A 68380-nucleotide genomic window follows, 5' to 3' on the forward strand; every position below is an offset into this window, starting at 1 on the left:
GGGGGGGGATTGGTGGGGGGGGGAGGTGGGGGACCTGAAGTACCTGCTCTTTGAGACCTGGGGTCAGCGCGCTGTGGTTCCCCTAACCTGTTTTTGTGCATGCTGAGACAAATGGTTTTATGACGGATGGTTTTATATCTTTAAATGGTTGGAAAAAATCAAAAGGAGAATATTTTATGGCCTGAAACGGATGTGAAATGCAATCTTTGATATCCACCAGTAAAATCTCGGGGATGCAGCCACGCCCCTTCTTTGTTTGTTTGTTTGTTTGCATAGTTCTATGGCGGCTTCTGTGCGACAGTAGCCAAGGTGAATGGCGGAACAGAGACTAAAATATTTACTGTTTGGTCCTTGACAGAAAGGCTTGGCTGATACCTATTCTAGAGAGAAACCTGAACCTTGGGATTGCACCAGGCCACAGGTATCTGTCACCGCGATTTCCAGAAGAACCGAGGACTTGCGGTAAGGGAAGCTTCTCTAGGAGAACTCCGGTCATCCGAAGCGAAAATCCTTTCTTTCTTGGCATTCCTGCCTCCCAAAGCCGCCCCCTTGGTAAAACCAGGATCCATGGTGTGACAGTTTGAACCATTTCTTATTGACCTCACTCAGTCACCCATGGTCCCCGTTGTCCGTCACAGGGCTTTGTACACAGTGACAGATCACGAGAAGGATAGAGGGTGGCCCTGTCTGTTCCCCTGCCATTAATCTAAGCAGATGACAAAGCTTCCTTGAATGCAGCTGATATCCTTTCGGACAGGCGCCATTGCTCCGCGGTGTCAACGGGTTATTCCTCATTCTCTGCTTCACTCTGTGCAAATGGCCAGTGTTTTTAGGCAACAGAACATTTGTACTCATGACAAAATGAACAGGCTTGCATTTCGAGACACGCCATCATGGTAGCCAATATTTTCCTGGGCTGTGGCTGGGAATCAAGGTGGCATAGAGAGTTTCACATGGGCTAATAAACACACAGCCTTAACCATCGGAGAGCAGAGCAGACTGATCCGCTGCCTAACCACCATTGACATCCATCGATTTTCCACTGTCTCCTCCAGGGGATTTTTTCCTAGCTAGATGCAAGACTCAATACTGTCTGGACATAACCGGGCATTGTCCTTAGGTGACACGTGTGTGGGATATCTGCACCTGTGAAGAGTGTGTGTGTGTGTGGGGGGGCATCACGTCTTGGCTGGATTACTGCAGTGGGTTCCTAACTGGCTTCTCTGGTTCTGACCTTGCCCTCCTATAGTCTCTCAGCGTAGCAGCCGGGATGCTTCCTTTAACACCCAAGTCAGGGGGCCCCTGGCTGGCTCACTTGGTGGAGCAGGTGACTCTTGGTCTCAGGGTTGTGGGTTTGAGCTGCACATTGGGTGTTGAGATTACTTAAAAAAATAAAATCTTTAAAATAAATGAAAAAAAAACCCACATAGGTCCGACCATGTCACTTCTTGGACCGAAGCTCTCGTGTCATTCTGAGCAAAAGCCAAAGTCCTCATAGCAACCTAGGAGGCCCTACATGGTCCAGTCCCCTGATGCCTCCCTGATCCTCTGCTTCTCACTGACCCCACTGGTCACTCCACTCCAACCACATGGACCTCCTTGCCATCCTCAAACTGTGAAGCCCACTCCTTCCTCAGGGCCTTTGCACTTGCTCTTTCCCCTGCCTGGAACATTCTTCCCAATGTAGCCTCATGGTTTGCTTCCTCACTTCCTTCAAATGCCATCTCATAAGTGAGGCCTTCCTCAACCACCCAACATAAAATAAGTCCTGCACACCGCAGTACTCTTTCTGCCTTACCCTGACTTTTCTCCATAGTACTTATCATAATCAGACATACTACATGCTTTCCTGATTGATTTTCTATTTCTTGCCATTAGAATGTAAGTTCCACGAGGGCAAGGATTTTGCCCCTTTGTTCGCGGCTCTGTGTTCTGTGCTTAACATAGTGCCTAGGAGAGTAGGGGCTTAATTGCCACGTGACAACCTGCTGTCCACAGAACCTTCGGCATGAGGCCTTGTTGAGGGTAGAAGGCAGTGGCCTAGCCCTGCCCAGTGCATGGTATATCAAAGAGAGCCCTTGTGTGTGGGAAGTGGGGGACAGTGGGCAGGCAGTGGGGTGGGGGAGAGAATGCTAAGCTGCTGGGGATGTGTGCCATGGGTCATCCTATCTTGATGAGTGGCCCTGGAGCCCCCCTGGGCAAGGGGAATGCTTAGCTGGGGTCCAAGTTCCTGAGAATGGGGATCAAGGGCAAGGGTGCCCCGGTGATTCTGTCCCCCTTGCTCTTTGAGGACAAGTTGGAGGCAGGTGCTGGTCCCAAGTCTACAAAAACAATTAATTTGAAGTTTCTTCTTCCACAGATATCAGCCCCCCCACCTCCCAAACATGTCTAATAGCAACTGAGTCATGGGTCAATGATGGTAGTGGGTACGTGGGTGGGGGGTAACTGATTGATCAAGGGCCAAGATGTCATCCCCACTAATGAACAAGTTAATAAAGTCTTCAATGAGGAGGTGGTGATTAATGAACCAATCAGCTTGCCCTGTAATTGGGAAGTGGAGCTGAAGGGCGGGGTGGGCCCGTGGGAGGTTTGTAGGCTGTGGTGCACCGGCTGCTGTCCCTCTCACAGTCATTCTAAAGGCAAAGAGAGAAGCGACTACTTTAGGGGCTGTACCTTGAACCCAGGCCTTCCCCCATACCTTCTGGCTTCTCTACTGTTTCTCCTCTGCTCCCATCTGTCCTCAGAACCCCTCCCCCAACTCCCCGAGGAAGGAGAGGCCACCAATTCCCTTTGGGCACTTCGCAATCACTGTCCTCTCTCTCTGCCTGGGATCAGTACACCAGAAACCCCTGTCATGACCTCAGCCAAGGCTGCAGAAGAGCAAATGGCTCCCACTCTTGGACATCCTTGTTCCTGTTAGCCTGCAGGGGTCCTTATCTAGACTCTGACCCCTGGGATTACAGCTGTTCCAACCAGCTCCCTGGCTGTTGCCTTGCCGTCTGCTCCCCCAACTGGACCCAGACTTGTCCCTCTGTTTTCCTCTCTATCTCTGTGTCCTGGCAACTCTCCAGACGGGCTCTGCAAGGAGGGTGCTGTGCCTCCTCCCTTAGGATGGAGCTCCCTGGTGATATGGCTTTGCCCCTCCCCTCACACTGGGGATCCCCAAGGGTATGGCCATGACTGTCCTCTGAGACTGGGGGTCCTGGAGAACAGGGCTATGCACCTGCCCTCAGGTGAATGATTTTTCTCCTCCCTCTGGGTATAGAGGCAGGTCCCCTCTTCTGTCTTCATGCTCAGCGTGCTGCCCTGGCCTTTCCTGGGATATGCAGGGCCCATGGGCCTGACTGGTTGATAAGGCGCCATTTCCGGAGAGTGCAGGTGATTGAACCTATAAAAAGGTGATTGAGGGAGCCCGATTCTCTACCTTGAGAGAGCTCTAAAAATAACACCCACAGCCATCTGTCCTGGGGGGTGGTGGGGCTGGCGCAGGAACAAGATGGCGCCTCCTGCCCTCAGGGGCTGATGGGACACGGGGAAGCCCTGGAGGCTCTGGCCAGGCTGGGAGAAAGGGAGCTGGAAAGGGCTTTATGGGGAGACTCCCCAACAGCCCTCTTTTCCCAGTGGGAACAGGTGGGCCTGATGTGGTTGACCTCTCAGAGAGGGTAGCAGGCCCCCAAATTAGACTCCCCTCCCCTGCTCCCACGCCCAACTTCTGAGCTCCATGGTTATTCCTGGTAGTGAGCCATTCTGCCCCTCAGGGGAGAGGGCCTCTTCCTGGGGTCTGCCCCAGCGCTTTTCTCTTGTTCGAATCCTGGGTTCCCTCCTCTCTCAGACCTTCAGTTACCTCATCTGTAAAATGGGTATAAACTCAGCTCATTGGGTTGTGCTTCCATCCTGTATGGCCTGTGCACAGTAGGTGCCTAATAAACAGAGTCCCTTCCTCTTTCTTTCAAAGGCCCTGGGTGAGGATCTTTGCCCCAGAACCCAGTGGAGACTGAAATGGGCTGGGGACAGTGGGCTTGGGTCTGTGCGTGTCAGGCTGGATGCGCAGGTGGCTGACTCAGGTGCTTCTGGGAGTGGGGACTGGCCTCTGCCTCCTTTTGGCCCTCTCCCCAGATCTTTATCAGGGAAGGGACATAGTGGGGTGTGCAGACAGACCTGTCCCCTAGGACATCATAAACAGCACGTCAAGAGCCCAAACCATAGCTCCTACCCCACCTCCAGTAGAAAGAGGCTTTCCCTGCCTTCCCAGCGGGTTCTGCCTCTCCTCAGCCCCTCTCCAAGGAATTGCAGAGGGAGGGCTGAAAAGGTTGCCTTTTCCGTGGACCAGTCACAGGTCTCATGGCTGGAGGAAGTGTCAGGCCTAGGCCCGTGCTTCCCACCCATGGGTAGACTAGGGAAGATGGAGTCTTATCCCTGGTCCCAGGGGCTGCCCCAGGAGTCTACATGCCAACATTCCACTTCCTGGGGAGGCTACACCCTGCTGTTGGGGGGCTGTGGGGGGAAGATGGGGTTCAGGAGCTGTCCAGGGTCTGAGTCTGATCTGATCTCCAGCAAGGTGGAGACATCACGCACTCTCTGGGTGTACACTCAGCGATCTGGCGGGGGTGGAGGAAAGGAGGAGGAAGGGCCCTCCCCACCCCTCCAGCTCCCCCTCCCCCTCAAACTCCCCCTCCTTTTCCAGGCCGAGATATAAGCCCCGCAGGGAAGGCGCTGAGCAGAGGAAGAGGCCACAGCCCGACCTGCTGCAGTCCAGTCCTTGGGACTCCTTTTGCAGGCCACTTGCTCATCTCTTCTTCCGGAGCTATCGCCGTGAGTGTCCCGGGAATGGTCTGGTGCGGGGGATCCTGGGCTATTTGGTGGAGAAACTGAGGCTGGGATGGTGAAAATTGGGGCTGAGAGGCCAGCATAGCCCTCTGCCTCCAGCTACCGTTCTGGGCAGTACGAGTGGGAGTTGGGGAGACTGGCAGAGCTTCTGCCTCTCTGAAATATAGGGAAACCGAGGCAGAGGCAGTGCAGTGCCCAAGAACACACAGCGAGCCGGTGGCTGAGCCTTGGTCCGGCAGTGGCCCTGCACAGGCCGGGGAGCGTGGGCCCGAAGGCAGCCTCAGCCTCCCGCAGTCAGGTGTCGAGGCCAGGGATGACCCACGATCCCTGCCCCTGCTCCAGATGGTGACGGTGCGCAGGCCGTGGCCCGCCGTGGCCACAGTGCTGCTGGCCCTGCTCGCCTGCCTGGGGGCGCTGGTCCACGCTTACCCCTCCAAACCCGAGGCTCCCGGCGAAGACGCCTCGCCCGAGGAGCTGAGCCGCTACTACGCGTCGCTGCGCCACTACCTCAACCTGGTCACTCGGCAGCGGTGAGTCGGCGGGGCGCCGGGTCGCGGGGGCTCCAGCCCTCCGCCCAGGGGCGTGCCCGTGTCTGACCCCGCCCCCTCTGGACCCGCCCCCAGGTATGGGAAACGCGACAGCCCCGAGGCGGTCCTCGCGAAACTGCTCTTCCCCGACGACGAGGACCGGCGGGTCAAGACACGGTAAAAGTGTCTCCCCGCCACCCACCCCCCCGACACACATCCTGTCCCCCAGTTCTTGGTCTGGGATGCGCGGCCCCACGGAAACACCTAGCGCGTTCCCCCAATCTAGCGTCCCCAGATCCGAGGTCGGTCTCTGAGCGATTCCTTTCCGTTCCTTCCTACAGGCCAGAAGGCCCGTACATGTGGTGACGACCCTAAGGGCTCCTGGGAGATACGCTAACTACACCGACCTCATCTGCATGGTTGCTCCCGATCCCGGAACCTGGGTTCCTCTCCCTGCCTGCTGCGCCTGGGGGGTGGGTGCGGGATGGGGGTCTTCATTCCATTTCTCCGCGTCCTCAGCCCCTGGGCTGGAGGGCTGTGTGTGGTCTTTTCCTGCTCCCCAAATAAAGAGCAAATTTCACTGAAACAGAATGTGTGCCTTTGTATTTCCTTTCCCTTCTCCCTCTTGGAGGTGGCATCCGGAGGGAGCGGAGGGTGGAGGCACCAGTCAGGAGAAGACGGGGCACCGCAGACAAAAGCCTCCCTAGGACAAGGCTGGGGCATAATGGGGGGGTGCTCTCTGCTCTGAGCTAAGAGAAGACCCTTTGGCCCAGCAGGGGCAAGGAGGATGGAGCCCAAGCAAGGGACTTTTTTTTTTTTTTAAGAGATTTTATTTATTTATTTGACAGACAGAGATCACAAGCAGGCAGAGAGGCAGGCAGAGAGAGGAGGAAGCAGGCCCCCCGCTGAGCAGAGAGCCTGATGCAGGGCTCGATCCTAGGACCCTGAGATCATGACCTGAGCCGAAGGCAGAGGCTTAACCCACTGAGCCACCCAGGCGCCCCCAAGCAAGGGACTTCTGTGGCACCCTCCAGTGGGGCAGGATGAAAGTTCTTGACAAGGGGCAGGGAGGAGCAGGAAAAATAATTTCGAGAGAATGGGGAGGGTGGAAAGGAGCTTGCTAGGCAGCCTAGGAGAACAGATGGAGACAGAGGTGCAGGTGGCTGGGAGTGTGGGCTCGGCACCCATCCCTCAGAGCAGTTACCCTAGCCTCCAGGGCTGTTGTGGCTGGGAGTATAGATGGGATCCAAGATGGGACTGTGGAGGAAGTCATTTGGGAGGGGGGTGAGGTGGGTGTACGTGTGCTGGGGGAGGGGTCATTTCTAACGTCCCCTCTTCCCTGGGCAGGAGGTGCGATGGGAGTGTAGAGGCTGCCCTTTCCCTTAGCAACTGCCCTCCCCCACATCACTGAATTCCCACTCGGTGGATAAGGCACTCATTGTGCCTTCCTGGTGACAAGGGACAACCCCCCCCCCCCGTGCACCCCTACCACAATTCCCTTGACTAGACGCTGAAGGCTGACGGCACTGTGGATGTTTAAACTGGAATCTGATCCAAATTTCTCACCACTCTATGACGGAGGAATCCCAGAGCCTTCCTGCAGGCTCATCTTCCCTGATACCCTTCCTTCCCAACCCCTTTTCTCCAGGAAGCCTGCCTTGATTGTCCCTGCTCTGCACTCTTCCTGACCTCTGTGGCAGCCCGGCTCTCATGGCCACTGCTCTGTTGTGTCCATGTTGCTATGCCTGGTCTCCCTTCTAAGTCTGAGGAATCCCTAAAGGAGGGGCCCACATCTTCCCACTCAGACACAGCCTCCTCAGTCTGTAGGCTCTTGCCCGGGCCTCTAGGTCATAGGACACACACAAGCACAAGGTGGGGAGCTGGGCAGTGAGAAGGAGAATCAGGCTGAAGCCAAAGGCACAGATCCAGAGCGGGTCGGCCGGTCAGGGAGGCTGGTGTGGCACATGGGAGAGTAGGAGTCTCTTAGGACTGTTTGCAGTTAGATGGCTATGGAGGAAGAGAAGATCCTAAAGCGGGCTCTGTCGTAGCTGCTCTGACACCATCTGCCCTAGGAGGCCTGGGGCTCCGACTCCTATCCTTTCCTGTGCTGCCTGCCTCTGAAGGTAGGGCAGGAATGGGTGGAAGGGAGGCAGGTCCGGGGCCTGGCACACATCACAAACTATGGGGACTCTGACGCTCGACGCCTTTGTCCAGACCACTCCCCTGCCTGCGGAGCCCTTTTGCTCCATTCCAGTCTGGAAAACATCTTCAGGATAGTGTTCACCTCTCCCCAGAAGCCTCTCCTGATTTCTCAGGGTAGCGTTAGTTTCTCTGGTTCTCCCTTCTCTATTGTTGTTATCTGAGATCTACCCCCTGTGTCATTCTGCCCCTTCTCTCCTCCAATCCCACTCCCTCTGCACCGGGAGAGGAGGGGTGGGAACCTACAGTGGCTGCCACGAGCTTTGGCTCATTTTATGGTCAGAGGGGTGGGACTGCACGTACCAGTGCTCATGTCCCTGGCCCCCTGTCTGGTGGTCTGCTTGGGAGGACTTTGGTCAGTTTGAGGCTGATGGAAGAGACCCCTGGTATGAATTATGCATGACCACAGACAATTTCAGTTTGGCCTGTCTGGTTGGCCATCACTGACCTGGGTTCACCTCCCATTCACTTGGAGGAGGGCTGAGCCTGTGGTTTATCCACGGACAACAGGACTCAACCAGCCTTGCCCCTGTAGGAGCCTTAGATGGGATATTAATGGTGATAACAGGTACCTTTTGAAAGAAGCACTTACTTATGCGCTAGACACTGAGCTATTTGTTTTACACACACCTTATTGCTAGAATATTGATTTGGCTTTTTAAATAGAGGCAGAATTAGCAGTGGCTTAAACAAGACAGCAATTTATTTCTTTTATTTAAAATTCAAGTGGCATCTGGGGGAGTCAGCAGCTCTGTTCCAGGAGGACATCCAAAAGCCCAGGGTCCTATTTTGTGGCATCTCCTTGTCCTCCTCTGCATGACTGAAGATGGCCCACCATCACCACCTTTGTGTTCCAGTCCCAGGGAAGGGAGGGACCGGTGAAGGGCAGGTGCGCTGGGTACTATGTTGATTCACATCTACCTGAAGACTTAGCAGTGTTCACCAACCACTTCATATCAATCATGATTTTGTTGGTCAGGATTGCAAAGGGCTCAACTAGGCCCCTGTCCCTTGGAGTCTTTCATGCAGTGACAGGTTGGCTGGGGCTGGGATCGTCAGAGGGCACCCCCTGGGTTGATGCCAAAGAAGGCTCACTCACATTGTCTGATGGGTACTGCAGGGAGCTCCACTGGGTCTCTTGACCCAGCAACTCCATGTGGGGGTCCCTCCCACGCCATATTCTTGGGGTAGCTGGATAGGCATGGTACCTGCCACCCCCCCCCTCCCCCCGCCTTCGCCCAGAGTGAGGGTTCCGGGAGAAGCAGGAGGAAGCAGGGCGCCCTTGGCTTCCTGGGGCTACTGTAACAGAGCACCACAAGCCCAGAGGTTTAACAGCAGTTCTGGGGGCTAAAGTCTGAAGTCCAGGGGTCCTCGGTGTTGCTGTCTTCTGAGGGCTGTGAGGGAAGGGGCTGTTCCAGGCCCGTCTCCTTGACTCGCAGACAGCTTCCTTCTCGGCATGACTGTTTCGGTGTCCAAATATCCCTTTGACTTAAACACAGCAGTCATATTGTGTGAGGGGTCTACTCTCCTTCAGTGTGACCTCATCTTAATTAGCGACATCTGCAATGACTCTATTGCCAGATAAGGCTGGATCCTGAGGTACTGGGGGTTAGGATTTCAACACACGAATTTGGCGGGGGGAGGGGGGGATACCATTCAACCCCTAACAGCTCCCTTTTATGACCTGGCCTCACAAGCTAACAAGTCATCTTCCAACACACTCTATCGGTCAAGCAGTCACAGGTCCACCTGCATTCGAGAAGAGGGGACACGGGCCCCGTTGTAGAACTACACGTGGGAGAGGAGTTGCTCTGGCAACTCTTTTGTGGTCATCTTTGCGACCACCGGCCTCAGGACCGCACCACCATTACTAGAACCAGAGAGGTGCCAAGGCACTTAAACACTCATCTCATTGGCTAGAACTTAGTCACGTGGCCCCACCTCATTGGCTAGAACTAGTCACGTGGCCCCACTTCATTGGCTAGTACTTAGTCACGTGGCTCTAACTCATGGCCAGAACAACCCGGGAGCTGCCTTTAGCTGAGTGTGCAAGGGCTATTCTCAGTCTCTTCTTTCATGATGGAGGGAGGAGAGGGAGGGTACTGGGACAACGCACGGTGTCCGTTACAAACACGATCTCCGTTGAACAGCCTGAATCTGAGCTCTCACTCAGGCCTACGCCCAGGAGTCCGGTGGTGGGCAGTGGTGGTGGTAGGAGGCGGAGGGGCGGTGTGACCTCAGAGACAAAAGATCTGGATTCCAGTCCTGTCTGCCGATAGTCAGCCATGTGATTCTGGCCAAGTCATTCCATTTTGCTGCCTGTATGTCTTCACTGGTTATGCATGGAAGCTTATACCTTAAATAATAATGATAAGAGTTCACTGCTTAGGCTCAGAGAGCTTATGTCCTCTGCCGAAGGTCACACAGCTGGTGAGTGGTAGAGCTAGTGAGGAAAACAGCTGAATCTACAGCCTGACATATGCTTATTTTTTAAAAAAATATTATTTATTTATTTATTTGAGAGAGTGAGCAAGAGAGAGCACAAGCAGGTGGAGGGGCAGACTCCTCGCTGAGCAAGGAGCCCTGTGTGAGACTCAATCCCAGGACCCTGGGATCATGACCTGAGCCCAGGGCGGATGTTTAAACTGACTGAGCTCCCCCAGGCGGCCTTGGCATATGCTTATTAGCACCCCCTCTTTTCCTTTACTCTCCTACTCATTTGTAACCCTTCTCAGAACTGCTCTGGCTACTCTCCCTTCCAATATCCTAAGGGAAAAATTCCCCTCCTTCCACACCCAGACCCTTTTTTAAGGAAAAATCTGGGCTGACGATGATACGATTTGCTTTTCAGGCGCTGTGGGCAGGGAGGGAAAATTACTGAACACTGTGATGCCTGCAGGGTTCCTGGGTGCAGAGGGAGTCTCCCGGAGAGAGAGAAGCAGGGACAGAGTCCAATCTCCAAATGAGTGACCTGAGTCCCCAGTCAGGCCTGCGTTGATTTGGAGGGAGTGGGATGGTGGGCTCGTGTGTGTGTGTGTGTGTGTGAGACAGCTGTCCTCAGCCTAAGGGTTTCTCCAGCAAATCGGGGACCCCCTGGGTTCCTGACATCCAGGCGCAGCCACCCGTCCCCACCTCTGTTGCTGCCACCCAGTGCAGGAATAAGACATGGTCCTAAGAACTGGGCCTGGCTGCTCTGGAGGCACTCTTGGGAGAGGGGGGGAACAGAAGATGCGATGCTGACCATATTCCTGCCCTGCAGTTCCGTATACGGGACCCCACTCCACTTGCTAGAGCACACTCGGCCTCACCCTGTGATCCCAGGTGTTCCTCCTAGTTTCACTGAAGCCCTCACTCCATCCCTAATGTGGCCCATCGGCCATCCTCCTTGTCTTAGAAGGCCTGGGGCTGGGCGGGTGAGAAGGGACCTTTTCCATTTCATTTCGTCTGCCTGCAGGTAAGTGCTTGGTGCCTTCTCTAAGCGGGGCTCCAGGGCAAGCCCTCAGAACGTATGCAGATGAGTGAGAAACATCACCCTTTTCTGGATCTGGCCATACAGTTCAGAAAGCACACCCACAACCTTTCCCTCTTCCTTTGTCCTAACATCCCTGAGAGGACCTGGAAGGGGAATCTGTTGTTCACAAAGGAGAAAAATGAAAGCTATAGGTTCAGTTGACATCGTGGAATACAAGTCATTTCTTAGGCACAAGACAAAACTATAACTGGCCCCAGCACTCTAGTCAGTCCGCAGATCTGCCATCTGTCTGCAGGGGCTCCATTCCAACATAGGTAGTGGCCAGAACAGGTCCCAGCAGGCTGTAATCTTGCAGGCGGCCTGACCTTCCGAACTAGGATTGGGCCCTGGCGCCCCCTGGTGGCACACTGCAGCTGCTGCGGCCTCATCACCTCCGTTTTGCAAAGTGAGCACCAAGTCCCGGGCTTGCTGGGACAGACCAATTATTTATGTATTTGAGAGAAAGAGAGGACAAGCAGATTCCCCGCTGAGCAGTGAGCCCAATGTAGGACTCCAACCCAGGACCCTGGGATCGTGATCTGAGCCCAAGGCAGACGCTTCACCCACTGGGCCACGCAGGTGTTTCTCTATATTTGTTTTTAAGCTGTTGTCTGGTGAAGCATTATTGTTCTTCTTGTTACCAGAAACCAGAATTGAGCAGAACAGACATTTACTAACACTTTCTTTATCCTCACTATCTGGAGGAAAATCAAAGGTCAGAGAGGCTAATGGAATTATTTTCCAGGGTGCCACAGAGCCAAGGGCAAAGCCAGGATTTGGACACTAAGCCCGATATGCCAGATCCCTGGGGTACCACCTCCGGCTGTCACACCCTCTACGACTCCCCCTGTAACACACACACTTTTGGTGTCTTGATCTGGGACAGCAGGACCTCAGGGGTAAGAGGTCGTGTGCTCCCTACTCAGGCTTCAGTGTATCATTTAAATACACTGTTATTGCTGCTCAGCCTGAGCTGGAAAGGGGTTGGGGGCTGAGGAAGGGACGCTGAGCTGGGCAGTCTCACAGGCTCGTGGGGGTGGAGGCGAGGCGGCACGGTTGGGATGGTGGGCTTGGGATTCCAAGCCAGAATTTAAGTCCTAGGTGTCTGTGTGGTCTTGGGCAAGTCTCTTCGCCTCTGTGAGCCTCACCTTGCTCAGCCAAAAAATGGGAAATTAGAGCAATACTTTGACAGCCTCACTTAGGAAAAAAGAGTCCAGATTTTGGAATTAGACTTTGTGTTAAACTCTGGATTTCCCACTGACTAGTTATATGGCCTGGAGTTAGTTACTTAAAGTCTCTGAGTCAGTTTCTGAATCTGTAAGATGGGTCATTGCAGGGACCCAGTGAGATGACTGAGCGAGGGGCACACTGGAAAGTTCAAGGCTTTATGATGCTGGTTTATCACTGGAAAGGAGCTCTGGGAAATGGCTCTCGCACCCGTTCCCGCCACTCCAGTTCCCCTGATTCCAGGCACATGGGTTCTCATTCTGCACCCTGCACACCAGCCGGGTCCCTCTGTGCCTGGGTCCCCACTCCTTCCCCCATTGCCTAGTTACCTAAGGCATCTCCCCCCACCCCCAGCTTCCCTGTTCCCACTTCATTCTAGTCACAACCTGGAAAGGAAGTCCTGACTCTCCATCCTGGAGTCTGGAGCCCCAGCCTTGATCTAATGATTCCCGTTAATCCCTGGGAGGCAGGAGGGGCTGTTCTGAGGCCTGGGACCAGAACCTTTCAGTCATCCTGAGGTCCTAGACCCCCATTCTTCTTGAACCAAGCCTGCTTTGGCGCCCAAAGATGGTTGGGGGCCCACAGTAGACCTACTTTGGCCCACTTTTACCTGTTATGCTGCAGCCCTGTCCCCTTCCCGGCCCTGGCCCCAGGGCTGGTGTTCTGTGGATACCAGGGAGACGGTGGGAGGAGGGGGTGAGCTGCGGAGTGAGAGAGGCTGACAGGAGGCGGGGACTCTGGGGGGCTGAGGACTATAAAGGGGCACGGGGGAGGGCAGGGACACCCATCTGGCCCTCAGGACTCAAGGTAAGTGGTCCTAGTCTGGAGGGGACTGGGAGGCCAGGCTCTGGGGAGTCCTTGAGACTCGGGGCCTGGGGTGGGGGAAGGAGCTTTGCAGAGCAGGGGGGTGTTATTGGGAGGTCTGGGGTCCTGCTTGGGTCCGGCTCTACATCTGGACAGATGGATGACCCTGGCAGAGCAGTCTGTGGACTAGAAGACTGAAGACGTGTGCGGGGAGGGCGTGGTGGCCGTGCACACAAATGTGACCGTGGCCTTGTGAGTGGCAGGGTCCGAGGGTGCGCCCGTGCCTGTTGGCTGAGGGCGATGCAGGCAACAGTGCCTTCTCCAGGACCTGTCCCTGAATCCTGGCGGCGGTTGCAGGGGGGCAGACCCGCAGGTCCTGGTTTTCTGTCCTTTGATTCACAAGTTCATTCTGTGCGCTCCCACCCCGTTGGTGAGCTGGAGCACGTCTTCACCCCACCCCGAATCCCGGTCCTCAGAGCCACCAGGCCCTGGATGTCACGAGTCCTGGCTCTCCTGTCCCAGATCCCCACCCTCTCTGCTATGTTTTCGACTTTGCCAAAGGCCTTGGTGCAGACTTGGCTGGCGAGCGGCTCAGGCTCATGACCTGGGATGTCCGCGCTCTCCAGGGCACGTCTGGGAGGTTGGGCACAGAGGACCGAGTAGCCCTTCGCTCAGCCCCTTTGTTCCCAGGCTTGGAGAAATGGGTGATGGGTGAAGGGGTTGGGTAGATGGGCTCCGTTCTGCCTCTACCTTCCCTCTCCCCACTCCTCAGATGCCTGCTGCCCACCGCTGTCTCTCCCTGCTGCTCCTGTCTGTCTGTGCGGCTCTGCTGCTGCGGCCATGGCTTGGGGCCCGGGCAGCCCCGCGGGAGCCAGTGTATCCCGGGGACAATGCCACACCAGAGCAGATGGCCCAGTATGCAGCTGAGCTCCGCAGATACATCAACATGCTGACCAGGCCCAGGTGCGTGCGAGGGTGGGTGGGAGGGAGAGATCCCAGCCCCTGCGGCCGTGGGCCATGACCCCAGCCCCTTCCATGCTCCTGGGAAAGCAGAGCACCTCTACTGACTAGGCCTGGAGCCCTGGGCCCTGGGGGAGAGACAGGGGGTGTGCAAGGGTGGGTATGAGGCAGGTGAGCTGGCATGTGGTCACGGGGCTTGCCCCAGCTGCCTCTCCCCTCCCAGGTATGGGAAAAGAGACAGAGAAGAAACACTGGACATTCTGGAGTGGGGCTCCCCCCATGCTGCTGGCCCCAGGTGGGTTTGCTTCCCTGCTCTGTGTGCCTAGATCCCTGGGGCTGAAATGGGTGTGTGGGGAGGGGAGAACAAGGTCCCCAGGGCTGGCCTGGGGTCTCCAGAGGGTGCAAGGACTGTCCCCTCTCGCTGCCATGTTCTGCCGTCTCCTCACAGGGACCTCAGCCCAATGGACTTGTGATGCCACCTCCTGCCTTCTTTGACTCCAAGAGCAATGCTGGCCCACCTTCCCCCTTGGCACCCTTGGCAATGGCCAAAGCTTGCTCCCTGCCCCCACACAGACTAAATAAAGCAAATCAAAGTCAGAGCTTCTCTGTGTGTCTCTGTGGACCCCTGGTGGGGGCAGGCATGGGCCATATGCTCCGGAGAGACAGAGAGACGGGGGAGAGGGGGGAGGCACAGGAGGGAAAGGAGGGCACTGTCAGGGATCCAGAAGGGCTTCGGGGTATGTAGGGTCAGCAGGGCCATTCAGCTCAAGCTCTCGGGCTCCACAGAGGGGCAGGCCCAGAGGGAGGTAGGGGCTCCTCCACGGCCATTCAGCGGGTCAGTGAGATTTGACTCTTCCCATTTCAGCACTTCTAGATCTTTCTGATCAACAGCTTGACGACAGCCCTGCCCCAAAGGCACCCCCACCAATGCTTTCCTACACCTAGGCACCAGGCCAATTATGAACATATACTGAAGTGTCCTTGGCATGGAGCCAGGGGCAAAGACGCAGGCCGGAGGAATGAGTGGTGGCCTCAAGTCACCAGCTGCCCTCCTCCGGGCAGATCAGAGATGGCTCACTGCGCATGTTCAGTAGGACCACAGCTGTCCGGGGCCCGGGGCCCAGCAGAAGCATGGCCAGCGCAGGGGGACTGTGACGGGGCGGGGCTTGGGGCTGGGGTCCTGTGCAGACTGTTGGGAAAAGGAGCCTACTGTGTGCCAGGAGCGGGCAACCCTCCCAACCACCCAGTGAGGGAGATACTGTGTTCTTCCGTCTGCAGAGGCCGAGGCTCGGGGCGGAGCCGCAGCTTGTCCCAGGCCTGGCACACACAGCAAGCTAGTCCAGGCCCACAGCACCTGCTGTAGAATTGGAGGAACTCGGCTCTGAGCCCAGGGTCTGCCCCTCTCTGTGTCTGTCTGTGCGCTACCACCTCTCCGAGACTCACTTTCCTCATCTATAAAGAGGGAAGGATGATAGGGTTGCAGTGAGCGAGGCAAGAAATAACACGCATGAAACACTGAGCGTGCGGGGCGCCTGGTGGCCTGGTTGGTTAAGCCTCGGACTCCTGATTTTAGCTCAGGTGGTGATGGCACGGTCCTGGGACCCAGCGCCATGTGGGGTGTCTGGCTCCACACTCAGGGCGAGAGTCTGGTTGACATTCTCTCTCTCTGCTCCTCCCCCTCCAATCACACACTCTCTCTCTACAATAAACATGTACAAATTTAAAAAACAAAAACAAAACCAAACCAAACAACCCCGTGTTTGCAGCTGGAGGAAGCAGAAACTCTTGAGAATCCCTTGAACAATTCCTCTTTCACAAGTGAACCCGTGGATGTCCTATTATGATCTCTGTGTGGGCCGATATCCTTTAGCATCGATTTGCTGGAAATCCGAATTTCAGTCAAATAGATGCAATTACTTTTAAAAAGAGACAAGGAAAGAAACACTGAGCATGGTCCGTTGACCCACATGAAGGCCCAGGAAATGGGAATTTCTCAGGGGCAGACAGGGGGCCCCCCCGCCAACCAGCTGTTGCCATGACGCCTGCTAGAAAGAGTGGCCAAGGGGCTCCAGGATGGGGCTCTGGAAGGCAGACTTTCCAGGACTACAAGGAAGCATCTTTGAAGAACCAGGAACTTAGAGAGAATGGCTCCTGAGAGGTAGTGGAGGCCTGGGGGGTAGGAGCTGCAGGCGGGGAGAGTGGAACCAGGCCCTAAAAGGCACAGGGCTGGAGAGGATGCAACCTTACCAGGCAAATGCATGGGCTCAGGGCAATTCTCAAACCCAAGGGAGTGGCTGGGAGGGGGTCCCGGTTTCAGCCAAACAAAGTTTGAGTTTGGATGATGGATGTGGAAGTCCCAGAATTTTCTCTGGCCGCTAAGGGGATAGGCTCTGAGTAGGGAGAGAGGTAGACACTTCCCAGGGCAGGAGTTAGGGTCCTGCTCAGGACATACTTGTGTGTGAGAGGTGGCTCGCAAGAGGTGCCTGTCTCCCTGCCCCCCTGCCCACCTTCTGAGGGTCACCAGCCCCTCTGCCCCTCTGAGAGTGCCACCCCTCACACCCAGCTTCTCAGGGACAGGCCTCAGCGGGGCTCATTGCCAGATGGGCCCAGACGGTCCTGGAGGTCAAGGCAGGACTTCTTCATCCTGAGGGGCAGGCATAGGCCCTCCTGCTCGTTCCTGGGCCCACACGGGACATCCGGGCTAGCCTCAGAGCTGATCCGCTCTGTGGAGACACTCGTGCGGGAGAGGATCCTGGCTGAAGCCCCTCCTTTGAGGTTGCTGGGACCTGCTCCTCTCCCCTCTGCTGGCCCCCTAGTTAGAGCCCCCCCTCCCCAGGGGTGATCATGGGGAAGTAGGGGGCAGGTGGATGGGCTGCAGGGAGGAAGTAGGACAGACCTGCAGGGGTGGTCTTCTTCTCTCGAAGGAAGAACTCCAGGGCCCTCTCTCCCCTTGAAGGACGTGTCCCCTCCTGCCTAGGGCCCACAGAAGTCACCGAGCAGTAGAGCTGTTTCTCTTTATTGTTCTGCGCCGGGGGGCGGGGGGGGGTGATGAAGGAGGTGGGTAGGTAGGAGTTAAGGCTCCTCTCAGAATACAAAGGGGGTCACTGGGCCAGGGGACTTGAGTCAGGCATCTGAGGTCAGGGCCCTGCCTGGAGAAGGAAGTCCCTGGGAGCGCCCACCCTCTGGGGGGCTTCCTCTAGTTCCTCTCGTTCCAGCTCAAAGTGCCCCCCCCCCCCCCCCCGTTCTGTGGCTCTGGATCGGTGACCGCCTGCCCAGGCTCTCCTACCTGGGGCCCTGGGAGGAGAGCGGCGGTTGGGGTTTCCCGGTGCTCTGTTGGGGGGGTTTCCCGGTGTTTGCTGGTGGGGTTTGTGTGGCGTTCGCGGCTTTCTTGGGGTTTTTAACGTTTTTCGATTTCTTGGTGTCCTTAGATTTCAAGCTGGGGAACACGTCTTTGCACAGATCATGGGGCAGGGAGGGCGGTGGGTGGGGTGCCCGGTGATGTCCCCTTCCTCCCCCATCCCCCTGCGCGTTCTCCCTCTCTCCCTCCCTCCCTCTCGCTCCCCCCCACCCGCCCACCTGCTGTTGAAGAGCTTCTCTAGGTACTTGTTGAAGTGGGCGAAGTTGGCCATCCAGTCGGCCGCGCGGGGCCCGGGAGTCTCCGGCTCTTGCAGCTCCTCCCCCAGGGCTCCCCGGGGCGGCGCCAGCAGCAGCACCAGGCACACCAGAGCCAGTGCGCACGCGCAGCGCAGAGCCGGCGCCTGGGGAGGGGGTGGGGAAGCAGACAGAGCCGCCGGGTGTCACGTGACGCCCACCGCGGACCCGGGGCTGGACGGACTCCGCGAAGCGTCTGTCTGCGGGACGCACGCAGGTGCGCGAGGCCGGACTGGACATCCCGGTGCCCAGGCCGAAAGATGCGCCCCTGGCCGTGCGCCGTGACGCACCCACGCACGAAGCCCCCACGGCGTGGTGGGGATGGACCGGCAGACACACTCTCGATTGGACCCACGGGGGCTGCGTGGAGCCACCGGTCAGCTTCCTAACCCCATCGACCTCTTCTGCTACTCCTTGCTCACCCCACTCCAGCCTCGCCCGCCTCCTCGCTGTTGCTCCTGCTGTTCTCTTGCCTGGAAGACTTCCTCCAGATAGCCGCAAGACCACCTTCTTCACCTCCTCCAGGCATCAGCTCAAACGCCACTTCCTAAATGGGTCCTACCCTGACCCCTACTTAGAATTGCAGCCCAGCCCTTGATCTGGTGCCTTCCCCTTATGTGTCACTTCTAACTTACTATATATTCTATGCTTGTTAAAAATTGTCATCTCTCCCAAGAGGCACGTCCCTCTTTCCCCATTTGTGAGCACCATTACAGCTGGACTCTGCCTATTCTGCTCACTGATTTGCACAAACATCTGGAGCAGTGCCCGACACTTCGCAGGTGCTCCATTCCATTTTAAATGAAGGACTAACACAGCTGCATAGGGGAATGCCAGCGCAGGGATCCCCATGTGCGCACCCAGCTGCGCACGGAGAATTTTATGCTGATTTCACGCAGGCGCATTCGGTGATTCACATACTCTGATGCCTGTACCTGTGATCCACACCCTCCAGAGCCCCTGGGACCCTCAACTCTCTCTTGACCAGGAAAGCCCCTCACCCCCACCACCCAAAGCAGGGACAGGAAACCCCCGCAGCTGTCCTGGCCATCAGATTGGCAGAGGGAGCGACCCTGGTCTCACTCATTCGTGCCCTTAATGCCCCGGGGAGGGGACCTCGGTGGCAGCCTCCATCCCCAAACTCCTGGAGAGCAGAACTGACAGGGGTCCCAAACTCAGCCATGAGACATTACCATGGTGCTGGGCGGGCGCAGAGCAGCACAGCAGAAGGGTATCTATCCTACATGGACCGCCGAGGCCCTTTATAAACCTTTAGCTCCATGCCCCCTTTCCCACAAAGGCTCCACGCCCAGTTTGCCGCCTCCTGCCCCTGTGTCATCACCTGGGAGTTGGGAACAGAGAGAAAGTGGGGGTGAAAGCACACGGGCTGCCGGCTGTTCTGATCTGGGCACAGTTCGTGCCAGGGGGCCCAGAGGTGTGGGTGGCAGAGGCAGGAAGCCCTGGGGAGTTGGGGTCACCTTTTGCCTCAAGTCTACAGATCCCAGGGAGGAACTGTCTCTGGGGTTGAGAGGGGACTCTGGTTTGCCCAGGGACTGTTTTTGGGGTTGGGAGGGGGCTAGGCTGAGAGATGAGGTACCCCTTCCCTCCTAGCTGGGGGCTCAGCACCCCTACTCCTGGCTTCCAGGCCTGCTGGCAGGGGCATGGGCGAGGCTAAGCTTTCTGCCTTAGGACTGCAGGCCCTACTGCTCATTCTGGAGATTTTCGCCGCCTGCCTAGCTACTTTGGAGACCCTGATGGGAGACGTGCAGAGCTTTCTCAAGTGTGGTGGGTCTCATGTGTCTGAATGATGAACTCAGGGCTTGGGCTGCTTCAGGTTACAGTGCCTTGGCTCTGTGTGGCCGTTGGGGCCCCACTCTACCTGCTCGACATTGCTGCTTCTCTGTGGCAATGCTGTAAAATGTGGACTGAAGCTTTTCACACCAATGCCCACATCCCCAGAAGGGACACAGTAGGAAGAGCAGGGGCTTCTGGATAGGATTCCTGACTTTACCACTTCCTGGCTGTGTGATCTTGTGTGACCTTGATTAAGGGATCTTATCTTCCCTGAGCCTCCTCATCCACATCTGTGAAATGGAGCTGATCCCATCTATAAGCCTTAGGACTGTCCTGAGGATCCAGTGGGATGCTGTTGCTGAAGCCCTTGGACAGCTCCTGCCACAAGGTAATTGACATAGGTGAGCCCCTCCACTCAAGGATGCACCCTTTCCCCCCATCCACACTTCTCCCTTAGGGGAAGGGGTGAGAAACTCATTGTCAATGTTACCGAAGTTTACGGGATGGCTCAGCAGCCCTGTAAGACAGGACTGCATTCCCAAGGAGCCAAGACTCTCAAGAAAAAGAAATGAGATTCCTATGCTAAAATTCCATCATAGAAGTTGGGAGGCGAGACCTGGGTGTCAGTTTACCCCAGATCCCAACAAACGGGCTATCTTTTATTTCACTTAGGCACAAGCCCAGCATTGATGACTCCATTTCTGAAAGAGCTCCAACGATGTGTCCTCTTGTAGCCTTGGCTGTGAGGACCCAAGCTGCCCTTATAAACCCCGGGGCTTTTCCACAAGGCACTGAGGGCTCTCAGTCCCTTACCCTTCTAGATTCACTCACACATTCCAAGAATGGTCAAGTTCTGAGAGATGGTGTGCATCTACCCACCTTTCTGGCCTAGAAGAAGAGAAAAAACTTGATGGGGTGAGCAGGTTGGGGAAGGAGGCACGAAACACTCAATATTATTATCACAATAAAATTAACAATCACAAAGCACTATCACAATCATAATAGCCCTGTGGAGCATAGAGTTATATACCAATAACTGATAATCACTGCCATTGCTTAGTTTCAGGTGCTGGGAAAAGCACTCTCCCAGCGTTGCAGTGTGTCTAATTTTAATGACATCTGCAGGCATTAACTCTTTTGCATTTGAGGAAACAGACTCAGAAAAATTAGGAGACTATCCAAGGCCAGTGGGGCTGAGATTCAAGCACAGGACTGACTCAGATCTGGAGAAGCAGTCCCATCTTCTTGGAAAGATACCCCCTATCAGTTACACACCTTTCTGTCTCTTGGGATTCAGGCCATCTGCAGTCCAGAGTCTCCCCTTGATCACCTCCCGGTTCCTTGGCCTGTCAGCTACTCCCCACTCGAGTGGGATTGCTCGCACATGCTCTGAGTCCCCTCCCCGCTCCCATTCTCCCTCCCTCTGCTTGGCTCTGTTTTCCCCGGGGGGCTTTTTTGAGTCAACTCTTGCCTGTTTTTCTCCAGGCCTGATGGTCAAGTCTCAGGCATTGGCATCAGACTGACATGGGTTCCAAGCTGGACATAGCCTCTTGTTGATTGCGTGTCTTGGACGGGTCGCTTTGCTCCTCTGAGCACGGTGTCCTCAGCTATGAGGGGAAACACTAGAGCTAGGTATGGGGCTATTGGGAGACAAAGCTGAGAGAAGGATCCTCAGGCTTCTGGCCCCAAGTCTTCCTTGAATTTTGTGATGCACCCCAGGACCCTTCAGAGAAATTCTCTCTTTTACTTAATCTGGCTTCAGTTTGGGTTTTTACTTGCTACCAAGCCAAACCAAGGCAAACTGAAAAACCTTTGACTAATAAGCCTTCCACGACTTCCTGGATTAAGTCCAAACTTCTTAGCGTGACATTTGAGGTCCTTCACAATTTGACCTCAGCCCACTGAAAAACCAAACAAACCTTCAAAAACAACTTTGGAGAAGTAGAATTTAAACACAATAAAACTCGCCCATTTGAAGTGCGCCAGTGGAGGAGTTCTGACAAATGTGTCACCGCCCCCACAGTCAAGACCCAGAACATTTCCATCCCCTCAGCTAGTGCCCTCCCGCCCCTCTCCAGTTCACCTGGCCTCAGACAGCTGAGCAGATCTCTGTAGATCATACGTGCCCGTCTCAGACTTCATGCAAATGGTGTCACTGTGTTCTTTCACTCAGCATAACGTTTTGGACATCCCTCCGTATTGTGAGGTGTATCAGCCATGTGTTCGTTTTTATTGGTGTGTAGTACTGTTCCTTGAGGAGAATGGACCACAGTCTGTTTACCATGCCCCTGTTCTGGATGTTGGCATTGCCGCCCACTCTCTTCAGCCACGTCTCCTGCTCCTGGATCGGTTCCTCCCTCAACGTACCTGTCTGACCCTCTACCTGCTAGACTCCAGCGGCTTCCCAAACCATTCTTTCATACCCCCAGCCTTTGCCTGGGCTCTTCCTTCTCTCGGGGATGAGTGTCTTGTATTCCTCCACTTGGCAAGATCGTAGGACTCTGTTCTGGCCATTTCTCTTCTGCGAAGCCTCCCAGGTTCCCTCCTTACGTTGCCTTGGGCTTCTTGGATCCTCTCTACAGCCAGTTGCCTGGTGGTCCTCACCTGCCTACGCATCAGGCCCATCATCTGATGACAACAACTTACCTATTCTCATCCTTGAGTGTGCACTGCAATCATCTGGAGAACTTTCCAGCTACTATTGTATGGCTCTCCCTCCAGAGCCTGCCAGTAGAGAGGCTTGATGGCAGGCTCTGTGTCAGGTGCTGGTGTTCCAGGAGTCAATAAGATATAATCACTATCAGGGCGCCTGGGTGGCTCAGTGGGTTAAAGCCTCTGCCTTTGGCTCAGGTCATGATCTCGGGGTCCTGGGATCAAGCCCCGCATCGGGCTCTCTGCTCAGCGGGGAGCCTGCTTCCTCCTCTCTCTGCCTGCCTCTCTGCCTACTTGTGATCTCTGTCTGTCAAATAAATAAAATCTTTAAAAAAATCTTAAAAAAAAAGATATAGTCACTATCTCCAGGGAACTTCACAGCAGTGGGAATAGGTATTTACTGAATGGACTAATTAATACTCCAAGAAATACCTACCAAGAATACCACTTCTTGGAAATCCCTGTTGGAAAGAAGGTTTTTTTTTTTTTTAAAGATTTTATTTTTTCGTTTGAGAGAGATCACAAGTAGACACAGAGGCAGACAGAGAGAGGGGGAAGCAGGCTCCCTGCTGAGCAGAGACCCTGATGTGGGGCTCCATCCCAGGACCCTGAGACCATGACCTGAGCCGAAGCCAGAGGCTTAACCCACTGAGCCACCCAGGCACCCTGAAAAGAAGGGTTTTATCTCCTTCATGAGCAGAGTGGGAAGTTGTCTCCTTGGATACACATTCTGATGGATTTGGAAGGGAATTCAGGAAGCTAGTTCCAACTTCCAAACCGCCCATTTTACAGATGAGAAGGCCAAGGCCAAGTAGCCAGGTTTTCTCCCCTGGAGGAGGAAGGTAGTTTCTGAAAGCCAGAAGGCTTTCCCATAAGGGCATCCAGGCCAGCTGCTCTTGAGAGCTGCTGAGCTGTTCTCAACCCCGGTGTCTGGTGCCAAGTTAATAAAAGATTTAGGACACATTAGTAACAATATTTTAATCAAGTCTAGATAAATTCAAGATTACATTAAGCCGTGGTGGATAACAGCAAAGAATCCGCTACAAAGATAGCAAATTGTTTCTAGATGTTTATTTCTTTTAGTACTGATAATTTTATGCATTGTCTCAAATTAAGTCAAATTTAAATGTTATTTAAGTTCAGCAGTTTTTGTGAGTTCTCATATTTTTGTAGATTGGAGAATAATTTATGGAAAACGAAGCAAGTTTCTTTACTAACAAAACCTGCTAAGCCAAGCTCTGCCATTTGCTTGTTGTGCGATCCTGGGCAAGTCATTGAACTCTCTGTCCTTTCGTTTTTTTCATCTATGAAGAAATGAAAGCTAAAAATAGTACCTATGGAGCAAGGCCACACAACCTGGGGTCAAATCCCAGCTCCACCACCGACAGCATCATGCTGATGGGCAAACTGCTTAATCTCTCTATACTCCAGTCTCTTCATCTGTAAAATGGGACTATAGTACTCCCTGCCTTGCCCAGTTGTTATGAGGATCAAAGAAATGTATGAAGGGGAAGAGACTGGACCTGCGCGTGGCAGAGCTCACACGTGGCAGTGCTGGTGTGGGTGACGGTTAGAGCAGAGTGGCAGCCCACATGGCAGGAGAAGATTTTGAATTATGAATAAGCTTTTTGAAGTCAAAGAATGCAAATTAAGCAACGGGGTGAACTGACTGAGCAAATCCCCCAGACACAGTGGGAAGAAAAGATCTCCCCCATTTCTCCTAACTCCACACCGTCCTCCCTCTTCCCTGTGGGATGGGCAGGAGGCCCCCAACTCTGCCCTGTGCGTGGGGTGGGCCCAGGGTGGTTAAACCTCAGTGCAGAGGGTGGGAGAAGATTCTGGTGGGGAGGCTTGGAGCTGAGCAGCTGGCACCAAGCAGGGCTGCAGTGGGGAGGGGAGAGCTTTTGTTGTGTGTGGCAGGGCATGGGCAGAGAATGGCTCTGGGACTGGGACCTCCCGGCATCCCTGGGAAGGGGGCATGGTCCTGGGTAACCCAGCTCCCCTGCCGTGGCTCACAGAGCACTTTTATATGGATATGCAGAGGCTGTGAGGCGGGTATTACCCAGCTCCAGCCAAACGATTTGCCTGAAGTCACCCAGCAAGCTGTCCTAATGCTCTCCATAACCCCTGTCCCTGTCCCTACTGTCTCTGCCCCAACCCACTCTACAAGAGCTCCCTTGGCCCTCTGGGGGTGGGAAGCAGCACAGCGCTTGTGGGTGTGTGGGCGTACGTGCGTGCATTCCCGCACACGCAGCCCTCTTCCAGGTCACCAGTCCAAGCGGGGACACTCCCCTCTCCTTTCTTTCTGTCTCCAAACAACAGCCTGAGTGCCTCACACGGTCCTCAGGGCACGTATTCCCACGGTCTAGAGCCTCCCTCCACTCTCTTCCCTTTGGTCTACAAGAGCACTCTGAGGCATCACTGGCTTATGAGGGTCTCCAGCAATGGATATTGGGTTATGTGGGGGGGGGGTGCTGGCAAGGCTCCGTCCCACTCTTAGGTTCTGCTCTGCCTTTTACAAACTCATCTCCACTCTGTTGATGGGCTACCTATTCCTGGCTCCTTTATATGGTGTCCAGAGCAGAGCCCTTGGCAACTTGGTGGGGGCAGTGGAGGAAGAAGAGGTAACAGTGGGTGGCACAGAGAGGGCTGGGCAAGATGCCACTAATGGTTGTGTGGGCAGTGGGAAGAGGACGTACTATCCAACCTGATACCTGGGGAGCCAGAAGCCCTGGGGTGGACCTCTGTCTGCCCGAGGAAGACCTGAGGTCAATGATAGGCACACCAGATATCCAGAGAGAGACTCAATACCCACTGCCCAGAAGGCACCTAGCTAGAGCCTGTTCAACCCAGCCCCAAAGGGAAGCCACACTTATGGAACCCCTTCTGTGTACCTTGTATTGTAGCAGTCACTCTACATGGGTCCTCTCCCTTGGGGGGCAGGGGTTATCCCAATTGTAGAGATGAGAAAATAGAGGCTCAGAGAGGTAATGCAAATGACCTAAGAGATTATTTCTATCTCTATCTCTATCTCTCTATATATCTATATGCAGTGAGAGTTTCAAACCTTTTTTCCTACTGAGAGGTCCAACCAAGAGAAAATGTTTCTAGAGCAAGACTGGGGAGTTGCGTGGGTCGTGGCAAACGTGAGCGTGTAGACTTGGGATAGCTGTGGCGGCCCCTGCTGGCCATTGTCGTGGGTGCACCATCACTCTCAACAGCGCCAGATCTGCCAGAAATTCACAACAGCCGTTTTGAATTTTATTTCTCTCCGTGTCCTGACTCTCAAAGCCCTGAGATGAACATCCACCAGAGGAAAACCTTGATTTTAGGGGAAGCAGAGACACTGACTGCACCCTTGTGATCTGTGGTGGCAGGGAGGATGACTGAGCTAATTACAGACCAGAGAGGGAAAGGGAAAGGACGCTATCCATCTCGCTTCCCCCACTCTCCTGCACCCACGCCCCCTGCACCCACGCCCCCCGCTCCCCTGGGTTGCCACTAACTGCCATGGGATGCATTTTGGGCCCTCCCAACCTGCTTCCCTTCTCAGCTACTCTATTTCCCACCAGTAGCACTCTCATTCCTTGGGGCTCATTTACTGCTCTTCCAGTATGACAGTCAACTACACCACCAGAAAATGCTTTTTGTTTTTGACACTGCCCCTGAGCTCCGACCTCCACCCTAGAGGGGAGCTGCAGGAGATGGGGAGCCACTGAGCCTGGCACCAAAGCTGGTATCTGACTTAGTATTACTGAAGCTGTCACCTTGTCTGAAACAGAATGGGAGCATGGTACTCTGCACGAAGAAATCCTTCTTTCACATCGGAGTCTCACTGGTCTGTTGGGAGAATCAAACAATTTATCAGCTGGAAGGGTCCTGAAAAGATGTGAGGGGCTGGCATTCTGTAAGGCACTTTTAGAGAGATACTTGATACTCATTGACTGACAGTTATTGGGAGTGTGGGTGGGGAAGGCAGTTTGTAAGAATAAAATTGGATTACACCTCCCTAGTGGTCCAGAATCTGGGATTCCACCTTGTCTTGGGGATACTGAATGGAATTGAAGGTTTGCTGTGGATTGCTGTGGCCTAAGAGTTGCCTGATGGAGAAGAAGTAATTAATATTTCAGAGGGATTCAAGATCCTCCCACTTCCCAATCAAACGTAATTAGCTGAGTGATTCTCTCTCTGCCCAGAGATGGACAGGTGACACTGGACAATAGCCTTCATAATGGGAAGCGGGCTTGTTTCCTGAGTTGAATTAGGTGGATCTTCTGGTCTGAGGGCTGGGGAGAGGGTTGGAAACAGTGTGCTCCCGCAAACCTCGGGTTGGAAACAGAACCTGCAATTCCAATCTCCACCATCTGGGGTCGCTTCTCCTTCAGTAAGGCGGGGAGAGCGAGGAAGCACCAAGCCTTTCAGCCGAAAGGTTTTATGGCTTTTTTTTTTTTTTTAATGGCTTTTCCCTATATCTGTATACCCAAATTTATGCCCTCTAGAGCTCAGGGGTGAACTGAGTCTCTTGGGGTCCCGGGGACCAGTCCTCCACTTCCAGGATGGATTCCCAAGTCAAACCCATTTCTGAGATTTCCAAGCAAGTTTCCAGGTCGCAGTCCACTTCCCTCCCTTCCTCCCTCCCTTCCTTCTTTCCTTTCTTTTATTTCTTTTTAAAAAAAGATTTTATTTTGGGGGTGCCTGGCTGTAGAGCATGCTACTCTTGGTCTCAGGGTCGTGTGTTCAAGCCCTCATGATGGACTTGGAGCCTAGGTAACAACGACAACAACAACAATAAATTTGTTTTTAAGTCATCTCTACACCTGAAGTGGGACTCAAACTCACAACCCCGAGATCAAAAGCCGACTTCACCAACTGAGCCAGCCAGGTGCTGAGGTCTACTTCTGGTCTAACGAGCTCAGGTAGCAAGAAAGAGGGATGATCTCTGCATATTCTGGAAGACAGAAGGGGTGGGGGACACTGAGGTCAGAGAAGTGCTGGGGCTGGCCCGCATATGCTAGGCTGTCTGAGCGAAGGATGGTCTCCAGGCTGAACCTACAAGCATTCCAAGGCCATACACTATCTTTTACAAGCAGGTCTGGGGTGGAGCAGAGCCTGGTGAAGGCAGACACCTAACTGGGTTTAACACTTTACTTTACTTCTTGAGATGGGACTCTGAAGAAGGATAGAGAATTACTTCTTTCCCTAAACAGGGGTATGGACCTGTTCTCTGATCCGGACCTAAAATAAGATCTCCAACTCCCTCTCAAAGACGTTTCCCCCGTCTTCTTCCAGAGAGTCTGGGATCCCACTCTTCCCCATTGGAGTCCTTCCAAACCGCCCCCTGAGCCTGAGACCCTATGGGAATGGGTCTCCTGCCCCAGGGGATCTCTCTCAACTCCTCCGGTTCCTTTTCCCAATTGGGAAACGGGATAACCTGGAGAGGTGAGGCAGGTCTGGAATTGAAAGGTGGCTCTAAACTGAGAGAAGGGAGCGGAGTAATCGCTCACCATCGCCCTTTTAAGGGATCGCTGGGCGCCAAGGGACGCTAGTGGGTACGGGTCCTAGCTCGGGCTTCCCCCAGTGGAAAGCGAGCAGGGGGTCTTGGGCTGTGCGGTTTCTCCCAAACCACCATCTCCCCGCCTACCCTCTAGCTGCACGGAAAGACTACTTTCTCCGGCTTTTCCCTCGGCATCCAGAGCCCCCCTCCCTTCCTCTCGCCTCTCCGTCTCCGCCCCCTCGCGCAGAGGAGGCCTTGCCGCTTTAAGAGCCGGGGTAGCGATTGACAAGCAATAAACGCGGAGCGCGGGGCTGCGCTGGAGCCGCAACGAGCTAGGGGCTGCCGGGGCGCAGGTAGGCGCCCCCCGACTCCCGGGCCAGCGCCCACCTCAGGGCCCTCGCTTCCTCTTCGTCCAGGCACAACCCTATTCTCTGGGTCGGGTCTCCCCGGGCCCCTTCCCTCAGGCCGGTTCCCTCCCTCTCCACCGCCCGCCACCCTCCTTTCTCGGGGGCTCCTAGAGAGAAATCAAACCCCGCTGCTTCTTGATGCTGATCGGAGCGGTTAGGGCTCCAAAGTGACATCGGGCACAGAGCTGGCGGCGAGGCTCCGATATCCGCGAGGCCTCTTCGGGGGCTGTGCGGATTCGGGGGACTTTGGAGCCGGGCATTACGTAAGAACAGCGCTGTTAGCGCTTCCGGGGGTTGGGGGCGCGAGACAGAGGTTGCGTGGGTCCTGGTGGCCCCCCCCCGGACCCCTTGGGAGGCCAACACCTCAACCTTCCCTGGGAGGGGGTCCTGGGAAGGGGGGCACTGCTTCTTCCCCTTCCAGGCAGTGGGGGGGCGGGTCGGGGTCGGGGGCCAGGGTTAGGGTCTGGAGACCTGAGAGGGGATCGGTGCCAGGAGAGAAGAGCCGGGGTCAGAAAGTTAGGTCAACTAAGGCGGGGGGGTGGGGAGAGTGAGGACGGGGGCGGGGGGACACCATTCAGTGACCTCATCCCCTGGTCTCCCGCGGGCGCGCTCGCAAAGAGCCTTCTTTGATGGCTCGCAACACGCCCCCCTTCCGCCAGGTCCTAGCGCCCAGCCACTTAGGGCCCGGCTCTCGGGGCGGGGGCTATCCGATTGTCTGTCCGTGCAGGTCCGCACGTCTCTGGAAGCCCCCATCCCTCCGTCTGTCTACCCCTCCCCACGATCTGTCGGTCTTCAAAGCGCCTTTGTCAGACCTTTCTCTTCCAACATCTCTTTGTATGGGTATTAATGGAGGGGTGGGTGGGAGGGACGCTGGAGGAAACCTCCCCCTTTCGCTCCTGGTCCGCATCACCTGCTGACCCTGGATAGTGTGAATAGTCTGGGGGTAGGGGTGAGGGGACACCGAGGCCCAGGCTTTTGGAAGCCGAGGTGCGCATTCCCCGAAGCCTGGGCCCCGGGCCTTGGCCGGTAGCCAGACTGGCTTGCCTGGCACTGCTGTTCTCCTGTGGGCACAAGCCAGGCCCCGCCCTCCCAGAGGCCAGGGTGGGGGTGGGGAAGAGCTAGCCGAGGCTGTGGGAACTGATTACCCAGAGAAAAACCCAGGCAGGCTGGGCAAGACTCCAGGGGACAGGATCCTCCCTGCCTCTTCTCACCTTCCAGTCTCTAAGGAAGGCGGATGTCTGGGGTCCGCTCTGCCAGTAACAGTCAGGGAGAACAGCATCAGCCAGGAGAAAGCTCCAGGTTCCAGGTGGTCAGGACCTTGGATGGGGCAGGAGGGAAGGCATAGGGACAGCAGGGGTGGGCACAGGGGCACTGGCTGGCACAGCAGAGCCTGGGCATTTCTCCCAGCCTTGGTGCTAGCCTGACAGAGGGTGCCCTTCTTTTCCCTGAAAACACCTTTCTTCATGTCTTTAGGGGAGGATCCAGGAAGAAGGGGAGTCATCCCACAACCTTTGTGATTTCTGCCACTTGAGCTCAGGTGACCAGCTCTGGTCTGGGGGTGGAAGGGATGGGACTAGAGAGAGGGTTTTCTTAAAACCTGGTGATGATCCCTCTAGGTAGAATCCTTTTTTTAGGGGGAGATGAAGTTGTGACTCCCTGCCCCCCAGGGCCCAGCAGGCATTTGGTCCTAAAGTGGGCACTGCCAGCTGCTTCCCTCTTCTCCCCCACCCCTGCAGTGAGCCACTGCCTCTAGTTGTCATGGCAACTGGGAATTAGGGTTTTCTCCAGTAGCAAGTGCCCAGGAAGGCAAAGGGAAGAAGGGTAGTGGGTATCCCCCCTGTACCCTCCCCTGGAGAATAGGGAGCCCCCTGATTTTCTTGTCCCAGCTCTGGACTAAGAAGGGGCAAATGGAGAAAGTGGAAGTCAGAGAGGCCTCGGGAAAGTATGACTTCATTTCTGCCAGCCAGACACACAAATGTTTGTAGAGCACCTACACTAGCTAGGTTTGGGATCCAGAAGCAAAATAAAACAGGTGTAGTTCTTGACTTCATGGAGCTTACAGTCTGGGAATGCCCATCTTTCCTGCTTTTGACTCAAATTCTGGACTCAGACCACCCCCCAAAGAAATAAAGGACAAATGGCAGGCAGAAACATAATTTTTTTTTAAAGTCATAAAACCTGGGTGTTCCATGTGGCTCTCTTTATTAGCTTCATGACCTTGGGCAAAGCAATTAACCTCTCTGAACCTCTTCCTCTCCTCCTTGGAGAAAGGGGCATGTGATATCTGCTCTTCCTGCCTCCCAGGTCTGTGGGATCCTGCAGCCTCTGGGGAATGCCCCCATCCCGAGGGGAGGCTCTTCCTAATTCCTTCCCTCATTGCTTTGCCATTGTGCTTTCTCATTCTTTTCTCTCCCCTCCTCTAGGAGAGACATTTCAGAGCCCTCTAAGACCTCACCATGCCAGTTGCTGCCACCAACTCTGAGTCTGGTAAGAAGGGGTTGAAGATGTCTGTTTGTATCAGTGGTTCGGAGAGTGCCAGGCAGGGCCTTGAGGGTGGAGAGCAGCGGTCAGGCACTCCCACAGTCACCGGTAAGAATGAACTGTCCCCCACCACTGCTCCATTCTGCCACTCAGCCTTTCCTTTGGGCGGCTTCCAAGGCTCTGCTGCACCTGCTCAAGGGTGGGGCTGGAGACACAGCTCAACTCACCTCTGTGGAGGGCCAGAGATGATGCCCAGTATTGTGGAGGGCAATGGCCTGGGGCCAGGCTCGTTGGTGAGGTGGCCCTTAGGACCGGGGCCCTTGGAGGATGGCTGGGGGTTGGAGGACAGCCTGGTGCCACCAGATCAGTGGACTGAAGCAGCCTGTGCCAGGGATGGGCTTGGAGCTGTGTCCTGGGACGCTCGGAGTTGCACGTGGAGAATGCCAGCTGAGGAAGCCTGGACTTGCTTCTCTGGGAGATTGTGGGGCAAGGGAGTGGGTCGCCCAGATGAGCTAGGAAGCCTCAGGGCAAATTTCTTAGCCTTTTGGAGGCTGTGTCTCTTCTCCTATAAAGAGGTCGATGTGACACTCTAAAGCTGTGACTCGGAAAGTATATTCCTGATAGGGGTATGCACAGTTGTTAAGGGGTGCTGCTGGGTTATGATCTCAGTGAGCCTGTGACCTTGGGTCTTTTTTTTTAGGACTTACGTTTTCTCATTTGTAAGATGATGTGATCGGATAAGAAAAGTGTTCTTAACTTTTCTTGGTCCCGGATCCCTTTTTGAGAATCTGATGACAGCTGTGGGCCTTCCTCATAGACAGATGCTTCTCTGTGCACAAAATCTGTATTCTATTCTGGGGGTTCATGGACCCCATGTGCAGTCAGGGCCCTACCTGATGAAGTTCCCTATGCTGGAGGCTATGGGCCCTCACACCACAGCCTGCTCTGGTTTTGCTCTGATTTGTCTGATGTTTCCCTGCCTGGGTGCCTCCTGCCCTGCAGTCCCTTCCTTTGCTCCAGGCCTTGCTGCTGCCTCTGCAAGATATTCCGGACCTCCCGCTTTGGTTAGAATAACTCCCCTGTCCCTCCCCTTCGAGAAAGTGAACTAGGAAAGTGAAGGCTGCTGAGGGTGGGCCAGACCCTAAACTGTGACACCCTTGCACCTCCATCCAGAAAGACCTTTTCTCCATGTAGTGGAGGAACTGTACTAATGTCCCCCAGCCTTGGTGGCCTTGGAGGGCTCAGTGCTCCCCATCTTGTGTCCAGCATACTGAGCCCCTTGGGCTCTTCCCCTGCTCCGGTCTGCCTGGGCCTCACTGTAAGCTGCTTAGGGGTTAATTAAGTCCAACTCTGAGCCTGTGGTTAAAGGCCTCTCAATCTGGGGCTGCCCAGTAAACCCATTAATAGTGCCTGGCAGGGCTGTAGAGGGAGGAGAATTTGACTTCCCTGGCTGCAGGCCACTTGATGGGGGCGTGATGGGGGTGCAGTGGGGACCAGGCAGGGAGTGGAGGCCAGGGACAAGGGAAGAGGGAATGTGCCTGCTTCCTCTGAGGACCCCTGGGGCCCCTGATCCCCTGGGTGTTATGTCATCAGCTACTTCTGCCTTCTTGTATCCAAAGGAAGGAGGATAGGAACAAGCTGCTTAACCTCTTGGATCCTGAGTTTCTTCTTCTGTAAAGAGATGATGTGTGACCCAAGCTATGAGCCTCTTGGCCCTTCCTGCAGGCAGCCCTCCCTGCGCCCACCCTAGGCTGAATTGGCTCCTGGCCTCAAAAATATGATGATGGGTCTACTTCTTCTAACTTGGTGGCCATTACACTTCCTATAGGCCTGATAAGAGAGGCAGCTGTGGTCAGAGTCACCCACCTCTGAGGTCAGGGTCACCCTCCCTCTTCCTGCTCCTTCCCAGGGAGATTCCAGCCTTGCGACCTGCAGAATGAAGCCAACAGTTCCCTTCCCTATGGCTCAACACAGCCATTGTCATTGCGGAGGGGCACTTTACTTCTAGTAAAGTGGAGGGGCCCTTTCCTGAGGGTGGGGGACAGGCTGGGGGATATGTGGGCCATGGCATGGGCTGAGTGTTCAGAGAACTTGCCCCTGGAGTTTTCAGGCCTGGTGCCCTGCCCATTCTGCCCTCTTTACTTGACTCCCTCTTTTCTTTGAATCAAAGCGGGCTGTTTTGAGGTGAAGCTGTCCCTTTAAATCTCTCCTGCATCCCTGGGTTAATGTCCTGGTGTGTAATCCCTCCTGCTGCCATGGCAACCAGGGGTGCATTTCGACCTGGTGCCACTCCTCTGGGAATGGCTGTCTGGTGGCAGCCACAGCTGGTGGTGTCCTCATGGGTACAGGGTATCAGAGGAATGGAGGCACTGGGCTGGGGTAACTGCCAAGTTCTATGCTCCTGCCCACCGGGGTCCCTGCTGTGAGAATGCATCCTCACCTTTTCCCTTCCAAGATGCCTGACTTGCCCACCAGGCACCATCCCTAACCTAAGGGGAGGAGCCAATGTGAGATGGGGGAGGGGAGGGGCCACTGCTGCGTTGTGGGGTCAGACTGTGAGGCCGCTCCCTCTCCCTCCTTTTTCTCCCGCCCCCCCAACGCCTCCCTCCCCATGGCTAGCAGGTGGGGGAGGCATTTGGGGCTTGCAGTATTTGTCCCATGCCACAGTGGTGCCCCTGCTCCTTGCGGAGGACTGAGAGTCATTCTCGGGGGCTTCCTTTGATTCTGAGCGGGTCATTGTAAAGGAAACTGGGCCTGGAGAAGGAACGTAGAGGTCTGAGGGCAAAAGGAGGAAGTGGCATGCGGGTTTTAGAGGAGAGATTTCCAGAAGAGAGGGGCGGGAACAAGCCGGTGCCAAATCCGCACCCCGCCTTGGGTTTCCCCCAGCTGGGCTGTGAGAGGGGGGTCTCTGAGCACCGCCTCGGTTCTGAAAGGGCGGCAGTCTTAACCCCTTGCCCCGCAAACCTCCCCTCAGCCGCCCCCTCCGGACCCCGCGAGTGCGAACACCGGTGCGAGGTGCGATCAGGCTCTGGGAGGACCGGGACTCTTTGCCACCGCCCCACTCTCGGCTCTGGCACCGCCCCCTCCCCACCCGGCTGCTCGCGTTGGGGCTTTGGCCAATCAGCAAGGCGGTCAGGGAGACTGAGCCTTGCTATTGGCTGATCTCGCAGCTGGCTCTTCCCCCGAGTCCCGCCTCCTCGAGCGCGGCCCCCCTTGGGCTGGCAGAGCAGCGACAGCTGTGTAGAGGCTACTCGTGGAGCCCTGGAGCCGAGCCGGGTGTGGGGGACAGCCATGGCGGGCAGCCCAGGCAGCGGGGCCTCCTTGGAGGGTATATCCCTGGGCTCTTCTGAGGAAGCCGATCTCCAGAGGGAAGGTAGGGAAAGGTGGGGTGGGGAGGCTGCCGGGGAGAGAGATGGCCCCTTCATCTACCCTCCTTCCTCAGGGTTTGGGCATCTGGAGAGGGGGCCCTGGGAGCAGGCCGTCGGGAACCTAAGGGAGCTGGCCTGGGCAGAGGGCTCTCACTCCCCCGGGCTCTGTCTTCCTCCAAGGCTGACAGGCTTGTGAATCTGTAGGTGAGGATGGCTGGGGAGGGTGGATCCCAGGATGCCCTGGCAGAGTGGGAAGGGTCCCTGCCCTGGCTTCTTTCTGAGGCCTCTAAAGGCCTTGCAGGTGTCTGATCAATACCAAGCCCAGGCCTGGGCAGGAGGGATCGAGAGGGCGGGCTTGGATGTTGTTTCTGGAGAAGGTGGGGAGGAGGAGGGGTGGAGGGGGGTCCCTGAGCCATGTCTGCTTCTCCAGTTTCAGTGCCCCCTCCTCCCCATCCCTGTTCCTTCCTGGAGGAGGGGGTTCTGACAAGAGTGGTGAGAGGAGCCAGGGACTGTGTCTGCCCCCCTCCATGGATTGAGCTCTGTTATGTAGATGCAGGCGTGGGTGGCTGGGTGGCAGAGTAATGATACCCCCTGCCCATCTCTGCCCGCAGCTGGGCACACTCTGCTTCTCCCTTCCTCCCCCCAGAACCTGCCACAGCTAGGAGCTCCCACCTCCGCGGGTGCATACAGACAAGCCCCACCTCAGATCTCAGCAGCCACTGCCATAGCTGTGTCAGGTGTTCTCATGTCCTTGGTTATGTCCCCTGGCAGGCTGAGGGGTTGCTGATCCCTGGACTGACTTGGTCTAATCTCTGCCCTTTGGCACCCACAGCTCCTCCAGGTGCCTGTCTCCCCAGCTCCTGTTGATGTTCTGGGCCATAGCTTTGGCTTCCTATGATCTATATTAACTTCTCAACGTTAATAGATCACTCTCTGACCGAGCTGAAGGGCCTGTAGACACTGTCCAGTTCCACTCACCCATTTTACAGGAGGGAAAGACTGAGCCAGTGAGGGACCATGACTTTTGAAAAATCATGCGGAATTAGTGCTGCTGTTGTATAGCATACTGTACAGGCTCTGACCTCCTGCATGACTGCCTGCTTAACTCTGGGCCCGCATTCAGGGACACGCTCCAAGTACTGTCTCTCCTATCCCTGGCCCTCTAGGTGCAGGTGGCTGAGTCCTGGGACTTCAGCCCATCCAGAGATCACGTGAGGAGTCTGTGGCTCTCTGATTCAGGGCAGAACCTGGAACCTGACAAGTGCTTCCCTTTCTCCCCTCCTTCCACGTCAGAGTCCATTTCCTGATTCCCAAACCCTCCCACCTGCCTAGGCTAGCATTACCTAGGGCCTAGAGACCAGCTCAAGGAAACTGTCCCCCTGCCTGTCCCCTAGACCCCAGCCCTGGACATTCAGGTACCGGGAGTGCCCGAGCTGGGCAGGGGGGAGGGGCTGCTGGAGAGAGGCCATCTTCTGCTGGACATGGGGGAGGAGGGGTAATTGCTCTGGTGTCCCACTAGTTCCTGTATCTCATCACCTGCCACTTCTCCCCAGCCATGCAGCAAGTCCTGGACAACCTGGGATCGCTCCCCAATGCCACGGGGGCTGCAGAACTGGACCTGATCTTCCTTCGAGGCATTATGGAAAGTCCCATAGTGAGATCCCTGGCCAAGGTATAGTGCTCCAGGGAGATGGGCACGAGGGCACTGTGCCTAGGGAGTTTATGGGGTGTTGGCCATAGGGTGCTTGGGAAAGGGGCATGTGGCCCAGAAGACCCCCCCGTGGAGGGACTCTGTGAGAATATCCCTGCCCAGGTGATGAGTCTGCAGGACAGCAGGTGGTGGGCAGTCCCATGCCTGGCCAGTGAGAGTGTGGACATGCCCAGGTGGATGGGATGACTGCCAGCTTGCGGGGGGGGTATGATTGGTGCCTGTACCTTGGAACATTCAAGAGTTCATCCTGCCTGTCCCCTCTGCCTTTGGGCATTTTGTGCAGATGTCTTTTTAAGGTCACTTGCCATGTGCATCAGGTGGCGGAGAAACTCACTAGGAGAGAAAGTTATTAAGCATTTTGATAGTGGCTCTGCTAGAGGCAGATGCACTAGGCATTTTGGGAATGTGAAGGGCGGATGTCTAACCTGGTCTGGGGTAGCCAGGGAAGTCTTCCTGGAAGAAGGGCCCCTTGAGCTGAATCTGAAAGACTGAGGAGGAGGGGGAGGGCATTTGGGGCCAGTGGAAGAGCTTGAGCAGAAACAGAGGTGAGAAAAAGCCAGAGGTCTGTGAAGGGACTTAAGGGCAGGTGTGAGGCTGAAGCTTCAGGTCTGAGACAGGGAGTGTAAGCCGCAGACATGCTCTCAGGTTGTGGAGGGCACTGGGAGCTGTGCTGGGAGCTTGGGCCTTGTCCTGTTATGTCCTGTAAATGACATGGACCCCTTCGTGGGTTTCAAGCGGGGGTTTGATGATAGGATATGGATGTTTTCGGAGCATCCCTCTGGCAGCCCCATGGAGGGTGGTTGGAAGGTCATGGCTGGAGCAGGAAAGGCCAGAGTTGGGGATGACCCTGAGCTAGACTTGTGGTAAACCTTGGGCTTAAGGGAGGGGAGGACGAAAGAAGTATTTAGGAATTGAATTGGCAGGGTGTTTGGGTGTGGAAGGTGAGGTGTGGGGGTAACAAGGCACTCAGGATTCTGCTCAGGAGAGGTATGAGGCTGAGGCTCAGAGGCAGGGTTGGGAAGGGTGGGGTGGATAGAGGGTGCCCCCTTTCCTGGGGTAGAGACAATGGAGTTGCGGGGAATCCTGTCTACTTGCTCAGATTTTCCAGAAAGGGGGGCAGTTGTATGCTGGAAATCAGGGATCAGCGTTGAACTGGGGGATTTGGAAATGAAGACTCAATTAATCACTGAAGGGAAGGGAGAGGGACCCCACCAAAGCCGGGGAGCAGGATTGACAGAGCCCCAGATTGACCATGGCAGGTGCCTGACTTTCTAAGGTGGGGGTGATTCAGTCCTGGGATGCTGGGAGTAAAGGGTGTGGCTTTGGTCCAGGTATGTGCTGGGTGTCGGCTGTGAAGGCTGAGACGCAGGGAACAGCATGAAGGGGACAGGGGAGAGGAGGTGGCTCAGAGTATCACTGGGAGGGATGGGGAGGAGGACTGGCAGGAGAGAGGCAGGAAGAAAATGGAGTGAAGGGCTGGGGGCTCTCTGAGGTCACCAAGTGTTTGGGGAGAGAGTGGGTAGCTGGAAGAGAAGGTAGAGTTCAGAGAGAGGGAGGTCGGAGATTTCCAAGGAGGACGGCTTTGGGGGATGACATGACAATTTAGGGTGTAGCTGCGGCAGGCAGGGAGGTCAAAAGGCCCAGATTGCTGGCAAAAGGCCCAGAAATGGAAGGTTTGCATGTAGCTGGCATTGGAATCTAGGGTACGGCAGGCATTGGGGTGGGACAAGACCGAGGCGGGCTCAGGGTCTCAGGGTCTCAGGGAACGGCGGTGGGGTGACCAGAAAGTTGGTGACCAGCGGGAGAGGGTAGCCAGGTGGCAGCTTTTCCACAGGGTGGAGATGGGGACTGTCACAGGATGGCTGTGACTGGCTCTGGCATGGGGTGCGGAGGGGGGCCAGGCCCTACTGGAGGGAGAGAGCTGCACAGGGGACGCTGTGTCGCCGGGACATAGCCTGGTCACACTATGCATGCAATGGCTGAAGACCCAGGGAGGTTGCTAATGGCAGAAGGTGAAAGTGGAATGTTCTGGGGAGGAGGAAACTGAGCAGACTGGGGCGGGATGGTGGAGGGGATTGGAGAAAGGCAGAGCACTTTCCATTCAGTGGTCAAGGATTGTATTCATGGATTAAAAATAAAAATGAGGGATCCAGCATTTCAAACAAAGAGAGTGTGAGTTCCAGCAGGGCGGGGCATGTCTGCCTGTGTCCCCGGGGGGGCTGAGAACAGTGCCTTGCACAGAGTAGGTGCTCACGGAATATTTGCTCAATGAATGAATGCAGAGAGTGTAGGAAAAAACCGAACAGCCCTCTGAGTATCATCTTCAGGATGGGAATGCTGACCCCACTTTCTTGCATTCTTGCTATGTCTTTATAAGAAAGAAGAAGTGTGATGCCGCTGGTACCCCTCCTTGGTCCCATTTCCACTGCTTTCCGTCCCCGCAGGTGACCCCTGGCTTGAGGTGGATGACGTCCCACCCCTGAATGTTTGCCTGTCTTGCCTACCGATGTGTTCAGATGTACACAATCCATCCCTAGGTTTTGGGATTTTAAATGTTCTCTAATGGAATGATAGCGCGAACTGCTTAGGTTTGGGAGAGTTCTAGTTTATGTAAGTAACATGATTCCTGACATAAGTATAGATGTAGATACAGATAGATTCATTTTATTTTATTTTTTAAAAGATTATTTTGACATAGAGAGAGAGAACAAGCAGGGAGAGCAGCAGGCAGAGGGAGAGGGAAAAGCAGACTCCTCACCGAGCAGGGAGCCCGATGTGGGGCTCAATCCCAGGACGGCGGGATCATGACCTGAGCTTAACCGACTGAGCCACCCAAGTGCCCCATATAGATTCATTTTAACTGTTGTGTGGTGTTCCAGTATATGAAATAGAGTCCAGTGTATTTATTTATTGGTTCTCCTGAGAGACAGGTACAAGAACGTACCTTGTTGATTTCCCCGCTATTCAGAGCGGCGCTGCGGGGAGCGTCCTTGCATTCCTCTGCTTCTGCACATGTGTGAGAGTCTCTCTAGGGTGGACACAGGCAGTGGCATTGCTGAATATACACATTTTGACCCTCTCCACCTGTAACCTGCCAAAGCTGATTTCAGAGTAGAATTTATTAGACCATGTCACCTCTGGGTCCTGTTAGATGTTGCCTCTACAGTGAGACAGCCAGTGAAAGAGGGAGCTTTCAGGAAGGCAGAATCTAGGGGTCGGAAGTGCCCCTCCAAAGCATGATTGCCCTCGGTGGTGTTCTTCGGTGTCTTTGTATGGTCCACTGGACAGCTCTCCAGTGAGGGGGATTGCTGGCTGGATGACTGTCACTCACTCAGTTACCTGTCTTCGCTTTGATGAGTATCTGTGGCGTGATCACCGAGTAGCTGACACAGCGCTAAGGCTGTGGGAATGAACTGCTGGAGAGTTTGTTCTCCGGAGGGGGTCCAAATCTGTTGCCCTGGGACCTCCCAGTCCAGCCTAACCTAGAATCAGCCAGATCGGGCGGTAGACATAAACTCCCTTCTCCAGAATTCATCTTGGGGATAAGCTGGTCAGAATTTCCTCCCAGGAGATTCCCAGGATGGTTTCAGATGCATAAAGCACAGTAGAAGGTGGTGTGGACCTTTCTTCAATACTGAGACTCCCAGTAAGAGGCTGATGGGCTAGGGGGACCCTGTGACTTCTCTCCATTGAGCTGTGAGACAAGCAAGAAGTGCATCTCCAAAAAGACTATCTGAGCTCAGTAAGAACCCCTCTCATCCCTGTACGTGTAACACTCTGCAGTGGGCCTTTGTCACTTCCCTCACCAAAAGGTAAAGTTTCTCCATTCTTCGATCTGGACTTGACGACATGACTTGTTTTGGACATTGGGACCTACTTTGTACTCCTCATCAATTTTAATGATTATATGTATAGAGACACATTTCTAACCTAACAAATATAAGTACTCAGATCCAGTTGTAAAAAGATCCAGTGGTAAAACCTTGGTTCTCTTGGTGAAGTGGCCCATAAACTCAGGAATAGTTAAGCAGGAATTAATAATAGCTATTAATCCCCTTCCCTTACTCTTGTGGAGTGGAACTTGCCTCTCTCCGGTGGGGCTGTGCAGACAGTGTGGGAGGGGCTGGGCTGAGTAGATCTAAGACCAGGGAGGGGAAGGGCCTCAGGGGACAAATCCAGAAGGAAAGGCTCTGGAGGGAAGTCAAATCTGGCCAACAGATCATAAATCCGTGGGGTTGGCTGCAGACGACAGCTGCAGCCCTAGCCAGTAGGTGACATCTGGGAAGGCTGACTTGGATCCAGCAGCAGGTGTTTCCGGCAACAGGCAAGGCCAAGGTGAAGAATCCAAGTCAGGTGACGTTCAGAAATTCAGGTGAACTGTTACCAGTGGGGACATCTGCCAGCTGGGAGGCCTGTGATCTAATCCATATGAGATGAGGTAGAAAGAACATAGGGTTTGGAGTCAGAATAGTCACTGGCTGGCTGTGTGATTTTAGTATGTCTGACAACCTCTCTGACCTTTAGTTATTTCTTCCGAAAAGTGGGGATAATGATGTCTCTCTTTCAGAGACATGGTGGGGTTGGGGAAAGTCATGGGTGTAGAAGTGTTTTTCAAACCATAAGGAGTTGTTACAATGCAGTCTTGGCCATGGCCAGAGTTCACTGGGAAGACTCCATTCCTGTGATAAGGCCAGGGTGAGAGTTGACAAAGCAAGACAGGGTCCTAGAAGAATGAAGGAGAGGGGGCAGATCACTGAAATAGAGATTCTGACCAGGGGACAGGACAAGTGGAAGCTACAGTGGTGAGGAGCTCAATGTATCAGTCAGCGTCTGCTGAGTAACAAACCATCCCACAGTTTGGTGGCTTAAAACAACCATGTTTCATTTCTCATGATATTTTTGATCATTTGGGTGGTTTTGCTGGTCTGGGCTGCTCAGCTGGGGCAGGGTGGTCTAGGACATTCTCCTTCACATGGCCGATGTCTCAGCTGGGAAGGCTGCAAGGTCTATGATGGCGTGCTCTCTTGTCCTCCAGGAGGAGGCCCAGGGTACTCCGCAAGGCAGTCTCAGCAACAGGGGAGGACAAGCCCCAAGTCCCAAGCACTTTCCAGGCTTCTGCTTGCCTCACATTTGCTAACGTCCCACTGACCAAAGCAAATCACATCATCAGTTCCAGATGGAGGACTGACTTTAACTTCTGGCACACCATTCTCTGGGACTCCTTTCAGTATTTGAGCTATTTAATTATGAGCCTAGATTTCAAATGAGAATTCCCTATCTTCTGCCATGATCAGAGATGTTGGCATGGAGGGCAGAAGGAAAAGCTCTCTAAGAAATGGCTGTGTGGAGTTTCTGCCTTTGCAGTCTGCTTCTGGCTATGGATCAGGAGCTGACAGATCGGGGTTCAAGTACTGGCTGCACCCTTAGCTAGCTGTGCACTTGGTCCAGGCTGGGCTTCAGGAAAGTCTCTCATCCGATGCTGGGGAGAGGACAAAGCGGCCCAAGGCCAATGGAAAGGGGTTGTCAGTATCTAACAAAATCAAACCTGTGTCTTCTGCTTGACCCAGGAATTTACATGGAAGACTTCTCTATAGACAGACATCAGTTGCCCCAGGTTCTTCACTTCAGCTTTATTTGCAATAGTGAAATATTAGGAATAATGTAAATACCCATGAGATTGGTTGAATAAATTATGGTCCTCCAGTCATGCAGTGAGTCAAATGCAGTAATTAAAATATAATAATAATAATAATAATAATAATAATAATAAAGGAAGGTCTGCAAGTAGCAGCATAGAGTGATTTCCAGGGCATATTGTTAAGTAAAAAACCAAAGAGCAAACCAAGCCAATTAAACAAACAAACAAACCCCAAGGAATCAAAGAGTGGGTATTGTGTTCTATCTTTTATGTAAAAAAGAGAAATTTGTACTTATTTTTGTGAAAAGAAACAGAATAAATTGGAACTAATAAAATGATCTCCTCTAGTGTGTGTGTGAATAAGGTGTAAGGGATGAGGATGGAAATGAGACTTCCTTCCATTTACTTTTTATATAGATTTAAAATTCGAACAATGTAAATGTTGTGCATATTCCAAAAATACAAATAAATTAAAAAGAATGAAAAAAGTTAACTCTGAAACTAAGTGTGGGTAAGTGAATCCATCCACCTATTAGATTGTTAACATAACCATATAGAAAAGGGAATTAATTCTAGTTACTTTTGCTCATAATATTCTGACTGTATACCCTAAGTGAGATATAGGCTAAGGCTGTACTTCTTTTTTCTTTTTTTTTTTTTAAGATTTTATTTATTTATTTGGCAGCTAGAGATTTGAAGTAGGCAGAGAGGCAGGTGGGGGTGTGTGGGGAAGCAGGCTTGCTGCCAAGCTCAGAGCCTGATGCGGGGCTCGATCCCAGGACCCTGGGATCATGACCTGAGCCGAAGGCAGAGGCTTTAACCCACGGAGCCATCCAGGCACCCGTGACTATTTATTTAAATACTTAAATGGGAGGTATAAATATGGAATGAGGGAAGATAAGGAAAATCTTGCAGACTTAGATTTTATTTGGAATAATCAGTATCGACTAATGGCTATAAGTGACACCCCAGAAGGAATGAGCACCAGTTGCCCAGATCTTGGTTTCTAAATACCATTCCCTGCCAAAAGGAATCTGAGCTCCTTGGAGAAATTGCTGAGCCCAGACCTGGGGTAGGGAAAGTATAGGATGAGCCCGTGGCAGAAGGAGGAAGGTTCTCAAGGACTGATGGGAAATGTCAAAAGGACGCAGGTGTGTTTGGGGGCTCCTACTGCACAAATTGGGGATAAATTGAGAAAAAGAAGATAGTGATGGTGATGATTTAGAGCACAGGGTAAAAGGAATCCATAGTGATGCAGAGAGGGGGCTATGGGGAGAGGGGTAAGAGGGGAAAAGGACAAGCTCTCTCTTATAGAAAGCCAACTAATAAATGTAGAAGGAATAACGAGTTAGAAAAGCACCATTTTGCAACTCCCAATTTAAGAATTGACTGGGGGGCCTGGTGGTGCAGCTGGGTAAGTGTCTGGTTCTTGATTTCAGTGAGGTCCAGTCCCGCATCCAGCTCTCTTCTGGGCATGGAGCCTGCTTGGAATTCTCTCTCTCTCCCTCTGCCCCTTCCTCCCCACCTTAAAAAAAAGAACTGGTGGGCGCCTGGGTGGCTCAGTGGGTTAAAGCCTCTGCCTTCGGCTCAAGTCATGATCTCAGGGTCCTGGGATGGAGTCCCTCATCAGGCTCTCTGCTCAGCAGGGAGCCTGCTTCCTCCTCTCTCTGCCTGCCTCTCTGCCTACTTGTGATCTGTCTGTCAAATAAATAAATAAAATCTTTAAAAAAATGAATTGGCTGGGGCGCCTGGGTGGCTCAGTGGGTTGAGGCCTCTGCCTTTGGCTCGGGTCATGATCCCAGGGTCCTGGGATCAGGCCCCACATCAGGCTCTCTGCTTGGCAGGGAGCCTGCTTCCCTCTCTCTCTCTGCCTTTCTGCCTGCTTGTGATCTCTGTCTGTCAAATAAATAAATAAAATCTTTAAAAAAAAATGAATTGGCTTAGGCAGGGGTCATCAATGAATGCTAAATTCATCAGTGAAAGATTATTGGGGAGCAGAATAGTCACAGGATCTCAAGGTGTGGGAAAGAGACAAGATCGTTTATGTAGAGCACTTGCCTAAATGACTAACCTGAGTCTAATCATGGGGATACAATCAGGAAAATCCAGTTGTGGGGCATTTTACAAACAGCTTGCCTGAACTTAAAAATGTCCTGAAAGACCAAAAGTTATTGGGATCTGGTCTAGATTAAAGGGGAATAAAATGATGGGACAACCAAATGTAACAACTGGTCCTCGTTGAGATTGCCCATCAGGGACAAACAAAACAAAACAAAACAACAAAAACAAAACAAAACAACAACAACAACAACAAAAAACCCCACAAAAATGAATCTATAAGGGAAAATGTTTGGGACAACAGTGAACATTTAAATAGAGACCGTCTACTAGATTATATTATATCAGCGTTTCAATGTTGAACTTCCTGTGTGTGATAATGGGACTGTAGTTTATGTGGCAGATCTCCTGTTTGTTCTTAGGTGATGTATGCTGAATGATTCTGGGGTGAGGTGACTTCTTTTTCAAACGACTCAGAGAGAAAAAAGTCTTCCTGTATATCCCTGACCCGGCACTCCTTACTTCCTGACCCAACTATCATGACTCTCCCGGCTGGGCTGGTCCCTGGAGAAAGCTGCCTTTCCTTTTTTTCAGAGCAACACCTTGTCGTGGAGCCCAGGGTTGGTAGAGGGACAAATAGGTACAGGGCCCTCTCCTGGTACTGTAGGCAGTTGACCCTTGAACAACATGGGTTTGAACTTGTGAGTTAACTTATGTGTGGATTTTTCTTAATAAATAAATTACAGTGCCTCAAATATGTTCCCTCCTCCTTATGATTTTCTTAACACTTTCTTTTTCCTAGCTTACTTTATTGTAAGAATACAGTATATAATCATATAACATAGAAGATATGGTTAACCAACTGTTTATATTATCCATAAGAATTCAGCCAACAGTAGGCTATCAGTAATTACGTTTTCGTGGAGTCAAAAGTTACATAGCAATTTTTTAAAAAGATTTTTTTTATTTGACAGAGAGAGAGAGAGACAGCGAGAGAGGGAACACAAGCAGGGGGAGGGGGAGAGGGAGAAGCAGGCTTCCCACTGAGCAGGGAGCCTGATGCGGGGCTCAATCCCAGGATCCTGGGATCATGACCTGAGCTGAAGGCAGACGCTTAACGACTGAGCCCCCCAGATTTCCCATACATAGCAATATTTTGATGGTGCAGGATTGGTGTGCCTAACCCTCGTGTTCTTCAAGGGTCAGTTGTACTGATTTCTTGTCTCCTCCCTCCCTGGGAGCACTGGCCTGAAAGTCTGGAGACCCAAGCTTGGGTCCCTGTGACCTTGAACAAGTTGCTCCACCTCTCCGGCTTCCTCATCCTGGGCTACAGGATGTCCAAGACCGTGCCTTCATGTGGAAAAAGCTGTCCTTGAACTCACAGGCTTATAAGGTCCCGGGGGGCTGGGGACAGCTTGATGATTTTAATGGCCCTCTGTGACAAGAGGATGGGAATGAACATTTGGGCTTGTATTCTTCCTTCTATAAACTGGGTCCTCATCATCGTTTGGGGCGAGAAAGAGGAAAGCAAGGCGTGTCTGTGTGTGTGTGAGTGTGCTTGTGTCTGGGTGAGCGAGCATCTGAAGCTCGTGTCAGAAGCCATGCAGAGGTTGAGGTCTAAAGTCAGGATCTGAGCAGGTAGGGGACAGTGTTTGGTACCTCAGGCTTCTTGGGGATCCTCAGGTGTCACCTGTTCTGCCCACCCCCCACCAGGCCCATGAGCGGCTGGAGGAGACCAAGCTGGAGGCAGTGCGGGACAACAACCTAGAGCTCGTGCAGGAGATCCTCCGGGACCTGGCCCAGCTGGCAGAGCAGAGCAGCACAGCCGCGGAGCTGGCCCGCATCCTCCAGGAGCCCCACTTCCAGGTTCGGGCCCTGGGCTGTGGTGGGGGCTGGGGCAGGCTGCGGGGAGGGGGCTGGCAGGACGTTAGCACAGGGATGGGAAGGGACCATGGGACACTGTCTCATGTTTGCCCTCTTTCCACTACCTCCACAGTCTCTCCTGGAGACACACGACTCTGTGGCCTCGAAGACCTATGAGACACCACCCCCCAGCCCTGGCCTGGACCCCACCTTCAGCAACCAGCCAGTACCTCCTGACGCAGTGCGCATGGTGGGCATCCGCAAGACAGCTGGAGAGCATCTGGTGAGGCCGCAAGGCGGGGCTGGGGCTGGGGGTCTGGAGGGGGCACTGAGAGTAACAGGTGGGGACCAAATCTGGTCAGGAGAGGGCCGAAGAGGAAGATGGGCCCATGCAGCTCCTGGAGTCCACAGACCCTGTGCACCTGAGCTGCGCACAGAAAGTGCCCGCTTTCCCTCCATGAATGCCCCCCTGAGTGAAGAATTTGGGCAGAGTTGGAAGAGGAGGACTCTGCGAGGCTGGGATAGAAGGGGGTGAGGATGGGAATAGAGGGGCGCTTAGGAGACCCATCCGAAGATTCCAGCTTGGAGCCCCTAGGAGCCCCTTCATCATACCGACCCTCTATCCACCCCCAGGGTGTGACGTTCCGCGTGGAGGGCGGCGAGCTGGTGATCGCACGCATCCTGCATGGCGGCATGGTGGCTCAGCAAGGCCTGCTGCATGTGGGCGACATCATCAAGGAGGTGAACGGGCAGCCGGTGGGCAGCGACCCCCGTGCGCTGCAGGAGCTCCTGCGCACTGCCAGCGGCAGCGTCATCCTCAAGATCCTGCCCAGCTACCAGGAGCCCCATCTGCCCCGCCAGGTGGGTCCCTCCACCAAGCTCCCCTCTCCCCGCCAGCCTCAGGCCCAAGGGGCAGCCATCAGGGTGACATCCCGGGGGTGAGAGTGCCCCATCTCCCGCATGCTCGTGCATTGGCCCTAGTTGTGGGCACTCATACACATGTGCAAGGGACGCGTGCACATTTAAGGCCTGGGGTGCCCACAGGAGCGCCCGTGTGGATGCAGTCTTGCGCCTGCAGATGCGAACGGGGTGCGCGCATGTGCAACGTCGGGTCGCCACGCGTCCTGTATGGCTGCTTCCTGGTTGGTGGATTGTGGGGGTCTGGCTGCTCTGTCCATCTGCTCCTGTGGGCTCTCCAGTCATCTGCCAGAGCCCCCTGGGCCAAGCGGAGGGTGTGGGTAGACCAAGGGATCCTGGTTTATGCGCCAGGATTGTGTCCCTTCCCCAGTGATCCCGCCTTCTCCTTAGTGGATGGGTCCATGCCCCACCCCATCCCAGCAGAGATGCCATCACTCTGAATCCTTTTGTTCTAGATGTAAAGGGAGGCTGGTCCCAGGGAGGTGGCTGGGTGGGTCTGGGGTGCCTAAGCCTCTTGCATCTTTGTGAGGGTAGGGAGAAGACAGGGGACTGTGTGACACTCCCCCACCCTCAGGAGGGGGAAGTGGTGGGGGGCTGGTCTGAGAAGGGTACTGCCCTCCAGCCTTCCCTTCTTCCCTTGACCCTTCTGTGACCCCTGGCCCAGGTATTTGTGAAATGCCACTTTGACTATGACCCCGGAAGAGACAGCCTCATCCCCTGCAAGGAGGCGGGCCTGCGCTTCAGTGCTGGGGACTTGCTGCAGATTGTAAACCAGGATGACGCTAACTGGTGGCAGGTGTGGCTCCGTGTCTGTCTCCTGGTGTGGCGTGGGCGGGGGGGTGGGAGGCGAGGTGAGGGCCTGGGGAGGTGTCTTCTCACTCGGGCAGGTCTTTGTCCCATATCCCTTGCAGGCATGCCATGTGGAAGGGGGCAGCGCTGGGCTCATCCCCAGCCAGCTGCTGGAGGAGAAGCGGAAAGCCTTTGTCAAACGGGACCTGGAGCTGACACCCACCTCAGGTATGAGGGTCCTCCCTGGAACCCCTAGTATGGGATCTGACACAGCCTGCCTGGCCTCACTCGCCCATCTCTCTGTGGCCAGGGACGCTGTGTGGCAGCCTTTCAGGAAAGAAAAAGAAGCGAATGATGTATTTGACTACCAAGAATGCCGGTGGGTGTTGGAGGCCCCCTCCCTGTCCTCTAACACGGCCTGCCCCTCCCCCAGCCGCCAAGGACTTGTGCGCATGTTCTCCCTCCCTGTGCTGATGCTGCCAGTCTTGTCCGTGGGCCCTGCCTACTCTCTCTTGGCTGCCCCAGGCCCCAGCCCCTTGGCCCTTGGCCCCCGGCCCCTCCCATGCCAGCCGTGTAGCCTGATGACTACCCCTCCCTGTGTTCAGAGTTTGACCGCCATGAGCTGCTCATTTACGAGGAGGTGGCCCGCATGCCCCCCTTCCGCCGGAAAACCCTGGTGCTGATCGGAGCCCAGGGAGTGGGCCGGCGCAGCCTGAAGAACAAGCTCATCATGTGGGATCCGGATCGATACGGCACCACAGTGCCTTGTGAGTGGGAGCTGGGCCCTGCTGGGTGGGGGGCCAGGAGGCAGGAGTGCCCTAGGGGCCAGGGCCACATTCACTGAGTGGGCCTGTGCAGGTTATCAAGTCAAGTGATACTTTTGGGGGGGTGCGCCCCCAGCGGGTGATGGGGGAACTTCAGGCCGGAGAGGGTTTGGGACGCCCTCTTTTGAACCGGTGGCCCCGGTGGGCTGGGCAAGGCTTACCTCTCCTTCTGTCATGTTTCACTTGCTAAAAACCCAGTCGGGGGGCACCCGGGGGGCGCAGTCGGTTAAGCATCTGCCTTTGGTTCGGGTCATGATCCCCAACTCCTGAGATGGGTCCGGATCGGGCTCCCTGCTCAGCTGGGGAGCCTGCTTCTCCCTTTCCCTTTGCTCCTTACTCATACTCCCTTGCCCTCACTCTCTTTCTTTTAAATAAACAAATAAAATCTTAAACAACAACAACAACAACAAAACCCTGTTGGGAACCCATGTGAAACAGGGCCTCATGTAGTGACAGAACCAGCAGGGGTGGTCAGAGCTCCTGGTTCCTGGAGGCAGGAACCTGAGTGCTGACCCCAGATCCACTTGACCTTGGTGGGTGGCTTTGGGGTGCCCATTGCCCTCTCTGGGCCTCAGCTCCCCCATCTGTGAGCGCTGGGCTGGAGCAGTGAACTCTGGAGCCCCCCCCCCCCCACAATATGGATGTCTCGGATCTGTGGGTATCAATGCTGAGGGCGAGGGCACGGGGCATGGGAAGGCAGCAGCGCAGTGAAGGTGGAGGGGGGCTGCACCTGCTGGGCTGCGTGGCTCCCGTAGGACACGTACACGTGTGTCTGAGGCGGCACACGGCCTGCCTGTGTTCATTCAGGCCCTCCCTCCCCCAGTCACATCCCGGCGGCCCAAGGACTCGGAGCGGGAAGGCCAGGGCTATAGCTTTGTGTCCCGTGGGGAGATGGAGGCCGACATCCGGGCGGGACGCTACCTGGAACATGGCGAATATGAGGGCAACCTGTATGGCACACGCATCGACTCCATCCGGGGTGTGGTCGCCTCCGGCAAGGTGTGCGTGCTGGATGTCAACCCCCAGGTATGGTCCCAGCCTGCTTGTTCCCAGCCTGCCCACTTCCCCTCTGTGCACTCTGCTGCCCCCACCCCCGCCCTGCCACATACTCCCCATATATTTCCAGGCCCTGGTCTCCCAAGCAGCCCCCCCCCCCATAAAACCCCTCAGCTCCTGCTAGGGACCCAATGCACCTAGAACCTTTTTCTCAGCCTCCCAGGCCCCCCACTCCTCTAGCCTCCTCTGATGTCCCAAACCCCAGCCACCTGCCAGTGGTTCCTCTACCATTCATCCCCCGGACGCAGGTCCCAGGATGCCAGGTACCATTTCCCCACCACTTCCAGATATCTGTCCCCCCCACCCAGTTATCCTTCACCAACCTTCTAGGATGTCTGTGGGGATAGACTCCCCCATCCCCTTCTCTTCCTGCAGGCAGTGAAAGTGCTGAGAACAGCTGAGTTTGTCCCTTACGTGGTGTTCATTGAGGCCCCTGACTTTGAGACCCTCCGGGCCATGAACCGGGCTGCCCTGGAGAGTGGGGTGTCCACCAAGCAGCTCACGGTGAGGGCCCTCATGTATGCTGGGAGGGGTCCGGTGGCTGCCTTGGGGAGAGGACAGGCTGGGGCTGATGAGGGGAAGAAGGTGGCATCAGGGAAGGGGAGAGGGGCCCACCCGAAGTATCAGTGAGTTTGGACTTGTGATTCCTGCTTTATAGTTGTGAAAACAGAGGTCTGGGCAAGGAAGTGAAGTGTCCAAAGTCTTACAGTCAGGGATATGGCTAGCCTGGGCTGCAGGAGCTTTTGCCAGCCCCACAGCTCCATCCATTCTATGGGGACAGAGTGCTGACCAAAGGGAGTCCAGAGGGCCAGTGGGAGATGTGTGGGCAGAATGGACCAGGTAGTGTGAGGGTGTCTATAACTGGAGGGAAAGGCTGAAGGGAAGGAGGAAGCTGGAGGCTGGAAGTCTGGTTGGAGGGATGAGTTAGCATTAGGGAGGAGGAGGCTTCCAGTCAGGTTGGAGGGATGAGTTAGCATTAGGGAGGAGGAGGCTTCCAGTCAGGTATTACAGGACCCCAGGACACCTACCTCCCCACCAGGTACCGCTTAGAGCAGCCTTCCCCTTCCCCGGGAGATTTCGGGTTTGCAGAACTCTGGGCTCAGGGGTCCATCTTCTGGCCATGGCTGGTACTGCAGCTCTCAGGCCCTAGGTCAGAGTCCTGCTGAGGCCCTGGAAAAGGCTGTCTGGGCTGGGCTCCAGGCTGAAGTCCCCTGGCCACAAACGTAGCCAACTGGGGTCACTGGGACATAGCTGGGCCAGTCCTAGAGCTCCCACCTTGACTTATTTAAGTCGTTATTCAAAGTTCCCTCTGCATTCCTGCCTGGCCAGCTGCCCAGCTTTGACTAGGTGTGGGGTGGTGGTTCCTGGGGTTGCCCCAGTAACGGCATGCCTGGGAGGTGTGTCTCAGGCTGTGGAGGTTAAGGGCACCTGGTCTGAGTGGAGGGAGCATTGACTTTGGAGTCAGGCGGACCCTGTGCACCTGCTGGCCAGGCGACCTCCCTGTACCTCAATGTTCTCTGTTGGAAATGGCGAATAATAAGTCCTGCCTTACAGAGCCACAGTAAAGATTATGCGGTTGAAAAGCAGTTAGTGTGCCCTGCTTGGCACTCACTGAAGTTTATTTCCTTCCTTCCTTCTTTTTACCTGTTAGTCTGTCCAGAGTTGCTGGAGAGCCGCCCTGGGGCATGTGGGGAGGGGCTCCTGCCTCCTCAGGCTGGGGAGCTCATACTTGATATGGGGGGGCTCTGGGGAAGGGGGACAGATAGGGAATGCTGCCGATTCCCCCTGACGATGGGGGTGAATGTGGGGACACTGATGGCCGGGAGGGTCCCTTGTGCCGCAGGAGGCCGACCTGAGGAGGACCGTGGAGGAGAGCAGCCGCATCCAAAGGGGCTACGGGCACTACTTCGACCTCAGCCTGGTCAACACCAACCTGGAGAGGACCTTTCGTGAGCTCCAGGCTGCCATGGAGAAGCTATGGACGGAGCCCCAGTGGGTGCCCGTCAGCTGGGTGTACTGAGACTGTTCATGGGGACTGCACCCCTCTGGGCTGTGACCCAGAACCCTGAATCCATCCCCTCCCCCAGCCATGACCCCCAGCCCTGGTCCTTAGCTCTCATCCCCCGCTGTCTGGCTCTCCCTGGGTGACAATGGCTCCTAGCGGGCCCTAAGCTGTTCCACACAGATGCGCGCACTGCCAAGGAGGTGGGTGTTCATGGGGCACGACTGTGCCCAGGTGCTGCCCACTCCCGATGCCCCCTGCCACCGGATGTCCTTCTCTGAGGGCCAGGCTGTTCCCCGGAATGTGTCAGAGTCACCTCCATAATGCCCAGTGCAGAGAAGAGGAAAGCTGCTCTGGGGCCCTGTGGCCAGTAGGTACACTGCCCCTGGCCACCTCTCTCAAACCGCCCTTTCCCCTCGGACTGGCCACGCCCACTCCATTCCCGGGCTCCTCCCACCCCTCGTCCCTGCGGGCTCGCATCCCTGGGAGCAGGCCTGGCGGTCCAGGGCAGTGGTCCCGCCTGGGGCCCTCTTGAAGGCTGGGGGAGCCAAAGCTTGAGCCGGCTGCCACAGCCAGGGAGCAGTGCGGTCCCAGCTCCCTGGGAATGAGGCAGATGCCCGCAAGTGGACCCCACACCGTCCTTCCCTCCTGCACAGCTTTTCACTGCCGAAGTCTCTCCACGGACTTCTCCGGATGTGCCCCTGGCAGGGCGGCTCTGCTCCCCGCAGGGCTCAGCGCAGGGAGGGGTGAGCTGAAGTGTGACAGGGAGCCTGTGACTGCTGACCATGGCTGGGGTGGTGGTGGGGGGGAGGTTGGTGGCACGTCTGGGCTCCCTGTTCAGGACCCCAGTCCATCTTGGTCCCTCCAGCGGGGTCCAGGTGGCCCACTCTCATCAGGTGTGCCTGGAGGACCGAGGATGGGTGCAGAGAGGAGCTTGTGAGCCGGCCATGGAACAGGGGCTTGGCAGAGGACGTCTGTGCTCTAGCCGGCTCCCTGTTGTACAACTCCAGGGGGCGCCATCCACACTGTTTCTGCCTGCGCAGCTTAGGTTCCGCAGGCCGAGGCACCTGGTCTGCGTTTGCGCCGTTTGCGTGTGTGTGAGTCTCGGTTTTGGGAGAAGAGAAGCAAAGGGTTGTTTTGCTTTGGAGGTCACTTTTTGGGGCCCTATTTTGGGGGCTCCCCATCAGTCCCCATTTCTTGTGAGACCCTGATCCCAGATTCCAGGGCCTTGGCCCTCCCCAGATGTCTTTCTCCCCTTCTCTTGGTGTCCCCCTATCCTATATGACACCCTCGAGTCCTTGGGGAGGGCAATTGTGTAAGATAGGAGAATCCCTTTTAAGAATGTCGTCCTAGACTTCCCCAGGCACCTGGCCCTTGTCCCTCTCTGTGACCCCGTCTGGGGTGAGCCTGTCTGCAGGGACCACCCCATCAACCCCACCGCCAGCCAGCCCCTCTGTCCTTCCCAGTTCTCTGAGTGTCTGATCAGTCTTCGCTGCAGGTTCAGCCTGAGCTGGCCCCTGAACCACTGTGTGCCCATTTCCTAGGGAAGGGGAGGGAGAAGAAACAGAATATTTATTACAAAGTTAGAAATATATTTATTATATTAGGGATCTCATTTGCATTTGCCTAGGATATGCAAATGAGATATAAAGGTCAAGCCTGCTGCCATCTCATTTGCATAGCTTGGCATCCACTATGCAGTCACCTTTATACTCCTCTTTCCCCTTTCATCAGTGTTCTTTTTATCCTCATTCCAGCTCTTCCTTGCATCACCCTTACCCACTGCCCAAGGGGACCAGGAGTGGGAGGAAGAGCTGCTCTCCTCCTGGTCCGAGACAGTGGTATCCTTTGCCAGTTCCCACCTCACCTGGGGCGCTTGGGAGTAGAAGCAGTGGAGGATCTGCGGGTGCAGCCCCCTCCCCTTGGTTAACCCCCAAAGTCCCCTAATGGAAAGAGCATCCTCTGATGGAGGTGGGGGAGGCCCGCCGTGGGTGCTGGGCACCTTGCTGAGGAGCTGCTACCTGACCCTGCTGGGCAGATCTCCTGTGCTGATGCTGTTCTGGCTTCTGGCACCTTCACCTCTAGTGATGCCTGGGGGGCAGGGCTGGGCCCCTCCTCACCTGTCTTCATCCCTTCAACTGCATCCTACCTCCCCTACACAAGCCCCGCTCACTCCCTGGCCCAGGGCTGGGTTGGAGCAGGTGTGTGCCCATCACATTACCTCTCTGACCCTATCCTCCTTCCCTGGACGCTTGTATTTGGGGCACCTTGGGATAATGAGGACTCTGTCCCCCACTGTCCACACTCAGTGGCCCTGTCGCCCTTCCCCTCTCCCTCCCTCAGCCAATTCCTGAGCTTTTGCTCTGACTGGTTTTCTTTCTTTTCCTTTGATTAAATGTGAAAACAAAGGCTTCTGGGCTCTGTCTGTCTTCGGTTGGGGCTGGGCGGATGGTTTTGGTACAGGGTGAGAGTGGGGAGCCCAGCACAGACAATTCTGGAATGGAAGTCGGAGTGACTTGTGTCCAGTGATGTCTTCCACAATTTCCCATCTCCCCATTCCACGTGCCCCATCACCAGAAGATGCTTGTTCTAAATGCTCGTATCCAGGAGTCTGTGAGCATTCGTGGGGGTCGGGGACTCGGGGACTCCAAGGCTAATCCACTCCACTTCACCCAGAACTTGCTCTGTGGCTTTCAGCAAGTCCCTGTCCTGCTTAGCTTTATCCTTTATGGAAATGTCATGGGACTCTCGGCGCTCATGTTGGTGTTGGTTCTAGGCACTCAACAACACAAGCCATAGACAGCTGGTTGAAATGTCACCCAGATGTCACCATGGGTGTGTGTGTGTGTGTGTGTGTGTGTGTGAAATTCCTCGGGCAAGGCATCAGCCTTCCTTCCCACCTTGAATTCTTCAGGGGAGCTCAGAATGTTCACTGAAGATTCTCAGCTGGGAGCTTTAGCTTTTCCTTCCTCCCCACAACAACCAAATGTGGAACTGGCTTTCTTCCTTTGATTTCCCCAAAGCATCCACTTACACAGGGATGAGCATGGGACGGACTTTGTTGGGGGTGTGGAGACAGCGTAAGGACTCATGTTTCCCACCTAACAGGTCTGATGAGAATTTAGGGTTGGATATTAAATGCCCCAACTCTGAAATATTCCCTGATCATTCCCAGCACATTGAATACTTTTCTGGTCAACCTTTCCCTTTGGGGTCCCCTGTCTCCCTCCATGTTGTTACACCCTCTTCCTCTTTCTCTCTTTTTTTTTAAGTTGGCCCCACACCGAGTGTGGAGCCCAACTCGGGGCCTGAACTCATGACCCTGAGATCAAGACCTGAGCTGAGATCAAGAGTTGGTCACCGAAAGAACTGAGCCACCCAGGTGTCCATCTTCCTCTCATTTTTGAACAGCCTTCTTCCCATCTCTGGGGTGTCCTTGGAAAAACGAATATTTCATGACCATACCTAGCGACCCCACACTTGTATTTTTGTCCTAATCCAGGGTTTCTCGATCCTGGCTGCACATTAGAATTGCCTGGGGGGTTAAAAAACAAACACACACAAAAACAACTGCTTGGACTTTACTCCAGATAGTTAAATCAGAAGTTCTGGAAAGGCAGACTACTATAACTAACACAGTTGTTTATTATTATTATTATTTTAAGTTTTATTTATTTATATATTTATTTAAAATTTTTTTAAAGATTTATTTATTTATTTGACATAGAGAGAGAGAGAGATCACAAGTAGGCAGAGACCAGCAGAAAGAGAGGAGGAAGCAGGCTCCCTGCTGAGCAGAGAGATCATGACCTGAGCTGAAGGCAGAGTCTTAACCCACTGAGCCTCCCAGGCGTCCCTATTTTAAGTTTTTTAAAAAAGATTTTATTTATTTATTTGACAGAGAAAGACTGCAAGAGAGGGAGCACAAGCAGCGGCAGTGGGAGAGGGAGAAGCAGGCTTCCCGAGGAGCAGGAAGCCTGATGCAGGGCTCAGTCCCAAGACCCTGGGATCATGACCTGAGCCAAAGGCAGACGCTTAATGGCTGAGCCACCCAGGCGCCCCTTATTTTAAGATTTTTATTTTTAAACAATCTCTATACCCAATGTGGGATTCGAACTCACAACCCCGAGACCAAGATCACATGCTCTTCAACTGAGCCAGCCAGGGCCTCCAACACAGCTTTATTATTAATTTCTTGCTCACATCATATCTGATGGGAAGTGGGTGCCATTCCTGGTAGTGACTCAGGGATCCAGCCTCTTTCCATTTTTGATACCACCATCTTTCAGAACAGGTGGCACAGGGGGGATGGAAGAGGAGTAGAGGGTCAGAAGTTACTCAGGGATATTATGGGCTGGGCCAGTCGGCCAATATCCATTGGCCAGAACCTAGTCATGTGGCCCTGGATTATTGCAAAGGGGCCTGGGAAATGTAGTTTTCCTTGGTGCTCGGGAAGAGGAAATAGGATCTAGTCAGCCTCTGCCAGGCTAGGAGTGGAGTTTGGGAAGTTTTGTGTTTTAAAAATTCCCCAAGTGGTGCGCCTGGGTGACTCAGTCATTGAGCGTCTGCCTTCGGATCAGGTCATGATCCCAGGGTCCTGGGATGGAGTCCTGCATCGGGCTCCCTGCTTGGTGGAGAGCCTGCTTCTCCCTCCCCCACTCCCCCTGCTTGTGCTCCCTCTCTCGCTGTGTCTCTGTCAAGTGAATAAATAAAATCTTAAAAAAAAAAAATTCCGCAGGTGATTCTAATGTGTAGCCAAGTTTGCCAACCACTTCTCATCTATTTTCACCATACTCTAGGGAGTGGAGGAACTCTCCTTTTAGCCCCAAATTAGCATCAAGGTAGTTTCCTACTACAGATATTTGAATTTCTAAAAGGAATTCAGCAACCAGTTTTGTTTTTGTTTTTAAATTCTTTTTCCTTCCTGGCACAGTAGCATATGATTAGCACGGCAGAATGGATTCTTACCATATTGTAGTTGGGAAACTGACCCACAGAGGTGATGGGCTTTTTGTCCAATGTCACACAGAAAGTCATGGGCAGAGCTGGAACAGACCCCTGGACTCCTGGTTCTCAGGCTGGGGCTTTCTCCCTGTGTGCTGCCTCCTAAAGATGGAGAGGGATTGATAGAGTCCAGGTGGGGTGCCCTTAGGGGAGGAAGGCACTGTTGGAGGAGGAACATGGAATAAGAAATGGAACCATGAGCAGAGGAGTGGGCTATCTTGCCATCCCCAAGATTCAAATCTTTGAGAGATCCAGGCATTCCAGGGGGTTGAGGCCATCGACTGTCTAAAGCTCACCCAGCTCTGGCCCCTCCTCCCTCAGGACTGGGTTTGGTGATGAGCCCACAGCTCTGGGAGACACTGGGCAGGCCATGCAAGGGAGCAGGGAGGACAATCTATTTTGTCCCATTGATCTATTTATCTAATCTATTTGCTATTATCAAGGTTTTAATTATTTAGAAACTTCTATGTTTTACTATCTGGTGAAGAAAGTTTCCAATTACTCTTTTGATCAGTGATATTTTTCTCAGTAACACTTTTCAAATTTTTCCTAGAAGGGGAACTCTAGGATCATTTTGTCAGAGCACACCGGTTTCCTATGGGGATCCTAATTGGAATTGCATGAAATTAGGCCATTAACTGGGGAGGATTCTCACTCTTTAGTCTTTTCTTACAGGACCATGGTCTGTCTCTCTTTTACTCGGGTCTCCTTCCAGCCCAGGTCCCCCCATGCACCTGTCTGTTAAGCAGCACTGGTCAGACTGGCATGGTCTCCAGTCAGCAGCAGCCTGATACCCAGGAGAACACTGTGACTTTCTTATAAAACAAAATTCTTTCCTTTCAAAGGAGATTCTCCCCCCTCTCCCCTACTCTTCGGGGTTAAAATGGTCTTCTTTTTAGAGAAGGGAAGAGGTATTTAATTTTTTTTTCTTGTTTCTAGATGTATAAGTTGACAAAATATATTTTGGAAGTGTTATTGATCTGTCAAATCTCAAAGTTTGGGTTATATCTCTCAGTGGGTTTAATTACACAGATGCCCTGCGTTTTGTTGAGTATTTTGTACTGGGGTTGCTATGGAGAACAAGGTCCCCCACCCCCTGCCCCACCTTACATCTTCTAATAAATCATCCAGTTCCTTAAAAAATAATGGCATGGAACCTTAAGTATTAATTCAACACCATCTTCTGAGTACCACTGGGGCACAGTCCCTACACCCAGAGGCCCAGAGTCTGAGGGAGCAGAGAGGACGACACTCCCCATCAGGACGCTGTAATAAGAAGCTGTTATGGGAGGGACGCCTGGGTGGCTCAGTGGTTAAAGCCTCTGCCTTTGGCTCAGGTCATGATCTCAGGGTCCTGGGATCGAGTCCCGCGTCGGGCTCTCTGCTAAGCGGGGAGCCTGACTCCTCCTGTCTCTCTCTGCCTGCCTCTCTGCCTACTTGTGATCTGTCAAATTAAAAAAAAAAAAAAAATCTTAAAAAAAAAAAAAGAAGCTGTCATGGGAGACCCAAGAAGCTGCTCCTTGATCAGATCACCTGTGGGAGGCATCACAAAGCATTTCCAAGAGGCGATGATGCTGGAGTAAATTCTCAAAAATAAGGTAATTCTTGATAGGTGAATGAATGAATGCTTGTTGCACATTGAAAAACAATTGGTATTTTGGGTATTGAATTTCCTCACCTAATACTGAAATCTCACCTGAGTGTATGTGCGCCTGTGAGAGGTGAGGGTGGGAATCAGAGCTTCTGCTCAAGGCACAGATCACCTAATTCTCATTTACCTTCCACTCACAATATTTTAATTTAGTAAGGGAACAACGGTCGTCCTTAGTCTGTCAGCCTACTTTGGCTTTGGGCCAGACTGAAGACACTTAGAATTGCTGGGCTAGAATAGGGCCCTTCTTTTGGCTTACTTGGGGGCCAAGGTGTGTCTTCATATACTTACTTAATGCAGAGATGGAAGCTTTGTTCTCCTAAGAAGGGCAAGAGAACAGGAGGGAATGAGGATCTGTGAAGCCGATCTCAGCTTCGTTGTCCTTCTGCAGCTCTTGTTTCTTCTCTGCAAAATGGGCTGTCGGACCAGCACATGTCCAGCCTCACCTCCTGTGCACTGAGACTCAATGGCTTTCCAAAGGTATCTCTTCCTGAGCAAACTTCTTAGAAATTTTCCAAGACCCAATTCCATAGTTGGAAGTGCCTGCCATGCAGCCGTTCATTCTCTCTGTGACCCCCCAAGAACCCCACGTACCACCATATACCCCCTCGGGACACCGTGGTCATTGTCTATATGACTGCCTCCCAGATCCCAATAACCATGTGCTCCTGGAGGGCAGAGACCAAGCTTTCCTATCCTTTGGCACAAGGCTTAGTACAATTATAGTCAACCCCAAATCATTTCTTTGAAGAAACCAGTACAATCAACTGAGGTACATTTGTTGAGGTTTACTTCCCTTAAAAATGTATGAGTTGGGCAGTGGTCTCTGAACTTCTGAACAGGAAAGGGCTTCATAAGATAGAGTGTGACTCCTTGTTACACACAGAGGAGGTGGACCGTGTGTGTGTAAGCTCTTATCCCTGTAACCTGTTAGGAACAGAACCTTAATTTCCTTTTTCAGTGCTATAGTTCAGTTAGCCTTCAGCATGCATTCATGATAAACAACCTAGAAGCATCTTGAAGTAGTATCTTTCTGGAATAATACAAAAGGATAAAGGCAAATTTGGCACCAGTTAGCTAAATAGTAGGAAACTTTTTAAAAAAAGATTTTATTTATTTATTTGAGAGAGAGGATGAGAAAGAGAGAGAGCATGAGAGGAGAGAGGTCAGAGGGAGAAGCAGACCCTTTGCCGAGTAGGGAGCCCGATGTGGGACTTGATCCTGGGACTCCAGGATCATGACCTGAGTCGAAAGCAGTTGCTTAACCAACTGAGCCACCCAGGTGCCCCAATAGTAGGAAACTTTAAACACAGCCACACACACAAATACTCCCAGCTACAGCTGCACACCTGGGATGGGTCCCGTCCAGTACAGGAAACTTTACTAAAGTACTTAGTAATTTCAGCAATGTCTGTAATAGCTGTGAAATAACAGATTGATAGCTATTTTCAGGATGCTTGTCCCGGGGAAACAAAAAAATTATTTTATGCTAAGGGATCAGGGAGAAAAGCTACTGGAAAGTGAGGCTGAGCCCAAGGGAGAGTCTGTGGAACATTTCTAGAAGACAAAGCTGATGATCACAGCAGCCCACTGAACCTGGTTAACCAAGGACACCTCTCAGGTGGCAGGAATCCAGCTCATAGGGGCAGCCAAATGTCCTCAAAAAGCACCATGTTGGAGCCCCCATGCACTGTGGGAACCAGATGTGGTAGTTGTGCCTCTCTGATGGTCCTCCTTGCCCAGGAAGGAGAAAGGGCTGCATCCAGCATCTGGATGTGGCTTCTATTTGTCTTCCCTCTTTTTTCACTTTCACAAGTCTTGGCACCATGCCTGACAATTTCACAAATTATCTAAGTGTGTAAGCCCCACCCCACCCATTTTATTTTAGGGCTTGGTCTTCCTTCCAGAAATAGATCTTCTCCCTGCAGTTCCCCATAAACTTGCCCTCATACCATGTGGTAGAGCTTGCCCCAACACTGGTCCATGGACCATCTCATCTGTGACAATATGAGGAAATTAAGAGCAAAAGCAGAAAACTTATGATTAAACTGAATATATTTAAGTTTAAGAATGATCATTTATTCTAGAAATCTTTTTTTTTTTAAGATTTTATTTATTTATTTGACAGAGAGAGCTCACAAGTAGACAGAGAGGCAGGGAGAGAGAGAGAGAGAGAGAGAGAGAGAGAGGGAAGCAGGCTCCCTGCTGAGCAGAAAGCCTGATGCGGGACTCGATCCCAGGACCCTGAGATCATGACCTGAGCCGAAGGCAGCGGCTTAACCCACTGAGCCACCCAGGCGCCCCAAGAATGATCATTTATTCTAATATGGTGATTGTGAATGTTATTTTCTCACATGCCAATTATAGAAATACCCTCCCTTTTTTTTTTTCTAACTTGAATCAAATCTTTCCATGAGTCTCTGCTCATTAGAGTAGAAAGAAATGAAATCTCAATCCTGTTTTGGAGAGCTTCCTTCTTTCCCTGTAGTTACACAAAGACCTATGGGACTTACATAGTGCCTGGGAAATGGGAGTCAGAATCTGGTTCATGCAGAATGGTGATCAAGGTACCAGTGTGCTTTTAAACAATGAGATTGTACATTAAACAAGTTTTATTGTGTTGCTGAGCTTGTGGGAAGGGAAATATCCAAGAGGCATGGTGAGTGGACAGGAAAGGTGGAGTTATCCTAAAAGGCAAATGACAATATTAACATCACATTTGGAAAATTAAATATAAAGCCAGGGACAACCTGAGGTTTTGGTAAATTAGGGATCTGGGAAGGAGCTAATTTGGTCCCAAGTTGGTATCCTGGATCCTGACAGAAACAAAAGCAAATCCTCTCTGGAGGAAGGTATCCTCAATTTTCAGCCCCCCAAGTTGAAATCATCCACAGATGAGCTCACATTGTGAGATCACAAAATACAAAGGAACAAATCGCCATGAGGGACAGTCAACATAAACAACAGTGTATTTATGTCTTCAGGGACTTCTGGTATTTGGCACAAAATGTAACCTAACTGCGTGTATAACATATTTAATGCAATAAAAGATGGCATTACAAAAATTAACAGGCAACCAGACTCTAGAATGACTAGTTAGGTTTGAAAGAGAACTATCCAGAGCTTTTCAAAATTAAAAAAATGCAAGGATGAAAATAAAAAGCAATATTGGGGGGTTTAACATCCGATTAAACACAACTGAATAGAGATTAGTCAACCAGAAAGTTTCTTCCTCTAAGTATGGTGCTTGGACCTACAGCATCATCAGCCCTGAGAGCTTGTTAGAAATGCAGGTTCTTAGGCACCACCCAGAACTACTGAGTCAGAATCTGAAGTTTAACAGATTCCCTGTGATTTGTAGGCATATCCAAGTTTGAGAAATATTAAACTGGTAGAAATGACATAGCCAACAGAACAGAGATGAGGAGGGAAATATGAAGGAGAGGTTAAGAGATACGGCAGCGATAAAGAGAAGGCCTAGAAAAATTTAATTCTGGTCCGTGGTAAGATTAAAAATGGTGGACAGCAGATACTATTTGAAGAGAATGGCCTAGAACAGATGACAGACATGAATTCACATATATAAGAATTTACAGCAAACAGGAAAATAAGGAGTTCATGGCCAGGAGTAAGACTGCAGAATACTGAGATAAGTAGAAAAGTGGTCTGAAGTGTTTCAAGATGGGGGGTTGCAAAGTGACAACTGGCAAAGGAGTGGTCTTTCTTAACCCTGCCTGGAGGGCGTGACTGGGCCCACACGGTGGCAGCAGTGGGCGCTAAGGGAGCAAGCAAATGTCTATGGAGGGTACTGGAGTATCTGATAAATCCGTGGAGACTTGGAATCCCAGGGATGCCAATCGTAGGTTGCCTTTGAGAGAGCGGTGCCTCTCAAAAGACATTGGTCTGTTCAGTTGGCACATTGTCGAAAAATGGGCAACAGGTGGTAGTGGGATGACCTGGCTGACTGCCCCTTGGTACCCCGGAAGCCCTGGCTGCAGCAGGTGACAGGTTGAGAGGACAAGAGGCTTCTTTCCCCACTAAGCAGTCCCAGTTCTTACTGCCCTCCAGCTGAGGGGTTTTCCACAGGGTAAATTTTTGGGGTCCGTCTGATACCACCTGAAACTGGATGTTCCCTCCCTCCCTTGACATCTGGCTACACACTATACCCAGATCCTGGGCAGAGACCCCAGAGCTCACACCCTGCCCTCCCTCTCTACCCAGAGAAGGTAAGAGGAACTCACCTGTCCCTGGGGACCTGGGGCAGTGGCTGGAACTTTCTGGAGAGCTTCCCTTGCTCTATCAGACCCTCTCTACCTTGCCCAGTCCCCCAGGCCCTCACTGCAGGGGCATTCCTGAGTGCCTCCTCCCGCCATACCCATGGAGACAGATATAGACACTGGTGAGGACTTGGAGAAAGGCTTCTCGGAAGGCTCTGGTGGGAGTGAAATTGGTTCTGTCATTTCGGAAAGCTGTTCAACAATGGGTATCGGTAACATCAGAAATGTTCACCCCCTATGACCTAGCACTTCCACGCACACAAATCCTTCTTCAAGAAGTCTTCAAAGGCAAATCAAGGGGCGCCTGGGTGGCTCAGTGGGTTAAGCCTCTTCTTTCGGCTCAGGTCATGATCCCAGGGTCCTGGGATCAAGCCCCACATCTGGCTCTCTGCTCAGGAGGGGGCCTGCTTCCCCCTCCCCCTCTGCCTGCTTCTCTGCCTACATGTGATCTCTCTCTCTGTGTCAAATAAATAAATAAAATCTTAAAAAAAAAAAAAGACAAATTGAGCCTATGGGAAGACTCCCCATGCTGTTATTTATAGTAGCAAAAATAAAAACAAATATCTAATGAGAGAGAATTGAAATAAATGGAAGCAAATGGTGAGGAAATATCACAGAGCTGATACACATTTTATTTATAAACTTTGGTGAAACATGGAGAAACGTTTCTAAGAATTAAGTGGGTGGGCGCCTGGCTGGCTCAGTGGGTGGAGCGTGTGCCACTCTTGATCTCAGGGTCATGAGTTTGAGCCCCGCGATGGGTGTGGAGATGATTCACAAATAGAAATCTTAAAAAAGAAAGAATTCAGTGGAGAAAGCAGAATTTAAATCTGTGTATACAAACTCATTTGTCAGAGAACACCAGCGAACGATGTGGAGTTAAAAAAAAATGGGAAGGAAACGCAACAAAATGTAGCTGGATTGTGGGGCGGCGGGGGGGGTGGGGGTGGGGGTTGAGCCTGAGTGCGTTTTCTTCTCCTTCCCGCTGTGTTTCTAACTTTTGTATACCAAGCGACCACCCACTTCACTTTTTAAGAAAGCCGAAAAAGAAACAAATAGCAGTCCTGTTATTCTATTCCCTCCCCCTTCCCAATCTCCAGGGGTCCAGACTCAGGGTCACCTTCAGGTTTCTCTTAGGTTCCTGCCCTGTCCCCTCTCTCCTGCCTTTTAGATGCCCACAGGCACCTGTGCTTTCCTACCCCTTCCTAACCCCAACCCAAAGGCAATTAACTCTTTCTTAACAAGGAAGGAGCCAAGCTTTTCTCCAGCCTCCTTCCAAAGCCTGGGATGCATGGCTGGGTGGGGAGCTGGGAAAAGTAACCCCTCCCTGCCAGTCCCGGGGGCTCAGGCCTTCCAATGGGCACCTGACCTGGGCCTGGACTCAGACCAGCCCAGGAAAGCCCCCAGCTGGGTCATGGTGTCATAGGCAGAGCAGACCCTATGGGGAGGGGGCAGGCGGGAGACCCCGCAAACCAAGTGTAGACTTTAACCTGAGCCCACTGCTTCTCAAACTCAAGTATTAGAGTCACTGGACACTTGTTAGAAATGTAAAGTTGTGGGCCCAGCCACAGAGAGGGTCTTGGTAGGTCTTGGGAGAGCCCAGGAAGCACATTTTTAACCAGCCTCCTGAAGGACTGGGATGCAGTCACATTTTGAGAAACCAGAACCCCGTCTATTCCCAGCACGCTCCTCTTTCTTCTCCTCGCCCACTTATGCCAGAGAAAGTGGTGCTGAGTCAGGATGGAAGGAAGGGAGAAGTAGGTGGGGGTCTTTTGCTGGGCACCCAGGCATGGGGGATTTCTGGTAGTAGATTCAAACTCAGACCAGATCTCCTGAGTCTTGCCTGGCTCTGGCGAGTTCTGAGGGGGCCGCATACCCCGCCAGCCTCCCAGGGATGCGAACATGCTGAGGAGGTCCGGAGGTCCCGCTGGCACCACTGAGGCCACCACTGCAGGTTTGGGGGCTGACAAAGGCTTCCGGGTCAGGCTAGGTAAGCAGGAGGAGAGCCCGGGGTCTGGCAGGCGAACTCTGAAGCTGTCGTGGAAAGCTTATCGGAGTTAGTGCGGACCGGCTTGGAGGGAACCCTTGGTGCTAGACTGAGATGAACTTGGAGAACCCAAGCTCCTCCCCGGACATGTGGAGGGGAGGCCCTGGAATCATGTCCCCCTCCGGGTCCTGGGAAGGGGCTTCATCTTCCTCTGAAGTCTGGAAAGACAATAGTCAGGGGTTGAAAAGCAGAGCCCAGCCGGGGGCAGGGTAGGGGGTTCTCCAGATAGCTGTTGGGTTCACCCCAGCCTTTTCCACAGTTCTGGGCCTCTGAGGGGCACAGACTAACAAGCTCTCCCCAGAACCCCCAGGCATTGATCCATGCCCCCCACCCCCTCCTCATGGCCTCCGGCCAGGTTTTTGCCTGCAGATATTGGAATCCTGCCAGCCCAGAGCGCTTTTAAACTGTGACTACCACCAAGCTGTTCAAGAACTTTCTGGATGGGGAAAAAGAGGATGCAAGGTTGGAAGTCCTGACTCCCGAATGAAATGGCCAGCATCTGCAGTTATGGTCCTGTAGGTGGGCGGATTCAGGGGGCAATGTTCAGGAGCGGATGCTGACGAAAGAGGCCCCTCCCCCGACTTCCCTGCATTGTCAGAGAGGAGCCAGGCTAGGTGGCTCCAAACCCTCCCCCAACCCCTCCCCACTCCCCTGAGACCTCTGTTCACACCTGGCTGAGGCCCTGGGTTTCTGTGCATGGGCTGGGGCTGGCGTGGGGCCCAGGGGGCCCTGCGAGGTTGATCACGGTGTACTCCAGCGGCTGAAACAGAGACTTGGTCAGCACAGCCCATTCCTGGCAGCAGTGATGGTCCCCCGCCTCCCTGATCCATAGCAAGAGGAGGGAGCCACGGGAGAGCGTGGGCAAGGGGAGGAACACAGGCTGCAGGGTCAGAGCCCTTCCATCCAATTTCCTGCATCTTCGAGTGACCTTGGGCACACCACTAACCTCTCTGAGACTCAGTCTCCTCAGCTGTCAAATGGGCATAAGAATTTTTCCCTTGGGATTATAATGAATATTCCTGGTAATGTTTTACTGCTCAACACCTGGGAACTCCCGCAATGATTCATTTGTTTTCATTATTGTCACCTCTCTCCTGGAAGCAGAAAGAACGTGGAGGCTGTTGGCTCTCCGCAGGTCAGGGAAAGCAAAGTTGAACACCTCCAAGGTTCACCGAATAACAAACCGCAGAGGAAAAATTCTTTACAACCATAAGCCTGAGCGCCACCACCCACCCTTGATCAGATAAGAAAGCCAAGGCCAAGGGAAGAGAGGCAGGTGGTCCAGAGCGAGTAGGGGCTGTCCTGGGGCCAGCAGCCGGGTAGAAGGGGCTGGAGCCAGCCAAGGGCCCCAGCCAAGTCTCCCAAGGGCATAGCTGCCCTTAGGGGTCCCGGCTGGCAAGTCCTATGGCCCCACAGGCACTGAAGACACAGAAGGAATCTCCTGTCTTCTGGACACCTACTGGTGGTCTCCTCTCACAATTTCCTGACCGCAACCCCGTGAGATGGGGATACTGAGGCTCAGAGAGGTGAGGTAACTTGCCGGATGTCACACAGCTGGGCTGGGACTCGGACTCAAGACACTTCAGACCCATGCTCTTTTCCTATCCCTGGCCACCATCCTGGCAGGACGTGATGCACACGCTTCCCTTCATTTCAGTGTTCTTGTCCCCTAACTGCCCCTCTCCCCTGCTTCTATCACTGCCCTGGCCGCAGGGGTTGAGGCAGAGGTCGACACTTGAGCCATCTCGGGTGACACATTCAGTCTTACAGGATGAGATGAAAATCAGAGCAGAATTCCTTGAGGGGTCTGGGGCTGGGGGGACGAGGGGACGAGGGAATGGGGGGAGTGCAAGGAGATTTCACAGATCCTGGTCTCTCCTGATCCGGCCTACGGTGAGGACATGGCAGAGCCAGGGCTCGATCTGATGACTCTGATGTCAGATGCATTTCCCCATCAGTCCCATCTTTACAGTTTTGTGATTCGGCCCCAACCAGCCCCGGCTGACCACCACTGCCCACTGGCAGCCACGAAAGGGGCATTTACCCAAGGGTGTCTGCATTTTTCGAACTCTCCTGGGGCAGGGACCAAACCGCACATGCAGGGAGTGGCCAGGACCCCTACCCTATGTCCAGTGCGGGTCCAGTGGCCTGTTCCAGCAAGTGCGGAGGCGTTTTCTAGGTCGTTGAATATAGAGATACATATGAAAGCCTCTGAGTCTAAGCACTAGGGAAAAAGCAGGGACTCAGGGAAGCTTTGGGAGGAGGGAGCTGAGCCCTAATCTGAGCCGAGCACTCCCCCTTGCCTGTTTCAGGAGTCAGGGGCCTGGCTGTCCCATGTTCACGCGGACTGAGGATGGCTCTTTCTTCTGAGTCTAGGGGAACCGGTCTGGGCGTCTCAAGCCCTCCACACCCCAGTGTGGCGAGGCAGCAGCAGCTTGGGCACTGCTATCAGCGCCACAGACTGGGTCCCTTTTCCCAGTTCTGCCTCTTTCATGCTGGGCCTCTGGGGGCAAGTTACTTATGCTCTCTGAGCCTCTGTTTCTTATTCTGTAAGAAGGGGGTCATGAGAACTCCCTCAGGAGTTACGAAGATTCAGCAACATAGGTAAAGCCCCAGGCACACAGTAGGTGTTCAATTAGAGAGTAAAATGAGAGCATCTTGAAATAGCTCTGTGGGCAAGGGAAATGCTGGCCTGAGCCCTTGTACTTCCCTCTGAGTTTCACACCCCCTGGGGCTCTAGGGCATAGCCAGCAGACTGCCCCCTTTCCTCTTTGACCGGAATGTGGGCAAAGAAAACCCCAAACCCTTTCAATTCCACCTGTAGCCCCCGCTAAAAATCACAAAGAAGCCCAAAGGGAAATAAACCAAAAAAGCCAAAAGCTCTCAATTGGCCATGTTCACAGAGGTCTTGTCTCTGATCCTCTCGGGAGACCCTGTTCCATCCTTCCCTCAACAAGGGCCCAACCCCGTTCTCAGCCCCTCAGCCCATAGCCCTGTGCCCTTTCCTGGTCCCTCCCATGTGAGCAGGGGCAGGGACAGGTGGGCAGGTGGGAAGCAGTCCCAGGCGGCCCTTCCCAGGGTGGGCTGGGTAGCAGCAGCTTGGAGAGAGGGGAGATGTTCTGGGACCTCCCAGAGCAGAGACTTCCCCTCTGGCCCCGCCCCTCTTCTAGAGCGCAGGGTACGCCCCCAGGACGCACTACCGGAAGCTGGGCTCTGGAGGACAGCGGCAGCCCCCCTCCCCATCTGGGTCTCTGAACTTTCCCTCACTCCTGTCCACCACCTCTGGCCTTGCCGGGCTTCCTGAGACAACAACAGCTGCTTCCTAAGCCAAAGCCCAGAACCTCATTCCTGCCCCAGCCCCTCCCCAGGGCGATCAGGCCCCAGTCTTTTGTCTTCACTGGCGCCAGGAAAGAAGGCCATGGCAAGCCCCCCTTTCCTGTCCCCATGTGTAGGAGAATAAAGTAGAGGCATCTCAATAAACAGCAGAGGCGGGGGTACAGGGGTGGGGCTTCTGTGTCCTGAACCCATGACCCTGCAGCCCTCCCAAAGACCACGAGGATCCGGCTCTGACAGTCTCTGCTTCTAAGAGGCGGAAGGGAAGAGGGTGCTGGGCCTGGGGAAGACCCCTACCTGGAACCCGCTGGGCACTCAGGGTGAGGTGGGGCATTCTTTTGGCTCACACCCTGAAAGGCTGGTCTCAGGGCTCACACAGATTCCCCAGAGATGGGCAGCAAGCCTTGCTTGAGTGGAGCTCAGAGAGAAGCAGGTAGGGAGATGCACAGACAGGGCCCAGGATTCCCGATGTCCGGCCCCACAGGGATCGGAGCTGGGGTTTGGGGCTGGCCGCCTTCCTTACCAAGTGTGAGGGGTGGACCTTCCCGTTCCTCTGTGTCTCTGTGGCCAGGCGAGCTGAAAGAGACCAGCAGGCATACCCTGAGGCCAGGAGCAGCCCAGAGCAGCCTGCAACAGCTCCCACAGGGGTGGAAGGGCCCCCCTGGACTTGGGACCGGGGGGCTTCCCAGAGTGAGCATGTGTAGGAGTCAGGTTGGGACAGGCAGACTTCTTGGACTTCCGGCTCAGTCCCTTAGCCATGATCCAGACTTTTGGGATGGGAACTCGGACATCTCCCGGTGTGAGCCAGAAACTGGCTGGGGAAGTAATTCTATGAGCTAAGGTCATTGCTTCTCAGCCTCAGTGTGCATCCAGGATCCCTAGACATTGTATAAAAATGTCCATTCTCCTGCAGCAGGTCGGAGCTAGAGCCCGAGAGTCCTTTTAACAGGCTTCCACAGGATGTCACTGCTGCTAGCTGGGGACCACAATTCGAGAGGCAAGGTGCTAAGAAGTTCTGAGATCTCGATCAGGAATATTCCCACCCTGTGTGCTCCTCCAGACTCCTCTGCGGTGAGCTGGGGGCGTGGGCAGAGCTGACATTTCTTCCTGGGGGCCACACAGGGCAAAGTCTGAGGCAGGCCCAGGACCATCACCCTCCCCCACCTAAGGCCAGGAGCAGTAAGACAACTTTGCCAATTTGCAGAGTGTTCTGGCATACGTCTTCCTGGTTCCACCACTTCCTGGCTGTGCAGACTTAGGGCAAGCTGCTTAACCATTCTACCTCAGTTTCTTTCCCGGTGAAATGG

General features: G+C 53.8%; 4 protein-coding genes across 7 annotated transcripts in view; 3 read left to right on the forward strand and 1 right to left on the reverse strand.

The window, feature by feature from the left end:
* The first annotated feature begins 5169 nt into the window (after positions 1-5169).
* LOC111158211 (peptide YY) lies at positions 5170-5535 on the forward strand. The gene is made up of 2 exons (XM_022520130.1): positions 5170-5357; positions 5451-5535. The coding sequence occupies exons 1-2, from the start codon at positions 5170-5172 to the stop codon at positions 5533-5535; spliced, it is 273 nt and encodes a 90-aa protein (XP_022375838.1).
* Positions 5536-13867: 8332 nt separating this feature from the next.
* Positions 13868-14528, forward strand: LOC111158208 (pancreatic polypeptide). Its single transcript, XM_022520128.1, has 3 exons — positions 13868-14058; positions 14279-14350; positions 14504-14528. The coding sequence occupies exons 1-3, from the start codon at positions 13868-13870 to the stop codon at positions 14526-14528; spliced, it is 288 nt and encodes a 95-aa protein (XP_022375836.1).
* A 15963-nt stretch (positions 14529-30491) lies between these two features.
* On the forward strand, positions 30492-52738 carry LOC111158132 (membrane palmitoylated protein 2). 2 transcript variants are annotated; one of them, XM_022520007.1, is made up of 12 exons: positions 30492-30540; positions 35456-35574; positions 45023-45175; positions 45306-45455; positions 45806-46033; positions 46755-46886; positions 47002-47107; positions 47190-47258; positions 47485-47646; positions 48527-48729; positions 49135-49263; positions 50603-52738. In XM_022520007.1, the coding sequence occupies exons 1-12, from the start codon at positions 30510-30512 to the stop codon at positions 50777-50779; spliced, it is 1659 nt and encodes a 552-aa protein (XP_022375715.1). In that variant the 5' UTR covers positions 30492-30509; the 3' UTR covers positions 50780-52738. The 2 variants fall into 2 exon arrangements, with proteins under 2 accessions (XP_022375715.1, XP_022375714.1); XM_022520006.1 differs by lacking the exon at positions 30492-30540 and adding an exon at positions 33826-33907.
* Positions 52739-62692: 9954 nt separating this feature from the next.
* LOC111158112 (CD300 molecule like family member g) overlaps positions 62693-68380 on the reverse strand; it is a 12616-nt gene continuing 6928 nt past the window's right edge. For 2 of the 3 annotated variants that reach the window (XM_022519967.1, XM_022519964.1), the window contains 3 exons: positions 67597-67649; positions 64411-64500; positions 62693-63898 (listed from right to left, as the gene is read on the reverse strand). In XM_022519967.1, coding sequence (XP_022375675.1) covers positions 63785-63898; positions 64411-64500; positions 67597-67649 — 257 coding nt within the window. In that variant the 3' untranslated portion in view covers positions 62693-63784. The remainder of the gene's footprint in view (positions 63899-64410; positions 64501-67596; positions 67650-68380) is intronic. The other variant, XM_022519965.1, reaches the window with a different exon arrangement.

This window comes from Enhydra lutris, unplaced genomic scaffold, assembly GCF_002288905.1.
Source record: "Enhydra lutris kenyoni isolate GAN:26980312 unplaced genomic scaffold, ASM228890v2 scaffoldscaffold57, whole genome shotgun sequence".
Classification (NCBI taxonomy): Eukaryota; Metazoa; Chordata; class Mammalia; order Carnivora; family Mustelidae; genus Enhydra; species Enhydra lutris.

Excerpts from the sequence above, each read along its gene's own strand:
- LOC111158132 (XM_022520006.1), top strand. The coding sequence starts at position 33,826 with ATGGCGGGCAGCCCAGGCAGCGGGGCCTCCTTGGAGGGTATATCCCTG. Across the intron at positions 47,108-47,189 it reads GGAGCTGACACCCACCTCAG|GGACGCTGTGTGGCAGCCTT; the intron begins GTATGAGGGTCC and ends CTCTGTGGCCAG. Across the intron at positions 48,730-49,134 it reads TGCTGGATGTCAACCCCCAG|GCAGTGAAAGTGCTGAGAAC; the intron begins GTATGGTCCCAG and ends CTCTTCCTGCAG.
- LOC111158208 (XM_022520128.1), top strand. The coding sequence starts at position 13,868 with ATGCCTGCTGCCCACCGCTGTCTCTCCCTGCTGCTCCTGTCTGTCTGT. Across the intron at positions 14,059-14,278 it reads AACATGCTGACCAGGCCCAG|GTATGGGAAAAGAGACAGAG; the intron begins GTGCGTGCGAGG and ends CTCCCCTCCCAG. Across the intron at positions 14,351-14,503 it reads CCCCATGCTGCTGGCCCCAG|GGACCTCAGCCCAATGGACT; the intron begins GTGGGTTTGCTT and ends GTCTCCTCACAG.
- LOC111158211 (XM_022520130.1), top strand. The coding sequence starts at position 5,170 with ATGGTGACGGTGCGCAGGCCGTGGCCCGCCGTGGCCACAGTGCTGCTG. Across the intron at positions 5,358-5,450 it reads AACCTGGTCACTCGGCAGCG|GTATGGGAAACGCGACAGCC; the intron begins GTGAGTCGGCGG and ends ACCCGCCCCCAG.